This window comes from Electrona antarctica (genome assembly GCF_951216825.1).
Source record: "Electrona antarctica genome assembly, chromosome: 20".
NCBI lineage: Eukaryota > Metazoa > Chordata > Actinopteri > Myctophiformes > Myctophidae > Electrona > Electrona antarctica.
This window is the reverse complement of record NC_136801.1, coordinates 16525529-16597617: the sequence shown is the minus strand read 5'-3', so window position 1 is coordinate 16597617 and position 72089 is coordinate 16525529. Positions and strand designations below refer to the sequence as shown.

Here is a 72089-nt window from a genome sequence, read left to right as displayed (position 1 = left end):
ACTACCTGCCAGGGGCCCATTGTTATTAAAAAACAGATGGGGCCATGCTGACTGGCAAGGTCAGACTGGCACAGAACCGTCTGCCTGCTAATGGCGCTAGTTTGGAACTCACTCAACCTGGCTAAAAGATTAAACAATAGGCTGTGTTAATTCACGTGCACAGAGAGACCTTTGTCAGAAGTAAGGATGCTCCGATCAGGTTTTTTGGGACTGATCCCAATTGTTTTTCTCATGCGTAAGGGGAAAGATTTAATAATTCCAAAATTATTATATATCAAAACCCACGTCAAAACTGTTCCTGTGTGTGGGGAGGAAGGGGAGAATGTTGAGGCCTGTCACAAAAATGCAAAATGATACTATACTATATATATGACTTTTATACCACTTAAATTATATAAAAGATCGGTTTCTCCAGATCGGGTAAATTGCTGATCACGGATCGAGTCATTTGGAGTGAATATCGGCAGATCACCGATCGGTGAGGCGATTGATCGTAGCTTCTCTAGTCACACTCAGAAGTGTTTCAAATCAAAAGAAAGACATTTCCACTATCTGTGGTTGATAGGGCTGCACAATAATTGTCATATATTGTCATATATTGTCTCATAATTATGTGATCATGAAACATAGCAATTAATTCAAACCTCACATTCTCTCAGTGTTAATAGTTAATAGTAGAGTTAATAACTAGAACAGTGTACAGTTGGAGGCCATCGATATTGTCCTTTTCTTTTTGCTGAGGTTTGCGTGATCTGCGCAAAAGGACAGTTAACCCATTTTGGGCGGGAACCCCTTTTGGTGTTTTAAACATTATGTTATAATTTAGCTATTGAAAAATAGCAGATCTACAAGCTCATAGCGCGCCACCGAGTGGCGCGCTACGAGCTTGTAGGTCTGCTATTTTTGAAAAATCGTGAAAATATTTATTTCAGAAAACTGGAGGATTTAGAAGGATTTTTTTTAAATTTTGAGGTCAGGCCTAAATGGGTCAAATGATAAGGGACAATATCGGTGGCACCCAACTGTACATTATATCCGATTTCCCCATCAATCAGACCCATTCACACACCAATGGCACAGGAAACCATGCAAGGCAATTCCATGTATCGGGAGCAATTAGGCGTTGAGTCTTGCTCAAGGACACTTCAATACTAACACTCAATACTAACGGCAGTGGCTCAGGGGTAGAGTGACCAGATGGTAACCGCAAGGTTGCCAGTTCGAACCCGGGCTCCCCCAGAGTTAGCGTCGAAGTGTCCTTGAGCAAGACTCTGAACCCCTAATTGCTCCCGATGTGCTGGTTGGTGCCTTGCATGGTTTCCGCTGCCATCGGTGTATGAATGTGTGTATGAATGGGTGAATGTAATGCACAATCTCTGTAAAGCGCCTTGGAGAAAGGCGCTATATAAATGCACCATTTACCATTTAACTCTGGGAGATCGAACTTGGAACCTTCCGGTTGCCAAGTGTCCACTCTACCCCTGAGCCACTGCCGCCCAAGGAGCAACAACGAAATTAAAAAAATAATACAAACAAATCATCATAATTGACAATATTCCCGAATGAGGATTGTGATTTCGATATTATCATTTTAACCATGATCGTGCAGCCCCAAGGCTCAGTGTGTAGACAACAAGGCCTGCATGATGCACCTTTCTCATGCGGTCACATCCAATGGCATGTTGCACATCAATGGACAAGATGAACTCTCTTCACTACGTTTTTACACCTCTCCTCCTCCCTCTTTCCTCTTCTCGTATGGACAGTACAGCTCTTTGTCTGTGCCTGGCCCATTAACAGGGAACTGAGGCCACAGTCACCGTCACTCGCTGCCCCCACATTCCACTGTCACACACACGCGCGCCACACACGCGCACGCATGCACACACACAGTGTGAAGGGACATCACCATGCTGCCGAAAATAACCAAGTTAGTAATCCTGAATACAACATTGGAGTGTGGATGAGGGGGAGGAGGATGGGTGGACAGACAGACAGACAGACAGACAGACAGACAGACAGACAGACAGACAGACAGACAGACAGACAGACAGACAGACAGACAGACAGACAGACAGACAGACAGACAGACAGACAGACAGACAGACAGACAGACAGGTGGTGTATATAGACAGAGGGCGGAAGACAAACACTTTTGTGTTTTCTCACAAAGTGGGATCCTGGGACTACCGGGCGTCCACTGAGGGTGTTTCAGGGGGTCCCATGGCATGGCACCCCCATTTGCACGTCTGATCGAACCCTACAAACCCTCCCACGCACTCAGATCAGCCAACGCAGGGAAGCTGGAAGTACCTAAGTAGCTCACTAAAAACACCGGGACAACGCTCCACACGTCCCAAACTCTACGCCCTTCTGGCTCCAAAACTATGGAATGCACTTCCCACAATCAGAACTGCAGACTCACACCCAATCTTCCGCCGTAGTCTGAATACCCACCTCTTCAGACTCCATCTTGGCCCATAGCACTTGCTGTAGGACTCACCCTAGCCCAACAACCGTACAGGCGAAAGCAAAGGCTAAACTTATGTAACTTTGATAGTATTTTTACACATACACACACACAGAGACATAAGCCTCACTAATCTGCTTGACTTTCTAAATTCCAATGTTGCGGTGTAACCTACATCGCTGGTTCTCACAAAGTGGGATCCTGGGACTACCGGGCGTCCAGAGGGTGTTTCAGGGGGTCCCCAAGCAAGGTGAGGAGCAGGCACAACACTACCTTATTTAGCGGTCCGCGGGGCGATTCATGTGTTTTGGGGGGGATTTTCCCGCTATCGAAACAGAAACAGACAGAGAGCGATACGACACTTGCTTTGTCAATGTAAACATTTTCATTCCAAAAAATCTCCATTGAATTGAATTGATGGGAAGACAAAGCCAGAGAAGTAGGCAGGCAAAGCACAACAGAAGGATGGATGCACAAATAGACGGTGTGATCTATATCAGTGTTGTTTTCGTCGACTAAAACGACTACCTTTTTTCACTGACGAAAATTACATGGAAACTAAATGAAAACTAAGCTAGGTTGACTAAAACTAAAGACTAAATATACTGACAATTTCGTCAAACAAATAAAAACTAGACAAAAATGTTAGGAAGGGACTAGTGGACAAGAGATCCAGTATAAGTAAAAGACAAGTAATTTTAAAATTGGTTGCATGCTGAAAATAGCAGATCTACAAGCTCACAACACGTTGCGCTGTGACGCGTTGTGAGGCTATTTTCAGCAAGAGTGAAAACAGTCATTACGACGGCATCTAGGCCTGCCAAAATGCATTTTAGTCGACTAAATCAACTGTAGATTTAGTCGACTAAAATCTTATGATATTTAGCCGAGTGAAACTAGACTAACACTAAAACATTCCGGGTGACTAAAATGTGACTAAAACTAAATGGAAGCTATTCAAGAGACTATGACTAAAACTGAAATCGAAATTTCCTGCCAAAAACAACACTGATCTATATATATATATATATATATATATATATATATATATATATATATATATATAGACGGGGTAGACTGAGGACCCTGACAACCCTCCGACCGTGTGTAGTAGTAGTAGTAGTAGTACACAACATAACAGTGTAGTAGTAGTAGTAGTAGTAGTAGTAGTAGTACACAACATAACAGTATGTAGTAGTAGTAGTAGTAGTAGTACACAACATAACAGTGTGTAGTAGTAGTAGTAGTAGTAGTAGTAGTAGTAGTAGTAGTAGTAGTACACAACATAACAGTGTGTAGTAGTAGTAGTAGTAGTAGTACACAACATAACAGTGTGTAGTAGTAGTAGTAGTAGTAGTACACAACATAACAGTGTGTAGTAGTAGTAGTAGTAGTAGTACACAACATAACAGTGTGTAGTAGTAGTAGTAGTAGTAGTACACAACATAACAGTGGGGAATGGAAGTGAGACCACGAACGCATACATAATGGATAGTAACTATTTTAAGGGCAGAGAGCCGCCAAGGGACTAGTCTGGCATGGCCAGCCCTTTAATCTCACTCCACTCTGAATGGAAGTCAAGTGCAGTGGTTCTCAATCTGTGGGTCGGGACCCCCAGGGGGTTCCCCTACATGATCCCACATGATCCCCAACTATCCAACTGTTATAAGAAAGGAAAACAATTGTGAAAATAGCAGATCTACTACAAGTGCTCAGGAAGAGACGTGATTGTATACATTTTAAACAAAAAACACATTTAAGAAATTCCATACATTAAAAGAAATATATAATTAAGAAGTAGTAATAGTAGCTTGTAGATCTGCCATTTTCACTAGTTTGGGTCGCGGGCAAATGTCTAATCTCTCTTTTGGGTCTCGACCTGAAAAGTTTGGGAACCACTGTTCTAGTGCAGTGGTTCCCAAACGGTTTTGCCTGTGGAATATATTAACAAACCTCCAGAAAACAACTAGACAATAGGCAATAGTGTGCAACAATGAGAATGAGCCAGCAGTTTCTGTTCCGTAACAACTAGGCTATGTGTTCCCATTACCGTAGCACAGAATATGACTTGTATCCTTAAGCTAATCCAAGCGCTAAGCTGCTTATGGCAGACAACAAACAATTCCTAGATGCCATGCCATCCTGGAACGTGGCACCCTGTTGGATGTGTTCTGGGGCGGCTGTGACTCAGGAGGTAGAGCAGGTCGTCCAATGATCCATGGGTTGGCAGTTCGAATCCCGGCTCCTCCTGTCCACATGTCGAAGTGTCCTTGGGCGAAGACACTGAACCCTACAATGCCTCCAATGAGTTGGGTGGTGTTAGCTTGCCACCATTGGTGTGTGAATGTGGGAAGTGAGGACGCTGGCGTCGACTGTTCGCCGCTTCATATAGTGCTTTGAGCACTATTGTAAAGCGCTACAAAAATGCAATTCATTATTAAAAATGCAATTCATTATGTGTGAGAACAAGCCCTACAGGTTGTGGAGTGGATGCTGCAGATGCCCCGACACTGCTTTCCTCTGTGGATTCCCTCTGTGTCGTTTCAGACAGACGGGTCAGAAAGAAAGACAGAGAGTAAAGAGATTTTGAGAGTTGAAAGAGAGTGAAACGGAGACAGCGTGAGTGAGTGAGTGAGTGAGTGAGTGAGTGAGTGAGTGAGTGAGTGAGTGAGTGAGTGTGTGTGTGTGTGTGTGTGTGTGTGTGTAAGCATGTGCAAGTAAGCAGAGGGAGATGAAGGACAAAGACAGTGTCCCCTATGTTCCCTGAAGGGAAGCACCACGCCATGCACCACAACCCCTACGGAAAAAAACAACACAATTGACTGTCTTTTTTCACAAGAGGAAGACACGCATTCTCAACCAAAACAAGACAAGAAAAAAAGAACTGTCGTCAACATGTCAATGAATCACCCAGGAGTTGAATCCTTCCATTATGCCAAGCTTCCGTCTCTCTGGAGGTACCCAGCCACCCCCACCTGACCCCAGCTGCCGCCGCCGCCCCTCCCTACGAAAGGGCCATCAAGCACGGGGCACCCTGCACTGTGTCCCCTGTTCCTGACATCCTGCAACAGGGCAGAAACACGAGCCTAAATCAATGAGGCTTGACGGCTCTACGAGGTGCACTCTCCCTGGGGGGTGGTGGTGGTGGTGGTGGTGGTGGTGGGGGGGGGAGTCGAATCGACTGAACATCCCCAATGCAGCCATCACCCAGTGAGCTTCACATACTGCCAGTGCTAGTGGTGGAAGTAGTACTCACATGTTTTACTTAAGTAAAAGTATAAATACCTATGAAATACTCCAAGTAAGAGTTCAGTATCCAGAAATTACTAAGTATAAGAAAGTACAAAAGTATTGACATCAAAACATACATCAAAGTACCAAAAGTACTCATCATTCAGAATTTCCCATTTCACAGGTTTTCAAATGTATAAAATGTATACAAAAATACTTTGAAAATAGCAGATCTACAAGCTCACAATGCGTTGCAAATAGATGCACTGTGAGCTATACTATTTTCAAATAGCTGAAGTGGTGAATAAATGTATAAATAAATAAATAAATGGTGAATAAATGTATGTTTTGTAATAATCAAAAATATACAAAATAACTAGTAACAAGTAGAAGTAATTATAATAATAGAAGTATTGAAATTTGTAAATACTCCAGAAAAGTAACAAAAAAATTCCTCTAAATTGTACTTAAGTGCAGTACTTGAGTAAATAAATGTACTTCATTTCTTAACAACCACTGCATACTGCTAAGTGAGCATCTAAGGGCTTGAATAATGGTGTGAATAATGTGTGTGCTTTTGAATGAGGAAGTTTGTAATGGATGGCAAGGGTCTTGATGGATCGCTGACTTTGGCCCCAGTGGATTCCACAGTGAGCTAAACAGTCCCCACCCCTCTCCCTTCCATGTAAAAAGAGCCATCACTGTTAAGCGAGAGGCATGGCCGTGAATTCCCAAGGGTGGACAAAGATACACTGTTTGGGACAGACAGCAGAGGAGAATGGTTGTTCTGATCATGACTTTTAATCAATGTGACCCAATAGCCAAAGGGAGTCAAGGATACTCTTTTCCCATAGATTTGTCTTTGTGGTCTTCTGTAAAAGGCACACACATGCGTGTGCGCACACTGGACATTGATTGTGTTTAATTGTGCCGAGCAGGGAAAATCTATTCTAAATCTATTCGGGAGTTATCTGACTGAACTAAATGCAGAAGACATGCCTGCTCTTGACTACAGGTACACAAACACCTATAGGACGATACATTATACACTTAAGGTGGCCTTACACTAGCCGATAATCGGGCATTTTTGACGCTCAGGGGGTGCCCGACCGCTCAAAGCGCGATCGGGATCGGCCCGATCAACATCAAGAATGTTTGATATTTGCTCTGCCCCGCTCCGATTATCCTGTAGTGTGTGGTGCTATCAGATTTCAGATTGAAAAAAATCCGCTAGTGTAAAGCCAACTTAAGGGACAACAACAGCAAACATGTGCGTCCCTAGATGTCATCTCCCCCTGAAACTTTGAGAAAGATTGAGTTATTTAATCCCTTCTGAGTGGTTCCCAAACTTTTTCATGTCAAGGACCCGCACATTGACACTAATTAGCCAGCAGACCCCCATTTGAAGAGATATGCCAGGGACCCCCATAAGAGAAGATTTGTACGGCTCAGTGATTCTCAACCCCCAGATTGACATGCAATAGTCTACGGACGCCCATTTAATGGCATTTCTATCTCTGGGTCACTCTCAGAGTTACAGACCCATAAGGGTCCATTTGGTTCCAAACTATAATTTAGCTGGGGATCCCCTGAAACTCCCTCAAGGACCCCTGGGGGTCCCCGACTCCCCGGACCCTACTTTGGGAACCACTGCCCTACACCATCTCCGGGCATTGGACATTATATTATAGCCTGTATACAGTATATATACTATATTGTCGATTTTTAACGGTTCATTCTTCGTTCAACACTCAAACAACTGGACCAAAGAATGAGGGGATGAGTGCCCCACCAACACATCTTGGTCTGCTGGACAATATTCAGAGGAAGGCCCTCAAAATAATTGGAGTTGACCAGGACACTGCCAGTACAACACTCTCCATCAACATCCTTAGCCACAGAAGACACGTTGCTTCGCCGCTACTGCCCTGGGGACCTCCTGAAACACCCGCCGATGCACAGCCACACCAGGACATGCACTCGCCCCCCCAGGCTCCAAAACACGCACATTGGACAGAACGTTTCTCCACACTGCTGTCCAGGTGTGGAACAGCCTACCAGAGCATGTAGTGGACTCCATCACAGACAATGGAACAGCCTACCAGAGCATGTAGTGGACTCCATCACAGACAATGGAACAGCCTACCAGAGCATGTAGTGGACTCCATCACAGACAATGGAACAGCCTACCAGAGCATGTAGTGGACTCCATCACAGACAATGGAACAGCCTACCAGAGCATGTAGTGGACTCCATCACAGACAATGGAACAGCCTACCAGAGCATGTAGTGGACTCCATCACAGACAATGGAACAGCCTACCAGAGCATGTAGTGGACTCCATCACAGACAATGGAACAGCCTACCAGAGCATGTAGTGGACTCCATCACAGACAATGGAACAGCCTACCAGAGCATGTAGTGGACTCGATCACAGACAATGGAACAGCCTACCAGAGCATGTAGTGGACTCCATCACAGACAATGGAACAGCCTACCAGAGCATGTAGTGGACTCCATCACAGACAATGGAACAGCCTACCAGAGCATGTAGTGGACTCCATCACAGACAATGGAACAGCCTACCAGAGCATGTAGTGGACTCCATCACAGACAATGGTCTTCAAGCCTTTAAAAAATGCAGACGTCTCCTGACCACCCCTCACACTGTTGAGCTGCAGTGAACCATTTGATTGGCCAATGGATATGTATCGTATCTTACTTGGCTATTGTTCACAATTGCACTGAATAAAAAAAAAACTACCCAACAGAAATGGAAAATAAAAATGTACAGTTGAAATTAAACTTGTGACACACAACCCTAGTGGATGCTGGTGGTATAGATTAGACAGTTGCCAAAAGCATAGTAAGCATGATTCTGCAAATTGTCGTCAGTAATTAAACCGCAAATAGTCTCAGGACAGGATGGAAACTACCAGGTTGGCATACATTTGACGTCCTTTCAAAGTGGGTACCGCTCCACTGCACATACACGCAACTGTTCACTTTTGTAGCATTACATAGTAGAAACCCTACACTAGGTAGTGAAATGAATGAAGTGACACATGAGGAGGCTTTGGATGTGCGCGTGTGTGTGTGTGCGCGCGCGCGCGCGCGTGCGTGCGTGCGTGTGTGTGTGTGTGTGTGTGTGCATGCGCGTGCATGTGTGCGATGTAACGTCATCAATACATAATGATGGTACATGAGGAGGTTTACTGGGGGGTGAAATAGATAACACACCTGGACAGCGAGAAAGTGGTTTTCTGGGTGGAAGTTACAGTATGCACTAGTATGCAGCAGGCATACTGTAATATAATCTCTATTATCTTGGAATGCTGTCTGTGTTGCTTTTGAAGGTACGAATGCATAAGTAACCGATCTGTAAACTTGCATTGAATTGATTGAAATTTGTATTCACAGTATGTAACTTTCAAAAAAGTCAATACAAAAACTGCTACGAGGACTTGTTTACATCAGGGTCCTCCATTTTCAATTCATCAGAACATTTAAAGACGTACAAATATACACTTAATATGGAAAAAGTGTGGGGGGCCAGTTTCGAATTTCAGCTTCCCGTAAGTGCTCTTTGAGAGCGGTTTTGAAGGAGTCTAGGGATTCACATTTCTAAATGGCCATTGGTAGGGCGGTCCACAGTTTAGTGGCATAGGAGTGAAATTAATTTAACGCCTTGTTCCGTTATGACGGAGAAGCCTGGTAAGACTTTCTATTGGAAAGGTTGCATGCGCGTGCACGTGCACGCGCGCACGTGCACGCGCACACGCACGCACACACAGCTGTGTGTCGTTACGACTCCGGACAGATCCTCTGGCACGGTGGCCCTAATCGGGCGTCACAGATCAGCAACACCCACAAACATGTTTCTCCCAACTGTAGAACTCAACTCCGGAGATTTGTTTGTTTGTGCGCGCGCGTTCGTGCCTGCCTGCCTACTGTGCACATACTATGTACATAATGTCCGCATGTGTCCCTCTGTACGTTTCATTACCATAATGGCCTCCTTATCGTGGTCCCCTCACTCTCTAAGCCCAGGGTAAGACCATCAAGGCAGCCATTACAGAATCATTACCGCCTCTCCCCATTCTCTCTGCGATTACACATACATTGTACTCACGTAGTCGTATACAATTACTGTAAGAGGCGCTGGCAACTGCCGCAGCTCACAACTGCCGCAGCTCACAACTAATCCTGTTTTGGCGCTTTCATTGCACATCGTCTCTGGTTCCCGTGGTCCCTACATGCGAGGGGGAGCCACGGGTATTCCACTCAAATCACATAATGGCTTTAAAATAGCATTTTCCTTGCTCTTTACCCACTTAAGGTTGGATATTCTAACACGGTCGAGGGAACCAGCAGCTCCATACACATCATGTCCCCTTCACATAGCTTAATGAAGTCCTGGGTTATCTCCCTCCAATTATAGGGAAGGAGGAAACGATGAGAGGGGCTCTGTGGTAAGCCCCCGGGCTGTTTTTAGAGTCAGAGGGCTTTAGAGTCAGGTTGCAGGGCACAGGGCCGGAATGAGCAGCCAAATGATGGGATGGAAAAATGGCAATGTGGCTCTGTGTGTGTGTGTGTGTGTGTGTGTGTGTGTGTGTGTGTGTGTAATGCACATTCACCCATTCACACACACACACACACACATTCATACACCAATGGCGGCGGAAACCATGCAAGGCACCAACCAGCACATCAGGAGCAATTCGGGGTTCAGTGTCTTGCTCAAGGACACTTCGACACCAACTCTGGGGGAGCCCAGGTTCGAACTGGCAACCTTGCGGTTACCATCCAGCCACTCTACCCCTGAGCCACCGCCGCCGCTGTGTGTGTGTGTGAGTGTGTGTGTGTGTGTGTGTGACACTGTGTGTGTGTGTGTGTGTGTGTGTGTGTGTGTGTGTGTGTGTGACTCGTGAGTGTGTCTGTCTATGTTTGAGGTGGAGAAAGTTCATAGTTCTAGATTAGATAGATATAACCGTCGAGTAACACTATATCCCAGGGGGCTTGACAGAGCCTGTCAGTGCACGAACGAACGAGGGATTAAAAGAAAAAAAACAGCAATCTCGAGCTTGGCTGGTGTCAAAATTCCACACATTCATTCAAGATCAGACATGGGCATTGGCTGGCATTGCGTCACACACTTTTCAGTGCACGCGTGTGTGAATGCAAAGCATGCACATTGTATTATGATAGCATCGGTTAGTCTTGTTGAAAGAAACAGCGGAGTAACATAGCTCAGGTAATGGCTTGTAACAACAGGTCTGTGAAGCTATTCAAGGCCAGCAACAAATGTTCTTGTTAACTATATACTACTTATACTTTAGCTATTGAAAAATAGCAGATCTACAAGCTCATAGCGCGCCACCGAGTGGCGCGCTACGAGCTTGTAGGTCTGCTATTTTTGAAAATTCGTGAAAATGCGGGACAAATCTTTGAATATATATTCTTTCAGAGCGAACGTTTTTTTATTTCGACATCAGGCCTGAATGGGTTAAGTTGTGTTGCATACTTTGGCTGACAACTCTTAATGGTTGCTCTCCACCAAACAGACTACCTGAGACTACGACAGACTGGCAGTCGGGTCCGAAACCTAAAAGATCTAGTCGCCACACTGCACAAACTACAGGAAATCAGTCAACAGGAAATCAGATGAAATAACTCCACACCAGGAGGGGGCATTAGTCTGCAGGAGCCTGCAGTCCTCCTCACAGAGGTTGGACCATTAGTCTGCAGGAGCCTGCAGTCCTCCTCACAGAGGTTGGACCATTAGTCTGCAGGAGCCTGCAGTCCTCCTCACAGAGGTTGGACCATTAGTCTGCAGGAGCCTGCAGTCCTCCTCACAGAGGTTGGACCATTAGTCTGCAGGAGCCTGCAGTCCTCCTCACAGAGGTTGGACCATTAGTCTGCAGGAGCCTGCAGTCCTCCTCACAGAGGTTGGACCATTAGTCTGCAGGAGCCTGCAGTCCTCCTCACAGAGGTTGGACCAAAACAAAAATAGAGCATTTGTGCGCTAGTCGTAGTACTGCTTTGTCTTGGAGAATCGAAATTGATCGGTATAGGAATTAAGAGTTGAGAATATGGCATCTAGTTCAAAGTGCAACAGGCAGGCAATGTCTCTGGTTTATCTAGACTTGCATGCTCCTGCAGGCGAGAGGTCTACTTCTCCGCGGAAACTCCCAACGCTTATGGCCGCCGACGTCGGTGCGGTGGAGAGCTACCTTTAAAAGGGTCACCATATTGGTGGCGCACTGTTATGCTTAAGTAGTTTGTGGAAAGTTAACTTTGAGAATCAAGGGGGGTTTATTGTCACTCATACAGGTACAGGCAGTGAAATGTTGTTGTGTCACATGGTCCGCAAGAATGTGCAACATCATTACTACAATATACACATGATGAATGAAAAACAAGAATACTGCAGTAGTAGTAAGTAGTACAGGTCTTGCAGATAAGTAATGTGTAGTGCAAGACCCAGTCACACAGGAGGGTTCAGTCCTAAGTCAACCCGTTTACTAGCCGGCCTGATGGGGACAGCGGATTTAAAGGCAGAGCAGCAATAAAGAAAAGAATAACAGCCTATGAGCCTAACATGGAGGTAGGAGAGGGTGGCATGCAGGACCTGGGATCTAGTTGAATGGTAGGCAAACTGCAGTGGGTCCAGGCAGGGTGTTGGGGAGAGAAGAGAAAATCAGGGATGGGCGTTTTGGGGCATCTTTTTTGTAAATGTGTACACTCACTACTCAGGTAACGCGGGTAAACGTAGCATGGCGTCATATTTATGCGAATTAACATTGCAGCGTAAATCACAAGCCTTGGACACAGCAACAGTTTGATAAGTAGTGCACCGACATCAGTACAGTATAGCCTACTTGAACACAGTGAAGAGCCAAGGTGAACGTCCAAATAAAGCCATCTGTCTTTTGGGGAATGTTTTCCACTGTCGTGTTCCTATGTTCATTTAACAGCTACTATTTCAGAGCAAAGCCTTTTGATTAAAAAAAAACAACCATGCTGTTTTCGTGCTCAGACACAGCCAGCCAGCCACCCACACACAGCTCTGTAAGGGAGTCCAAAAAAAGAAGGAAAAAAAACCTAATAACTAAAATTAAAATAAAATGAAAGTTTATATCTGTTTTTTTGTTAATAGATTTAGTAGCAACAATGGATATTTGATACGTACATTGGATGAATTCAACAGGATAAAGTTAAACAGATACTAGCTAGACAGTTCAGCTGTCACACAACACATGGCATTGCGCATCCCACATTAGAATGAAGCGCTTGTATAACTAATGAATGTGTTGATTCCAGCCTAAGAACTGCTGATTGCCACTTTGGAATAAAAGGAATGAACGTGTAACACTGCCAGGGTATTACTTTTATTTAATTTCCAGTTAATTAGTCCTAAACAGATAGTAGTTTTCTTTTCATTTTAAACGTTTAGCAGTATAAACGTCCCATCCCTAGAGCAGATATTTGTCTATTCTGGCTGCCTGCCCAGAGAATTAAGCCTTAGCTTGCCTCCAAGGTTGTGTTCGAAGACCATGCAACATATAACCTACAGTACATGTAGGATTGCACTGCGTTAGCTAGCTACAGGTCACTGTGTTAGCTAGCTACAGGTCACTTGGAACTGATTACATACAACAAAGATCCCACAGTAACATAGACATTACAACAACTAGGCTTTCAGACATTTTTCGGTGGGAAGTGCAGGGGGAGGCCAGGAGGGGTAGAAAACCAAGGCTCTAATAAGAAAGAACCCTGAAAGAGTCCAAACTTACTCTGCAGTAGTGTTTGGGGTGGGGGGGGGGGGGTGGGGGTTGTTGGCAGAAAGCACCTGAAGCACAAGTGGAGCATGGAATAAGAGCCAACGCTAAATTGGTAACAAAAGGCAGGAAATTGTACAACAAAATACTGAGCGTTAATTAATCTCTGGCTTGTTCGACTAATTAACACAATTCCTTCACCCTGTGATGCACTGCCCTGAGCGTGGGCAGTCCTATTTGCTGTGCGCTGTGGACACACTATGGATCATGGGATGCATTGACTGATACCAGACAACAGGTTCTGTGTGTGTGTGTGTAGTGTGTGTGTGTGTGTGTGTGTGTGTGTGTGTGTGTGTGTGTGTGTGTGTGTGTGTGTGTGTGTAACTAAATGCTTGCACGTACCCGCGCATGTGTGAGTATTTGTGTAGTAGATGCGTCTCTGTGTGTGCATAACCCCATTTCTCACCAACCTAGGTTACAGTTCACACTTGGATGATGACAAGAGGGTGGGTGAATGAAGAACAAAGGCTCATGTGATCGGCCCCAGTTTGATGTTGCTATAGTAGTTTGTGTGGTTGGGGGGGGGGGGGGGGGGGTTATTCGTTGACCCCGGGACAGTAGAGCCTCCGAAATGAGTCATTCTTTAGTTTTAAAAACCAAGGGAGTCGATGAGTAAACGGAGCTCTGAGAAGCAACAGTGGAGGGACTTCCCCCACCACTTGATCCATGCGAGATTTATACTTGCTATTCAAGTTTTCAGGGGAAGAACGCTGATGGTTTCGGGAACATACTTGGCTGCGTCAGGCTATACAATGTGTGTGCGACTGTGTGTGTGTGTCTGTGCCTGTGTCTCTGTGCATGTGTGAGTGTGTGTGTGTGTGTGTAATAATGAGCTCCCTTGTTTGGCAGATCTAATTGGTGCAGCAGTACCTGTTACTATTAGTAGGGCACTAATCAAGCACACACGCATGCGAACACACACACACACAAATCACCATTGTTGACCTAAATGAGTCCGGCAAGTAGAAGGGATTCACATAAACAGGCACTTAATTCACAGACACACAATAGACATATAGAAGCATATACTGTACACACATAATTTATACAGACAGACAGTATATATTATAATGTAATGTATTATCATAACAAAAACACACCATCTCACTTAGATTTATTTTTCTTATCCCATCAACTCTGTCTCTCCTCAAACTCATTAATTCTCAAGCACTCCCTTCTCCACTCCTCCAGCATTACACACACACACGCACGCACACACAGCTTCCTCCTCTGCTCTGCGGCAGTGGTATCGCTTTACCCTCGCAGTCTGCCTCTCACAACTGCTTCGCTGGTGAAATCTGACCTGCTGGGAGGTGCTTTGATAGGCATTGAAAGGATAAAGACGCAAAGGTGTATTAAATGCAGCCATAGAGGTGCAATCGTTCCTATACAAAATGGTCAACTTGGCTTACAGCTCGAGCTGTTGCATGTAAACACTTGGTGGAGAGAGATTGTGGGGATTTCACAGTTTCTTTGCCAAAAATGCCACCTGCATTGACCTGGTCAAAACACAACCCACCCTCTGGTTCTCATTAGGCAGACACTGGCCCCTCCTTGACTTAAAGGGACATTTCACCACTGGAAGGAACTGCAGTCACTTAATGTTAATAGTATTTGTAGTAGATAACAGTAGCACAATTTGAAATTTGCACCCTATGGCCAGAAAAATAATGAAGTCTGTGTATTTGACTAGGGTTTGACTGGATTGCTGAATTCCTACAATGCCCATAATGCTTTAGTGCACTTCACCTCCTTGTGGAGAGGGGGGAGACTACATGGAGGTGTGACTCTGTAGTCCATGAAGGAAGTGAGACCACATATTCATGGCAGGTTTTTGGTCATGAAGTAAAAATCTGCTATGTGACATGTCCCACAAATGTCATTTAATACATATAAACACTTTTTGTAAGCAAGGATCATATCGTTTAGAGAAATGAGCCAAAACTCAAGCTTGTTTTTGGTCTAAAAGAAGTGTTATGAGCGCATACAGGACACAGTTTATCATCGTAATTCATTTATATAAAAAAAGGTGTGTGAAAAGGCCCTCTCGGCGCCGAGCGCCATTAGAAAAGAAAATCTTCCCCATGGAGAGAAACATCTATGGATCCTAGAAATACCTCATAAAATAGGTGAATAGCAGTGGTCCGCACTGAATAGGTTCCACCCTAGCCCTGATGGCTCCAAAGTTGAATCAAGTTATCAAGTACACATAAAAACTAAGCAACCCTATAGCTAGAGGGACATCGAGACCAAAACATCCTCAGATTTAATGTGTTCTTTCTGTCTCATCTCTCTTGCTCACCACAACAACAACCACAACAACAACAGTACAGCCAGGGACGGCTAAAAGAAACATGCTTGGTTTCAGAGCTGGTCCAGTGCCGCCGCTGAAGTTTGTTTGTCCTGGCTTCGTTGCAGTTGGTAAATCACTTGGTTTATCCCAGTTATACCAACTGTATTCAATGAACATGGCTTTATATCACTGAAACCATCATTTCGGTTGAATGCAAAGGTTTGTGGCTCAGTGCACAGCAGAGCAGGAGGTGCAAGCTCAGGTTTTTTTAATGCTGGAGAAGCTGAGTACATAATTTTCATCCAGAAACTCCCACCGCTTTTTCGATGGAATGCTCCATAAACACAGAACAAGACCTTCATCAAGATTAAGGTGGAATGCCGTGCTTTATCAGCAAATCCCTGCTTGATATTTCATACATAATTATAAATGACTTGCTCAGCAGGCCAACAGTGGGAGTGAAAGAGCTGTATTCCATTTGACTTGCCATGTTTTTGAACCAGTAGTTTGGTCGTTTGAACTCTTATGAGATATCTTGTGTTAAAAGTTGACATTTTGGCTTAAGCATGGGTTAGGGGTCACAGCCCGTTTGGGGTTGTTGGCCATTATCTTTCTACCGGAGAGATGGGGAAATTAAATGCAGACCGGACGCTAAACCCCAACACTACCAGCGTTTACTCTCTCTGTGGCTCCATTTTTCCCCATCGGAAGCACGCCTGCGTGGAATGCACAGAAAAACAGCGGCTTGTGTCTTCCCTCGGACGTGCGCATGCACGGGAGTAACATAGTGAAATAACGTGATGCGGCTTGTAATTTCAATTCATTTTCTATACGACACCCTTAGATGCTAGACAGGAGCAAGAGAAAGGCAGCATTTCAGGAGTAGCAGAGTTGGCTAGTCCACACCAGAGCCATAGAGTAAGACAGAGTTACGAAAACTCTGTTCACTTCATGGGGTCAGTCCAATGGCGGCTCTTCTACATAGACTTCTATTGAGAATGAGGACAACAAATAGGGACCAGAAGTAGGTGTCCTGGACCCAGGCAACAGCCCAGCTTTAATGATCTTAAATCCCTTTATTTTAGATTGTTTTGTAGTTGTTGTTGTTGTTGTTGTAATCGTACAACATAAACATTACAGAGACTTTAGTGTTACTGTACAATACTTTAAAACAGTTGGCATGTTGCACACATGCCTAAAATTGCTCTTATTTGCGCCGCCCTCGTTGAAAACAATGTATTTCAAACTCCAGCTTGTCCCTCTCAATATCGTAACTCTTCTATTAGATGGCTCTGGTCCACACGAGAGGAAAGGCCATTGAGTCACCAATATATTAGACATGATCCTCCGGTATGCATAAAAGTACGTGTTGACACGCATGGAGGTCCAAAGAAAATTGTATGGCATTCCAAACAGTCATTTCTGAGTTATGGTGAAGGAAAAGACATAGTCATCCTTAACCCCACCACTACCCAGGGTTAGCTTCAGTTCATCCGAAATGATGAGGCAGTGTACACACAAACACACATCACCCATGCGCACACACACACACACACACACACACACACACACACACACACACAAACACACATCACCCATGCGCACAGTCGCACACACACATTCTACTTACTGCTGTAACTGTGCTGAGTCGTAGAACTGGTGTTAATCCTTATTTCTGTAAATGCTGTCTGCGGTCTGCACTGATAGACCAATTAGTCATTATGACATGAGCTTCACAAATACAGCTGTCTAAATCACTCAGCAATGATCCACCAGCATATTTTCCAAGACTCATTGGACCTGAAAGAACTTACAGTAGTAGTGTGTGGCCTGTGCGTGTGTACTCATATTTCTATTTTTGAGTGGTGCAACCACTCCCTTACGGAGCTAAGTGTGTGGGTGGCTGCCTGGCTGGCTGGGTGGCTGGGTTGGTGCGTCTGAGCACGAAAACAGCATGGTTGTTTTTCACCAGCTGTGCGCAACCTAACACACACACAAACACACACGCACATATTAATGAACTGTATATATGGTGATTTCGGGTGTGCCAGTACAGTACAGTGACAGTACAGCACAGTAGAGGGTACAGTAGAGGGACCCCCACACGGTAACTCTGTCATTTCTCAACCGTTTCGGACGCGGGCGGCTAGAAATATAAGTAATGTAGTAGTAACCATCACTGTTACTACTACAAATCGTTGATGTTGGGAGTGTTTTTCAACAACCGTTTGCGGATGGAGCCTGCATGTAAAAAAAATCTTCTTTACACCTGTAATCCTGTCCTGTGACAGGGCGGCAGTAGCTCAGGGTAGAGTGGTCGGTAGAGCGGCCGGATGGGAACCGTGAGGTTCCCAGTTTGATCCCGGGCTTCCCCAGAGTTAGTCTCGAAGTGTCCTTGAGCAAGACTCTGAACCCCTAATTGCTCCTGATGTGCAGGTTGGTTGGTGCCTTGCATGGTTTCCTCTGCTATCGGTGTATGCATGTGGGTGTGAAAAGGGAATGTAATGCACAATCTATATATATATATCTCACAACAGACGCAGCTAAACTCTTCATGCATGCTATGATTTTCTCTCACATAACATACTGTTTCACAACCTGGTCACAGACAAATCAGACAACGTTAAAACCCATAGAATCACTTTACAAACAGACATTAAAAACACTGGACCAAAAGCCCAACCGTTACCACCATTGCCATATAGTTCAAAAGTACAACTTATTTACTTTTGGCAGTTTTAAACATTTTGCAGATGCTTGTCTCATTTTTAAAATATTAAATGGACTTGCACCTCCACCACTGAAACAGTACATAGATCGAAGGGACAGTGGTGACAGAGCAACAAGGGCAACTACCAGAGGAGACTGTGAAGTGCCAATCAGACGTAGTGTGTTTGGTAAAACAGTCTTCTCTGTTAGAGCCTCCCATCACTGGAACAGTCTCCCTACAGAAGTAAGAGAGACCTCCAACTATTTGACCTTCAAATTTAACCTGAAGAGGTGGCTAAAAACAAATCAAATTTGTAATCATGAGTAACTATCAGCACTATTTAGTATTCATCACCGGTGTCATTTTTCACTTCACTTTGCAGTTGTTCTGTCCCCTGTACCATGTTGATCTGTTCGTGTATTGTACAGTATTGTATAGTGTTTTTGTATGGACATAGTGTTGGGTGCTGGCACATATGCACACATGGCATCAACGCATGGTGTTGTGTGCTGGCACACTACACTCTGTCTTTCTTTTATCCGTTGTATTGTGTTTTTGTATGGACATAGTGTTGGGTGCTGGCACATATGCACACATGGCATCAACGCATGGTGTTGTGTGCTGGCACACTATACACTCTGTGTTTCTTTTATGTGTATTGTATTGCATTGTATTGTACTGTATGTGTCATTGTATGTTTAGTTTTACTACCTTTTTAAGAGCCTGCTCAGGGACTACCAAGGGGGCAGGCAGGCTTTCCAACGTTGAAGCTCTCCTCCCTAGTGGTAGGAGGAGGGACTACAGGCGGACCCGTGGATTCATGACCGGGAAACCCCGTGCAGCTGGGCTTTAACATTGAGCGCTCGGTTGCACTTCCGCATTTGACCACCAAAATTTGGTGGTCAAATGCGGAAGTAGACGTTCTCAGACGGTACTTCCGGCAGTCTTCCGGGTGCTTCAAAACGCCACTGAGCAACTTCCACTGACATGAATAGCTGGGGGGGCGGAGCTTCGCGCCAGTTCAGTCTCTATTATATATATACTCTATGGGGACTACAGATGAAAATTAGCTTATGGCTAACTCTGGCACATTTACATGGAAGTGAAAACTGAAATGTTGATTAATGAGCATTGTCCCTGTCAAATAAATAAATAAATAAAAGCACTTTAGATGAAAGTGCTATATAAAAATGCACCATTTACCATAAATTATGTGACAAGAAAGCTGATTCTGTTTCAAATTCTAATTCTGTTCACATCAACATGTGATGAGAATGAACAGGGGGGAAACGTCTCTCCCAACACACCGAAAGCCAGAACAAGGTGGTGATTCCTGGACCTGTGTGTATGAATTGTTAATTTGTTGCCTTCACAATGCAGGCTGACCACAAACACCTGCGCGAGGCAGGATTACAACTGCCGACAAGGCCATGAAGAGGAAGTCATTAGCCGTGACCTCCCTGCACCTGTCCCAAAGGCCTTGCTGACAGTTGCTCTGCCAAAGGCCTCGTCTGTCACCACCAGCGCAATGACCTCGCCTCACCCTAGTGAACCGCTCACTCGATCTTTGCTCTGACACAACCAGAGAGCTCAGAAGAATTGCTGGCTTGTGGTAAAGTAAGAGTTCGAAAACTTTCACAGATTAACGGTGACAATGGTGAAATGAATGACGGATTGTATCCCTGGCTTATGATGTGAACGCTGCTCAACATGCTGCAGCCACAAGAAAACAGTCTATGTCTGACTGCCCTTTAAGCTTGATAACTAATAACCTAACCTAATAACTTGCTATTGGTGGCTAGAGAATGTCCATGTTGTTCTACAGTGCAATAAAGATTTAATAATACACAGCGTTAGCTGCTAATGGCAAGGTTGAAGTGCAAAGTCAGCAAAGAAGAGCAAAGACAGCAATTTTTTTATCCCACTACCAGAATGAGAATAGGGTCGGTGTGGTGTCTGGTAGCTAGGGCCGAGCTTTCCAGCACTCCACTTTCCTCCGCACTTCCAGACTATTCATAAGTACTCTACCAAGGTTCTAGGCTTATTATCCCACCCTCAATGTCTTCACATATTGTACAGTTAATATACACATTATTCAGGCACATTTCAGCCAACGCAACATCATCAAACAGCGATGCACACCTATGGTAACATCATTCTACAGGCCACAGGTTCTCTCTCTCTCCCGTGGCGCTAGAGCTCCACCGGCGTCATTGGAATGGAATATGAGAAATCTGACAGATCACATCTCCATCCCTGATGATGTCACATGATGTCACGAGACCTGGGCACCATATATGCACGATTCCATAGTAAATGCGACCTGCGGTCGCAACGACTTGTGGTCGCAATAATTATTAACTAACCGTTAAGTTTAATTGATTAATTTCTGAACGGTGATTAATCAATTAACGATTAACATCCCCAATCGTCAAACAATATCTCTAGATAAAGTAATGTTACTTTACTTAGATAAATTAATGCTACTTGGAAGGTAGGCTACACATTTAAAAAGCACACTAGTTTGCAGTTGTAGGAGTTCATAAAAAGTCAATTACATCTCCTGCTAATTTGGCGAATCTATCTTCCTGGATCTGACGTCTATTTGCAACTGTGTTAATGTAGTATTTATACGGAGAGGGGAGGGGGGGGGGGGGGGTGGGCACAGGCTGAGCTCAAAACACCTCAAAAGTCAAAAACATTCAACAATCGCTTTTGCTTTCATGCCACCAATCATTTGTATTGAGAATATCAATTTAATAATGGCAGACATATAAAATCTCATAAAACACACAAAATCCCTCCCTCTCTATATTTAATGAGGCATTATGAAAGCAACCCTCCTGGCCTTCAGCCTGGAGTGGGTGGCTTACAGAATCACAGGAACAAGCCTTGTTATGCCAATTCAACAGCAAATGAAGACCACAGTTTCCTATGGAACTCACTATGGCCTCTGTAGCTGGACAGGAGGATAGGTGATGATAATTCCCATTCTTGGCCGTCTTGAACCTTCTTCAGTTGTGGTTCTCAAGCCATTAACTGGTGTGATCTCACAAAGTGTGTGTTTGCGAAGCTAGCTCCAGAAGGCCCCAGGGCTCTTTAACAGAACAACACATCCCTGTCACTGTCAGGCTAAAGGAGCTAGTACTGTAGGCTATGTGTCGCTCTCGGCTGCATGTTGGCACACAATACTCCTTTGTTTACTGGAGGCAGAGGGGTCAAGTCAGCAGCCTCTGTCCCCCTCTGTCTCCTTCTGAATCCATCCTTCCGTCTCCAACCTCCTCCTCTGGCCATGACAAAGACCACTGATGGTCAGACGGTTCGCAGACCAGTGGCTGAAGGGACAGCTTCAAAATGAAAGCAGACAGAGCCGTTTTGTTCCAGTTTGAGCCCGACAACACCGGAAATGGAGAGAAAGACTGACGGATGCCAGACACTGCAGCGACTCATTATCGTAAAGCATTTGTCTCAGCTTGAGTAGGAAGAGGAATGAGATTTCTACTTTGGTAGTATACTTCCTATACATGCTGTGCATAAAGTCAGGCCCTGTCTGATTATGAATATATATATGAAGTATTGAAAAGCAGTAAGAAAGCACTCAAGTGATTATGGAAGGTCAAACAACAAATCCAGGCTGTCCCGCTCGCCTATACTACTAGCTCAAAAGTAGTGAATTCTTTCCCCAAACTAAGCACAAATATAGTGAATGGCATGGGAAATCCAATACACTGCATTGCATGCGTGCAACTTTCATATTTACTGTACACTTTGTATTTGTATGAAACTACATTATTGCAATGCTCATTAGTATGGCTACGATGAGTAGTTGGGAGCAGAAATTTACATTATGTCTTGGAATCTACTATCCGGCCTACACCCCACAACACAAACACATACCTTTATTGTAAATGTCACATTTACATTGTCACAGTCACATCAGTAGGTTAGGTTTCCCTGTTGGTTAGATCGCTTTTTCTCCCCACACTCCCACTCCACTCACACACCCACACTTCTGTCTCCCACTGTGCAATGACAAGTCCTGGACACACAGGGCATCGGAACCAACACGACTGTCTCACAAACACGCATCTGTGCGCCAGCTCCCAGCCCCCACAAAAAACTTCAATCACTTAACCTGGTCCTCCCCCATCTATTGAAGCCAACATGCTGAAGATGCAGGCATTGTAGAGAAGAAGAAAACAAATGCCACTCAGCTTCAGCTAAAGACCTTTCTTCAAATGGAGCGGCAGATGTCTATAAGCCTTGGACAATGGTGCTGAACTGGATCAAGATGACTGAGGATGATCAAGTGCAAAGTCGTGTCAACCTAGAGAATTAATTAATTTAGTGTTGGCTTCAAGCATTGTTATATTGTAATCCAGCCCAATACCATAGGAGCCTCATTACTGAAGAATAAAGATTACATGAAGTTATGAAACACACACACACACACACACACACACACACACACACACACACACACACACACACACACACACACACACACACACACACACACACACACACACACACACACACACACACACACACACACACACACACACACACCCCCCCCCCCCCCCCCCCCCCCCCTATCTGGCAGCCAGAAGCCTGTCGATATCAAGCCTCCAGAAAACCCATGGCCCTATAAATATCACACTTTAATTGCACCAGAGCCAAAAGACTGTACTAAAGAGGGTCTTTCTACACGGTTACTCAGCAATTAGTGGCAAGCAAAGAGCTACCGCGGTAGAGAACTCTGTTCTTTGATATGTGAGCAACACATGTTGCTTAGAAGAGAATGATTGTGGTTGTTTGGATTTGAGGATGCACCAGGGTGAATGCCAAATTACATCTCTGGCAATGCTCTGGCCTCAAATTATGGTGGACCTTGTTTTTGCATTGTTTATGTATCACTGGAAGGAAAATGTTGTCCGTTTAATATCCAGCTGTACAACATTGATGGCAACTTACTGGTAAGATACATGGCGGCCTGTGGAAGATAATCTGTAAATGATGGGCTTCAAAACTACTATGGGATTGTATCTTTATGGCCGATGTTTGAAACCAGTTGTGTACACAGTAGAAGGTGACCTGGCTGAAAGCGTACTTTCAGGTCACTACTAAGTGACACTTATTTTACTACACAAAGTCCTGAATGTTGGAACACCTCTAAACTCAGAGGGTATGGGAAAAGACCTACTGACTTTCTCATGTTCCTTCAACAGAAAGTGTTTGGTGGCAGAATTAATTGACATTCCTCTTTCCATCGTTTTTTTGGTTGTTTATTTATTTATTTTAAATCCCAGTTCGGTCCAGAGGAGCCCTGCTGAACCAAACAGCCAGGGCCTCCAATATGATGATCTAAATATGATACCTAAAAAAAGGAGTTAAATAACACAAGCTTTACAGAGATAAATAAACATTGAAAAAGGTAAATATCAGTGGGCTCTGCTGCACCACTTTCTCCGTTTGCCACATCAAGATGTTGATTGTCAGCCTGCTGCACACATTTACCACAAACAACCAGGGACTAGTCAAGAGGAGTCAGCTGCATGGTGGAAGCAGGATCCAATAGAGCGTCGCAGTCCCGCCCCCTACCATGGACCAGGAAATGATTCTCCGTTCATTTTCCTCATAGACATTTCAGAAAGTATTTATTTAAAGACGTTTACGCCGCGGACAAAGCCAACTCGAGTCGTGACAAATCATGACAACAAACACAATTTTTGGGGCCGAACAGATAATTAGAAAGAAGAAAAAAACGGCAGGTTACAACACTTTTTTTGTTGTTTTTCTTCTTTGTAATTATTTGTTTGGTCCAAAATATTGTTTGTGTTGTCATGAGTTGTCATGACTCGAGTTGGCTTTGTCCGCGGCGTAACCGTCTTTAAATAAATACTTTTTGAAATGTCTATGGGAAAAATGCATTGGGATTCATTTCCTGGTCCATGGTAGGGGGCGGGACTGCGACGCTCTATACCGGCAGGCATGATCAAAGAGCAAAGAAGACGGTAATGATGGAATCGGAGAGCTGACTGGTCAAACAAACACACACAGATAGTTCAACAACACGAGGCCCAGTCCCATTCCACGTACACCACCTACTGTGCCCTTGTTTGCTACGTTGTAAAGACCTAAACAAATATTATTTTGAAGACACAGCAGGAGGGCGTCCGGTAAACAAGCACTCAGGGGAGGGCACACAGAATATCAACACAGGCAAAATTAAGACGGCAACCTTGTGGCCTATAAATACAGCACTTGATACACACTACTGACAGGCAGCAATGTACAAGGCTTGTATGGTTGATCTGCTAACAATAAACAAGAGTGGTTTGGTGCTGACAACACAGACTTGAAGAGGCCAAGTCAAGTCGCAAAGGATAGTAAAAATCAATCAATGTCATCATAGCTCATGCCTTGTTTTAAAGCCCAACATAAACTAGACTGGCTTGCTTGACAGATCTTTTACATAATGTTATTTAAAAATCCATTTAAAATGTAAGGCTAAGTGAGCCTATGATGAAATACAGTGTAGGGGAGGTGCCACGTCAATTTTGTCTGAATTTGTGATAGCTAGCCTAGTCTATATTTTAATAAATGATGTGCAGAATTAAATATTGAGATGTTGAATAAGTACAATTCAGTGTACCATGTACTTCACTGCTTAATTTCATAACATGTCTTGCTCTCTCCTTGACCCCACTCACTGGTCTGATTTTAGCAAATAAATATATACAGCACAATGAGCACATGGTTGTGAATTGTGTAAAAGGAAATCAAGAGATGAAATGAAATGAAATGAAATCTATATTTACCCAGGGTATCTGGGCTAAGCTCAAGAACTTGTTTCCAGCCAGGCCCTGCTCATAGAACACATTTCATCGTAGTGGTTGATGCCTTGTTCAAGGGCATTTCAGCGGTGGTAATTTTAACGTGTCGGACGGCTGGTTCGAACTGGGAACCTTCCGGTATCTAGACCGCGCCGCTATCCGTTCGGCCACCGCTGCCAGATAGCACACCAGATAGCACACCAATGCTGAGACATATCAACCCACGGTCCATAAACAGCCTATCGTGATGTCATTTGTTTTTAAATGAAGTTACATTGTACACTGAGGTAAGGTTCTATGAAACCTCTCTGATTTGTCAGACACAGCCACATAAACAGGTTTACAGTTAGTCCCATTTCTGGTCCCTTCCGTGAGTTGAATTATTCACAGGGTAGCCATAAGGAGAATAGTCGTTGTAAAGCTCAGCATGGTCCATGGAAACCCTCATGAATAAACCAGCGAATGACAAATAGGCTTGACGTCCATCAGGTGTGCCTTTTGCATCACTTTGTGTAATACAATAGCTTACACGGACTACACTGACAAATTGCCTACAAGCACTTAAAAGCATGTCTGTTAACGCCACAATTCCATTTTAGCTGCAAAATAAACAACCCAAGTTCAACAATTCAAGTTCCTTATCAAAAGGAGTTCTGAAGTAACATTCTGACAATCAAAAGTTATCTAACTAATATGGTTGACAGAACTGATTACACAAAATGGAAAGTAAACACAACTGTTGCAGGCACAGCAGCTTATATCAAGATCACGACTCAAGTTTAGCTGAATGTCTTTTTCAGTAGCCCTAGGCTCATTAGGGAGTAAGGATCAAGCCACCTCGCTAGTACATGGGTCTAGTTCTTCTCATACCATAACACTGTATAGATTAACTTTCTCCCTGGGGGCTTAAAGCCTGCCAAACTTTCCCATGACCATTGCTTTAATAACAGCACTGTTTGCCCAGAAGTCAGGAGTCACTCAGGTCGTAGTTAGCGAGAGCAGCACAGGGTGAGCAACACATTTTATGTGCACTGGCTGCAATCTAATGAAGCCTCTGGTGTCTTATGGCTGACTTGTGCTGAGTGGGCTCATTCCAGAACTGGTATCACAGCTTCCAGGGACTGGCAGAAACCCAACAAACAAAAAAAAGAAAAGGGCTGTTTAGCCATGATGAGGACTCTCATCAACCCTAAAACCCTTCCCGAGCAGAACAAGTGCACCACCTTAATCTCTGTCTCCCTCCATGATCAGCACATAATAAGCACACCAAGTCCGTCGCAGGCTCACAATGGAGAATAGTCATGGCATACAGGGGTGGGCAACTTTGACGATGGCCACTATATTTCCACACTCACTCCAGAGGGCCACTATAGTTCCACACTCACTCCAGAGGGCCACATTGCATATTACTGTCGTAGCAAAAATAGCCGATCTACAAGCTCAAAACGCGTCGCTCTGCTGTGTTTTTTGAGCTTGTAGATCAGCTATTTTTGCTATATTTTAATTTTTAAGTTAAAATTGTATTTAATTTCAAATGCATTTAGTTGCAGTTATGTTATGTAACATTTTAATACTAGTTGAAATCAATAATATATCAATGTTCGGATATTAACCTGCGAGGCCGCATTAAGTGACGTTGGGGGCCGCATGTGGCCCCCGGGCCGCCAGTTGCCCATGTATGGCATAGAGTATTGCCTGAATGGATTTATGTATGGTCGGATCACTCGGATGCAGCATGGTTGATGGGCGTCTCAAACGCTCTGTTCATGTTGGCATGGGGATTGGGGAGCATGATTATGATATCCTCTGCTAAGCCAAAATATATGAGTAAGTTCTTCCACAATATCCACACTAGAAGAGGATGAAGATAACATGTGCCACGCTATCATATATCTCTGTGAATTTGCCTTACTGTACACTGAAAGGGGCAACTGTAACAATTACTACGTTTAGCTGGGGCTGAATAGTTAAATAAGTTCACCTAAATATGTCAGCAGGACAGTGTTCCCAGCACAGCACCAGATGTGTAGAAGGTTCCAAAAACACAACAGGCGAAGAGAGAGCTCATGAGCTAATGATGTTGAAACATTGCTCGGTGCTGAACGCCAGGAGGTCCTTCTGATGACCTCTTCTCACGTATTTTAACCGCTTCGGTAACTTTATACATTTGAATACTAGAGTCAGTGAGTGCATAACTCCCACGGAGTGCATCCGGGTTTGCTGAGGCCTTAGCTGGCATGTTTTCTGCACACAGAGGTGAAAGCAAAAAGAGAAGTCAGCCTCTCATTCTCACAGTCACAGTCCAAGGTGTTCAGAAAGGGGTGAGCCAGGCCTAATCATTATCACAACCTGGCCTGGTCTTTAAAGGAGTTCATTTTGGCAGTGCTGATACCACTGAAAATTCCCTCCCTCCTACACCGGCCCCATTAAACTCTTCCCCACTAAGGGGAGGAAACATTCACAAGCTATTGCTTCACAAGGTTATGAGATATTGATACACACTCACACATAACACGAACCAACTCCAACATTTTTTAATCAAGAAAATGAAAGTTGCAACTTGCCACTGCTTGTTTGAACATGGACTCTCTGTGTAATTTTTGGCTTGTGAAGTTGTGAATATTCATTTTGTGATTCAATTAACACTTTTAAGATGTGTTTGATTAGTCTATCAAATCATTTGGTTAATTGGTTTACTTCTTGATTCCAAATTTGGTTTAATCCCTTTGTTCCCACATACTAGTGCTGCACAATTAATCGAAAAAAGAGATCTAGATTCAGACACCTATGCAATCTCATTTTGTGAAGAATCATTCAGCACTAGTTGGCTGTCCAATTCATTTTAGTTACAGTTTTTTTCTTTTTAATATATAAATATTTTCATGGAAAAACGGAGAATCGTGATCGCAATTCTTGTGGAGGAAAATCGAAATTAATTCGAGCAATTCGAGCAAGAATCGTGCTGCACTACTATTACATACTGTGATTTGTTTTGTTTGTCATGCTGGTGTGGTCCGGTCCACCCTGCAAGCTCTGTCCTTTTTGATATAAATTATGTAATATAAACCCACTTTCTGATCATTAAGTCTGTGTCTGCTTGGGATGTGGAGATTGGAGAAGTCTAAAATGAGACCTTTTTCATGTTGTGAAACCCCTAGACTGGGCAGACTGAAACCACTAGATCTATTCTATAATTCTATAACAGGGTTTTTCCAACTGATTGTGAATAAGGGACCGACTTAGAATTAACCTGGGGACCACTGTTGTCTGTTGTGTGGAGATATGGGTTAAGATTTGTGCACTTGCTATGCATCCCATGTGTATACATCCCACTGTTTCTCTACCAATGGCCTTTGGACTACTAATGATTTCCTAATAATGACATAACCAGACAATCCGGTGCACTTCCCCCTCAAGACTTGAGGTTCTAACTCCCTTTTTCTGTTGAATTGCTTGACCTCCAACTTGACAAAATGACTATGTGGACGGTCATCATAGGTCACCAGATCATTCAGTTCACGGTTTCTCAACTAGTGGAAAGATTTTTTTTTAAATCAACAAATATTACATTACTGTATGGTCAGGGACCACATGCAAAACCTCCACGGACCACCTTTTGAAAACCTCTGCCCTATACCATTATAGCCCATGTCTTAAAAAAAAAAGTCGGTATGGTAAATTGGTAATGGTCTGTCCTATGAATGTAACTAAGTTCTGATGTATTTTTTTTATTCGTAGTTCTGTGTCATTTATTCTGTTGTTCCCTAAACACCTACTTAATGATATGCCCAATGCAACAACAATGACTGTGATGAGTTTAAGTTGCACATGACATCACACAAAGCAGGTGATAAGTCTTTGTCTATATGGAATTAACTAACTGGTATTCTTAATTTCTTTTTTTATTATGATTTGTACATTGTACATTACTACCTGGTATTATTTAATTGAGCCACCATGGATGAATAAAGAAGTCTATTCAGCATAGCTCTGTGTGCAGGTTCTATAAAAAAAGGGATCATCTTCTGCTCTCATCACTATCGCTTTTTATTCCCCAAGCTTATCGGAGAGGATAAGCGCATCATCCCATGCCACAGGCGAGGGCATCTTATGATTAGTCAGAAGGCAGGCTACAAGTCTAAGTGGCCTTCTTCAATAAGACCCAGTAGGAGCTTAGAAGGCAGGGGTGGACCAGTGAGATGTCATATCATTCATGAAAGGAAGTGTTTTGACTCAATCAGCAGGTTGCTAAGATTAAAGTCTGGGAGTTGAGCGTTGCACACAGTTCCCAGACCTCCCTCCCCCAGCTGGCTGGGTGACCCTCTGCTCGAGGAACAAAACCCTGGGAATGTGAGCTATGCAGGGCTACAAGCTCACAGCCACCTGTTCAGACAACCACACAGGGTCCCTCCAAAACGGAGCCTTGTCTGACCCAACTCGGCCTCCACTTCCATACTAATAGTGCACTTGTTCACTGCACAAATACAACGTGCATCAATGTGGCCAAACATCCCCCTGGCCCTGACATACACATGCTAGTCTGGCAGCTGCCAAGCGTGTGAATAATTGAATATTACAAGCCAAGCTAATGTGTAACTGAAGTTCTTCTTTGCGTTCCACTCACTGAAGGGACCACATATTTGCAGTGAGCTTGGAATAGTCAGTGAGTGTCTTTGAATCCACTTTACACTTTACAATAACATAGCCTAATGCAGCCATGATAATGACACATCATTGACATGCTTAATTCCACTGCTAAACGTGAATGCAGGCCAAGTAATTAAGTGGACAAATTTACTTACAATCAGAATCACCCCAAGAGAATTGCTGCTCATTTGGAATGCAGGACAAAGGCCTCCCACGTCCTCTTGTCAAGATGTAAAAGAAGAATGAGGCTACTCCCAGTGAGAGTAGAAAGAGCTAGCCAAAACTGCAGAGAAAAACCCATCAAGGTTTTGTCCGAGTAAACACTGGCATTGTGTCTACTGTCTCTCTCCTCTCCAGAGACTCTGGTCTTGGGCATTCAAATAGTCGTTTAAGAAGGTCATCCTCCATCAGTTTCTCACACAGCCAGAGCAAGAGAGCGTGCCTACTGCAGAGAAGTCCAAAGAGACTCAGATGTCAAACAGCGAATAAGCCGAGCTCCAATAATATTAGCCAACACATTCAAACCCAAGCCCCCAGTAAGGCTATCCAAAGTTGAAGCTGCCACTACCTACTGGCGAAATGTGGAACTGCAGCACTTTCATGGAGGTGGACGGACGTTCATGACGTCATGTGCGTCCCGGGCTAGGCTAGGCTAAACTTCCGCTCGCTCGAGCCATTGAGTTATAATTGTACTTCCGGCAGTCTTCTGGGTGCTTCAAAACGCCACTGAGCAACTTCTATTGAAATTAATATCTTGGGGTCTCTATCCTTTTATTACTCTATGATTCAAACTCATAAACTGGGCATTATGACAATAATGGAGGAATGGCTGAGTTAGTAGAATTCTTCATCACCATTGGTCTACTGATCTGACCTGCAACTGTACTGAAGGATGCAGCTCTGAAACCCCACTTGCATATCAGTGAGTGCATAGTGGAAAAATAAAACCAGGACAGCAAGAACCCCTGTCCCTTAACATCAGGGATATTATTAACATCTGCTCCATTAAGTCCAAGGACAGCTGCAATCAACATTTGTTTCTATGGTAAATAAATCATACTAATCATAACAACAATAATAAAAAACAGCACATGTCTATTAAACCAAATTCAACTTCCAATTCAAATGGCAAGTGGTGGAGTAGGTGTGTGTGTGTGTGTGTGTGTGTGTGTGTGTGTGTGTGTGTGTGTGTGTGTGTGTGTGTGTGTGTGTGTGTGTGTGTGTGTGTAAAACATTAATCATTTAAATCACAGTTCCCTCCTGACTATCTGACATGTAGTGGAGAGATTGTGCAAGTGTGTCAAATTGTGTAGGGCCCTCCTAGTTCCTCTTGCAACACGTCTGGTCACTCGGGGTGACCGGGCCTTTGTGGCTCAGGCACCTTTGCTTTGGAACTCCCTGCCACTGGCTCTTAGGTTAGCAGAATCAGTGTCTTCTTTTAAAACGCTTTTAAAAACACATCTATATGCCAAGTGTTTTTCCTAATATTGTTTTTAATTGTTTTATTGACCTGTTATTTTCTTGTTTTTATGTTTTTATGATTCCTGTTTTATAACCTGTCTGTAAAGCACTTTGTAACTATATGTTTGGAAAGGTGCTATACAAATAAAATTCATTCATTCATTCATTCATTCAAACAATATACACAACTGTAAGAAGTAAGAGCGTTACAAATGGATGTACCACATTATGTGAATATGTGGTAATAAAGTAGTAAGTGCAAGTGTGAGAAAACAATTAACCACTTGACCCCCAGCGTCAAATATTCTTGGAGGAACGTTAGGAAAAAGATCACACCAGTGTGAAGTGAGCGGTGCAGGCTGTTCAACAACACCATTTAATACAAGCAGATCGTAAATTTCAATTTGATCAATGGGCTGTCAATGGAGGCTATTGCAACTCTAGATTCAACCCATTATAAAATAAATCTAGTGTTGCAAATTGCGGCCGGGCTAACCTACAGTAGATTACTTAGCAGGTCGACACAATGGGCCTTCACAATTGATATGCATCAAGGTTGGTCCTTCCTGTTATTTCAAGCTGTGACACTCAGCATCGATTGGCATGTTTCGTTAGAGAGGTTAGCAAGTGTGAAAACTGCGAATGGCTGTGCGGGCTTGCGTGCATCTTCAAAACTACCAGGCACCCTGGATAGCCCTACCGAACAGAAATAGATGCCTCATTGGCCGCTGCAGGTCGTTGGAGCCATGTGTGTCGAAGGAGTCGCGGAACAATTTACACTGGGGGAAGAAGTGTGCCGGAAGTGTGGAAGGCACGCTACGTCACGCTGCCACTCAAGTGACTACTGGCCAATCACAGTGCATCTTTTCCGGGACTTATCAGACCCGAACATGCGCTCAAGGTCAAGGTCAAGGTCAAGGTAAACTTTATTGTCCACAAGGGAAATTTGTCTTGGGCTTTCACCCCAGCTACAGCCACACATAAAATGGGTTGTGCTCTCTGATGCACGCTCATGCTTTGCATGGAATTTCGGGAAAATGTTGCCCTCCCTTGAGCACATAGGTAGCATAGGCATACCTTTATGCCTATGCTACCGACAACTCACCCTAGCTGCAGGGGTCAAGGGGTCGTACCCCAAACAGACAGACATACATACAGACACACGGCCAGTCATTGGAGCGGTTAGGCACCGCTCAAAAATGCCATTGTGAGCTTGTAGATCGGCTATTTTGGCGAAGAGATTTGTGGTAAATGGTAAATGGTGCATTTATATAGCGCCTTTATCCAAGGCGCTTTACATAGATTGTGCATTACATTCACCCATTCACACACATTCATACACCGATTGCAGCGGAAGCCATGCACATCGGGAGCAATTTGGGGTTCAGTGTCTTGCCCAAGGACACTTCGACATGTAAACAGGAGGAGCCGGGATTCGAACCGCCGACCCATGGATCATTGGACGACCTGCTCTACGTGTCTGGTGTATACAGAGAAAGTGGTGAAAGTACAGCTGTACGGTAAGTAACTCAATTCCAGTTGACTACATGGGGTTGCTCTATTGGTGAAGCTCTATTGAAACTTCCCTCCAAATAGGCTACAGACTGTCCCACTGTGACTCCTTGTGTGGCTTGGCGCTGTTAGCCAGTGACAAGCTCCGTGTCACCACACTTGACTTTTTGCCGTGCGTGAACATTACAAGAGCTCAGTCTGTATTCCTTCAGACCGAGAACAGACGTGAGGAGTCCGGTCTGGGACCAGTGATGTCCAAGTCCAACAGAAACCTAACCTAACTTATTGGTTGTTGTCGGTGCGAGCCAGGGATGCAGGATACACGTGTGTGTGTGTGTGTGTGTGTGTGTGTGTGTGTGTGTGTGTGTGTGTGTGTGTGTGTACAAATGTACATTTGCCGCCCAACTTCATGTTTATTTCTGTGATTTAATATCATGGGTTATTGCTGCGCCAGAAGGTAGACCCTCTGCACAATAGCCTAAGATTTAGACTCGTAGATGTATTTATCGATTCTGACATCATAGTGATGATGTCAGAATCGATAAATACATCTGATCATTCTGATGTCAGAATTTTTAGACTATCTGCTGCACAAGTGTTTAGCGACGCCGTGTGTGTGTGTGTGTGTGTGTGTGTGTGTGTGTGTGTGTGTGTGTGTGTGTAGCCTCACCTCACAGTAACTAACAACACCGTGAATATAAGTTCGGAGATGCAGTGTATTGATACTCACAGTCGGGTCGGTGAAGAAAGAACAGCCTCCCTCTTTACTTGTCAGAATATTGCTTTAAATATCCCTCGGGGAAACGGAACGTATGGACGTATACACTGTACGTCAATTCATAAAACTATTTCAAGACCGTGATTTGAGGAGAAGCAATCTATCCGTCAGCAACCCATTTTCCCAAAACGATACGCCTCGTCTGTGCCACAGGCAAACATACAACCGTGAGTGACAACGCCGTTCTGGGATCCGTACGCGTTTTTTGGTCCACGTGTCTATGAACTGCTGTGTGAGAAAAGGAACACACAGAGCTGTTCTAGGATCAGCCATACAGATGATGTACTGTGATGTACACGCGTAGGTCCTCCCATCTTTTGTTTCATTGGTTCCTTTGGTTGAAGGCGTTGCTATTGTTGAGTTCTATATATTTTTATTGGCGCTTCAGCTTCTCAATCACCCAGTAGCCCCGCCTTCTCCCAAACAAGTGAAGACAATGCCGGCTGCTGCATAATCTTATGTGCACAATAACGTAGTCTAGCCTACTTTTTTGTTTTTAATAATATATTGTGCGTTGTGTTCAACACTAAATGAACACCATGGCAGTAAAGCTAAAACGCTGGTTATACATTACATATTGGATGTGGAAAATAATAATAATTCCAATTGACACAAATCTATAACAAACATTGTATTTACAATTTAAAAGCTCCTAGTATAATATGAATTTACTCAAAGTCTCTCAACTCTGTTCTGAAATTAAAAACACTCAGTAGGCCTCCTTGCCATCCATTCCCTTGAACTAATATTTAAACATCTTAGAACTTTCCTGGGTAAGGTGATAAATTAAGTAGGCATACATTATGCAATGTATTATATTATGCTATGCTATGAATGATGACAACTGAGTTCCTGAATCCTGACAGGTGAGTTCTGTCTGAGGCCTTTTCACAGTCACGTCGGAAAATGCATTCAATACCTCCCCCTGCAGGTCATCTAGAGCGAGACAGCTGTAATAATGATGAGTAATGACTCATTATTACTAATGAGTAATGATTGAGGAATCATACAATCATACTCCATATAGCCGGGGAGTCACAGTCCCAAAAGCTCAAGGAATAGAGATTAACCTGTGATGTCATGACATACTTTTTATTTTTACCACACCATAGACAACCAATATGAGGCAACATTTTCCAAATTTCATTATACTTTAAGTAGCATGTGACATGTCAAACTAGGGGGTTTTCATGATTCTGATCTATTCCAAGCATTAGTTTTGCACGATAAACACTCCTTGGCCTAAAACGGACATAGCTATGTCCGTTTTTAAAATATTATACTGTTTATAGACTGATGCTTAGGTTCTTGGTTTACCTATGATCCATCCTGTATAGATTACTGAATCACTACACTGTTTCTATGCATTTGATGTATACGTGTGTTTACCCTGCTTACTTTAAGTCGCTCTGGATAAAGAGCGTCTTCTAAATGCCTACATTTCAAATTGCAATGGTATGTTATCATAGACTGGTCACATGTAGTCTGAGATCCACATGGAAGCCATATCATTATTAGACCCTGTCTTGTTTGGTGGATGGGGGCCAAAGGGAAACCTTATGAGTCCAAGGCTCTTTAGTCCTATAGCTCTCCTTTGGTCCAGAGCTACTTTAGTCCTTGACCTTAGTCCTTGGTTATACTATTAAGCTGAGTTGTTAGTGGGCTTGCCACAATAGTCTGGGCAAGCTGGGTTCAATTCCTGGCTGCCCCTGCACTGTCTATAATGTATAACTTTCCTCTTCTACCCCGGAATTGATCCCGGTTTCCTGCACAACTTGTGCAAGTGTTGACATTTCTTACCATTGCGTCAGGGGTGGACTGGCCACAGGACGTACCGGGCATATTCCCAGTGGGCCGCAACCGTAGGGACCCGCTCAAGTTATGATATGATAAAAAATAAAAATAAACATTTTTGACAGGCAGGCAGGCCAATAGGCTGGTCCACCGGGAAAGGTCCCGGTGGACCAGTTCGGGCCTGCTGCCATTCTGCCAGTGCCATCATGATAATTTCACTGTACTGATCAGTGAGTGACAAATAAACCCTCTTCTATCTTGAATCCTTTTGGGTTGTGTAGTTGTCTGTTGGTTTGTATCATTTATGTTGTTCTGTAAAAGTGGTGGTATTAGGGTTTGTGTGTCCTCGACAGAGCAGGCGGTAGAGTTTCTGCTATCTGCGCACTGGTTGTGGTGGGCCAGTCTGGGCCAAATTCGCGAGAAAATGACTGGGCCGAATTTTTGTCCCAGTCCAACCCTGCATTGAGTTAATATAGCCTGCCTGCTTGCTTATGAATCTTGTAGGACAAAATTTGTGTAAGATCCTGTGTTTAGGTGAGACATGACCTTTGACACTATATAAATGTCTAAATAGAAGAGCAGGGAATCCAGGGAGACTAAAATCAACCATGCTCATTGTATAAATGTATTTTGTATTAAAATAGTCTACCATACATATTGGACAAAATTACATTACAAAAAAGTTACATTAGTGCTGCTTTCAGATGCCATATTGCCCAATGCCCATCAGTCAAAAACATTTTGAAAGCCATTTTAAATGTACCAGATTAGACAGTAATGCATGAAACACATGCAGTTTATATTTTACAGTTAGTGAAAGATATGTAATTCAGATTTACGGTATTTGTTCAAATGAAATATATATTTTTAATATTTAAAATGGATTTAAAAGTTTCAAGGTTAGGCAGACCTTTTTGTATTTTAACTACCAGATGGCCAACTCTGTAATTCATATCGACTCTTATCATCAATGTAAACTATGTCTTTTTAAGTTTTGCCTTTAAATATTATCATCAGATATTATATTATTTAGGTGAGAGTGGGACTCTAGGGAGGTTTAAGCCACTGTAGTTGGGCCAAATTAAGCGAGTGGCGGCGCATAAAAAAGAACTACCGCTAGATGGCGCTCTTTCCACTGTAATGGAGGTTTTTGGTACCCCACAAACATACTTTCACCTAGAAACTCCATTCACAACTTTAATAATTCAGCTCGCTGTGGATAAACATGCTTGAAGTGTTTTGCAGTTTTTTATTTATTTTTATATTATTTTAACTTTTAAAACATACATCTGAAAACTTTGGCACCTCTCTGTTCCTTAACACTTTAACCTAGAAACGTGATTCAGAACTTGATTGTCCAGTAGGTGGAAAGTCCAGTGACTAGAGGTTAATTGTCCAGCTATAGTTGCTTGGCTGTGCAAAATTAAAAAATTCCAACTCTCATTTTATCTTTAAACTAAAATGCTGATTCTAGACAATAACATCACGAGCAAATATCTTACATGCAAAGACTTTTATTTCTGAATAGTCTGCAGTATTGTACAATGGCAGTACACAAGTGCCTGTATTCATGTCCATTCTTAATGATCATACCATGAATATAGACACATGTGCCTTCAAACAATTCCCTTTTTACAATAATCTAAAAAATACTGTGTTCTGGTTTAAATACATTGCATAACTTTTGAAAATAAAATATGAATTATATGAAATATAACAGTTGCTTATTGGATAGACTAGTACCAAATGCAATTATATGCAAATACATCTTTCTCTGTTACATCTTACGCATTTCATGCAAGAGAAATAAAAATGCCTGCACATACAAAAAAAAGAGGAAAAAAAAGAAAGAAGCTGTACAGACTTCGGTATGAAAATAGAAAATATCAAAGCAAGATGTGCACCAATAATATATTATGTTACAAATAACCTGTAGTACAAAAAACATCTATGAGAATGACCAGATTCTACCTGGAACACAAGAGGTACAGGAACTCGGATTGTTGTTATTGAGGACTACATATATCCTACCCAACTTTCGAAAAACAAAAAACACTTTCATGCAAGTCTTCTTACCGGACCCTACATGTTTAACACCAAAGGGTCAGGGTGGGGGTTAGAGACAACATAGCAACGTGGTGCAACTTAGCGATATGACCAAATGGGACATTGAAGACGCAGTTCTACTTTGAATTTTGTACTTTTAACCCAGCAAACGTTAATGCCCTACGCATAGCATCTAGTTTGCTTTGGTAAGCTATTTAAACCTTTTCTGTATTGCTATCCCACCAGTGACAAATGTGTAAATAAATGTATTCTGCTGCCACCTTATAAAGCAATGATATGTTGAAAGTGATATGAAATTATTAGACACTCAGTTACCGTAGCTAAGTATCTCAGTGGTAAAGTTCTGTACAGCATTCATATTAAGCATCATTAACTTAATATTGGGTATTATTGCCAAAATAACACTGGATTTTTCATTAATAAAACTAGAACTCTCATGTCCAGATTAACTTTCCAGAATAGAGTGAAGTACTGTTCACTGAAAATACTGGAGTTTTACACACAAAATACTTCTCCACAAACACAGTAGTGTGTACAAGGCACACTCCGATCAATAGAGCTATACTGTATCTATCTTTTCTTGCACAAAAAGAAGAAAACACTTTTGAAATAAGATATATTTGCACAAGTCAATCTTAAACCGCCTAAGGTCCAATCACAACTGCACGGTTAAATATAAACTTCTGTTAACGCATTAAAATATATATATTTATATATATATTTTGTCTTCTTTTTTTATACAGTATGAGAGCTGATTAACAAAAATAACATTTTCCAAATGACTTATTTTTTTCCGGGCAGTTTGGTGATCATTTATTACACTGATAACGTAACAGGCCGAGTGCGATCTCTTGGGTACTTGAAACTAAGGATTCTCAGGTGCTCGTAAACACCGAACCAGCCATCTTACAGCAGCACAACCTCCTGCGTACACCTTTATGACAAGATTGAAGCGCGTGAGGTGACGCTTGCTCTGCGGACTAACTGCTACTCAAAGCTTTTTCCACCGAAGCCCCGTGCAATGACAATATTGCTCTTGAGTGAGACTATTCAAAGAAAACACAGTGTTTCTCATTCTGATCCAGCCTCTAGTACATTCTCTATCGCACAAGAAGTAGAAGAATAAAGACAAGGGTTTTTAGTTATTGGTATTTCACCCCTAAACTACACTTGCAAAAAAATCGTTTCTCTTTTCTTTTTGTAACGCAGATAAGAAAATATACATTTCTTCAGCACTGAAATCAAATAAAATCTTTTCTTTTTCTTCTGAATAAAATCTTAGAACTCTCTATTATTTACATTTGGTGTAGGTTAACACTGATTGTAACATAATACCTTTTTCTCATTGTGTTTTTTTTTTCTTCGTATTTTCTGTCTATCGTTGGAGAGCAGACACACTTTTACATTCATATTTCAGCACAAACAGGGAGCCAGAGTGCTGGGGCAAATGATCATATGCACTTTCCCCCCGAAACAAAGTAAAAAGAAAGAGGTGGAAGCTTGTTTGTTCCAAAACCTTTGGGTGGTGGTGGATTGAACAACAGCGGGAATAGAAAGACGAGGATGTTGAAAAGCAATGAAGGCCCGGAGAATTGGTGAGTGGTGGCACTTTTGTTTGGCTGTATAAAGGCTTCCGGAGCACCAGGACAAAAACTTTCACGAGGAGCATTGTGTGACAATATTGGGGTGAGGCGGTCGCAGCCACCCGAGTCATGAGGTGAGATGAAAGCTTTGTTGTCCCGAAAAGCTGTTAACGTGAACCAGACAGATTCCCAGAGTTGTGCCGGAGATCACACCCTCTCCACTCGGCTGGGGTCGTACGAGTCTGAGGAGAATATAAGGACGTACAATTAAAAACAAGACTCATGCTAGTTCTATATAGAAAAGACACACTCGACACCCAGGGCCGGATTTACCCTCCCAAGGGCCCCCGGGCTAGACACATTTTCAGGGTCCCCCTGGGCTGCGTGGTGCGTTTTGGTCGCGCGGCTTGGGGTATTTTCTTTTAATTTCGCTGTAATTTTGGGGTACCCAGCCCCCCCAAAAGAGAGAGGCGGCAGGCAGACTAGTCGCTGAATGGATGCAGCCACTAGTGCACTAATGCAGGTTAGGGCCCACCCTAGCCCAACGGTAAGTCCGCCTCTGTCGACACCATTTCTACCCCAGGGCACCGTGACAACTCACAATTAGAGAGCGTTACAAAGTGTTACAATTATGTAATTACATTAAATAAATATGATGATGATACAATGATGACGAGGCATACAGCGTAGGAGAAAGAAGGGACACCCGCACACCGCCACTTGCTAGGTTCAAGAGCATTTATTTTTAAGAGCAGAGAGCAACGTTTCGGTCTTGCGACCTTCCTCAAGCGAGGAAGGTCACAAGACCGAAACGTTGCAATAAATGCTCTTGAACCTAGCAAGTGGCGGTGTGCGGGTGTCCCTTCTTTCTCCTACAATGTCTAAAATAGTTTTTCAATTACTCTAAGCTTCCTTCATTACTGAATTTAACAACATACATCCATGGTTTTATGTCAAGTTAGAGAGGGGGTCAATATTTAATTTTGACATTGCTGAAATTATTCATAATGAATATCAATTTCTCAATTTGATTTGCTGAGGCACAACCTCCTTCAATAATACATACAGTATGTCGTGGTCACCACTTCTGCACCCACCTGAGACAGAGAGCACCTCCTCGTCCTCCATAGAACTGGAACCACAGGTCACGCTGCTGAAGCTGAGGGGCAGGGTGATCTCTCTCTTGGGCACGCTGCGAGGTTTGGGGAGCAGTGGGGGTTTCTGAGCCCTGGTACGTTGCTTTGGCCTGGGCAGTTCCCCTCGCTCAGCTTCTTTACTCACTTGTTCTCTGACAACATCCAGCGCGTTCCCTTCTATTTGATCCTCTCCTGTGGGCTTGTGTTCATCATCCTCCTCGATTTTCAGCTCGGACTCCACCTCTATTCGTGACTCCTCCATTTTCATTGCGGCCTCGCTCTCATTCTCCAAACTTATTGTGATCTCTCTGCTCAGCTCTTCTTCCTCTATGTTCAGTTCCACCTCAACCGCCTCTTCTTCCCTTTGCTGTCCTATTTCGTGTGCCTCCTCATCCTCTGCTTCCTCTGTCCTTTCATCACACCTTTCACGATCATCCTTGCTGACATCTTCTTCTCCTGAGTCGTTCTCTTTCTCCTCTCCTCCCTCTTCTTTGTCGCCTTTTTCCTCCACCACTTGTCCCTCTGCCTCTACCTGAGCTCCAGACTCCGCTGCATCTCTGTCTCCCTCTCTGTCCTCAATGTCTGCCTCTTCGCAGTAGTCTCCAGAACTTTGAAGGCTGAGTCGTCTCATCCGGGACACCGAGTCCAATTCCTTCAGACGGGCCATTCTCTCTGGGGTTGATCTGCACGAAGATGTTGGTGATGAGGACGTGGAAGAGTTCAGCTTGTCCTGCAGGGATTCAATTAACTTTGAGGCTGCACCGCGTCCCTTCGTTTCCCCGCTGCAGGTGCTCAGTTCCAACTTCCCATTGGGGGAGACGGGCAGGGAAAAAGGAAGCGAGCTGGGTGGGAACTCGGGTAGGTCCAGCACCACGGTTTGTTGGCTCTCTCTGCTGTGGCTATCTTCACCGTCGCTGTGGTTTTCACCAGGCATTTGTCTGTCTTCGTCCTCTGTATGGTCCACATCACATGCACTTGTTCCCGTGTCTTCCTCCGACTCCTGTTCTTGGTTGTTCAGGGACTCCTCGTTCACTTGCTCACACTCTCGTGCTACCTGCTGTGTCTCTCTGTCTTCACTATCGTGTGTTTCAGTTTCGACTGGAAGGTCTGTAATGTCTGTATCAGTGGTGGTTATGGAGATGTCTGGGTCATCCTGATTATCTTCGGCCTGCCTGTCAGACACACCCAATGCCTCCACCGGCACATCTATGCCCAGGATCCTGGCCGCCCGCTGCTCGATGGACTCATTCTCAGGGATGCCCTTAGCACATTTGACCTCATACAGATTGCTAAGGTCCTCGGCAGGCAACGAGTTGGCTTTCTCCCGGATCAACAGCCTCTCTAGGTGCTTGTCGGCCATCGTTGAATCATTTCTGTAGGTCAGACGCTCTGGGAAGACATATCTCCCATCTAAGCAGTCGTCCTCGAAAGAAAATGCAGCATCTCTGGTCAGCCTGCCGATTTGTGATGAGGTGGGTTTACTATTTTCACTATAGGCCCTGCGGATGATCAAATTTGGCACAGGCCTGAATCTTGGAGGACTGGGATGTCTGGGGATGTATTGCCTGTAGACTTGGTTGGTGTCATCTCCCTCGACCTTTGCCACAGCCTGCGCCTCAACATGAAGCTCTTTATCTGGGTTGTGCTCAACGCCAGCACCATCTTTAACACATTTTGTCCTGCTCTCCCATGACAACTCCACAGACGGACTGACCTCCTGGGGATCTAGTGGAGATGGGACAGAGAGGGAGCGTTGGATTGTTCCTCCAGGACCTTCGGCAGTCTCTGTGTAGACCGTTAATCCCACATCCCGCAGTAAGGACTCTTGGGGGACTGGGATGTCTTGCCTGTAGACCTGGTTGGGGTCAGTTGGTTGGTCCAGGGACGCTTGTTGTCTGGGACTGTGCTCTGGCGGTGCGGATAACTCTTCTGTTGCTGGTCTGGTGTCGGTTCTCTCTTGTGGTCTGGAGAACGCACTCCTCACCTCCCTGTAGTCTGGATCAGTGCTAGAACTCCAGGACTCTGATCTGGTCTTCATGCTCTTGGGATGATTTATGTGCATTGGTGGAAGACTAAGTGCTTGCCTGCCAGGATCTGGAGTGGCAATCATGTGTGCTGATTTGCTGAGCTCCAATATGTTCTCATGCACCTCTTCCAGTTCCTCAATGCATTGCTCCACATTAGACCTCTTGCTGATCGTATCATCAAACTCTTTGTTGAAGTACTCCAGCTCCCCTATGGCGTCCCATGGGCGACGGTTCACTGGCTTCAGCAGAAACTGACCGAAGACCGCCTGCTCCTCACCATCTGCGGGATTGGAGCCACTCTTCCTGGGGGATGATGGCTGCTGGTCTACCTGCTCACTCGCCTCTTTGGATGGTGAGGACGGGGTCGACTGTGAGGGTGGTGGAGATGAAGGTTGAGCTGGGCCAAGGCTGAGGCGGCAAAAGGCGCTGTTGCTGGAGGGGTGGAGGTTCTTCTGGCCAGCCATGGGGCAGCCATACGAAGCGCTGCTGTCCGTCCCCAAAGCACTGTCTGTGGTTGTCTCTGGGGCAGACTGGCCAGCCTCCTGTACCCGTGGAGGGCTCTGAGGGCCTGGGCTTTTCACCGTCAAGGGGGAGCTGGTCTGAGTCTCCTGATTTCGGTACTGGTTTCCGGGCCAGGACCCAGCATAACACAACTCCTTGTCCTCGTTGGCCTGGAGGGCCCATGCGTCTATGATCTCCTTTCTTAATGGAGCTCTCTTGTAGTTCCTCATAGAGGATGTGCTGCTGGTGTGGAAGTGAGAGTGACTGGGCCTGAGCGGCATGTCGGCCATGGACTTGCTGCGGAGTTTCAGGTTGTCTGCATGGCCTAGAGTGACGCTGTCAGTGTTGGTGACAGTCAGACTTGGTATCATCTCGTTATTGTTCTGATCTGCGGCAGAGTCTTTGTTAATATTCGTTGCCGTGTGAATGGGGACGGACACCAGGCAGAAAATTGTCTCGCTCACCCTCCTCTTACTGTTCCTGCTACTTTCTGACCCTGAGTCTGGGACGATCTTCTTCACCTGGGTGATGGTTTCCGTGAAGCCCTGGTCTGAGTTGAAACCCTGGCGAGATATGGAGGAGGAGGCCACCACCGTGGCCTGGAAGGCTGACAAGGGTGAGGGCGGAGGAACTTGGTTTTTGGAATATCTGTTACAGTTTTGGTCGGTTGCTGGGAAGTTATCGACAGTCTCTTTGTGCAAATCGCTGTGCCACCTGTCGTTGTCATTGTCAAAGTCGCTCAAAGTCGTCTGGTGGGCCACTGCGGTTTGTTTGGCCGCGACAAAGGGCCCCATCGGCGGAGGCAAGAAGGCACTGTCGTCGGACACAGGCTCCGACACGGTGACGCTGGGAAGCTCGTTGCGGATGTGGCGGATCTTGTCGGCGTCCGTCAGGGAGTTGCCGCCGAGGGCTGAGGAGATGTGACGGACGCGGGGGTCATCGAAGGGGATGTACTGGACCCCTCCGCCAGGACGCTCCTGGACGGCGTAGCCAGGGTACAGCTGCTTCCTGCTGGGTAGTTGTACACTCCTCTCCCTCTGGGGATCAGGCCATAGGCCGGCTGGATATCTGGAATACCAATGAGACCCATCTGGAACCATGTGCATCTGCTGGTACACGTCCCCTCGGTATCTGTGAATTATGACAATGCAGTTTTACTTCATTTATATTAGCACTAGTAGAGCATAGTGAAATTACACAACACTGACCAGGCTGGTAGAATAACGAATGTTGGCAAACCTCTGACACAAACTGTACAATGTCTTTATTAAGGGACGAATGTAGACCGAATCAATTAGGGTTATAGACCCTAATTATTAGACAGTTCAATTAAGATATTAGGCGATGCATTGATTTTATGTTCCACTAATGGTGGATGGGAACAGGGGCCTGGCATTTTATTATTGTAATCAAGCAATGTACTATCATAAGGACGTTTTGGATATAGTTAAAATGAGCCTCAACTATACCATTTAGCAATGTAATATTCTGCATATGTATTTATAATAGAGGGTATGCGCGTGACATCATCATCATACCCAGATGTTATATTATGCAGGAACACCTACTGAGTGGCAGAAAACTAATTTCTGGCCTTGACAGCCCATAAATCCGAACAAGGAGCAAAATTACAACGTTAATATCGCTAATAACGCTCATATCTTTTAAACTGGGATTTATTTTGCTACAGTATTATAAACTGTACATTCACATACTGTAGGTATAAAATCCATCAATAACCTTGCATGTTTCATTAAACATATATTTGACATACATTGCTCAATGTAAAACAGCATTTTGTGGACAAAACCTATTGATAATATTAGGGATGTCCGATGTCTTCAGGGTATTGTTACCCTGAAGAAGGCAACCTGCTTGCCGAAACGTTGGTTTATTAAAGTTTCTAACTTTCTAGCATCGTGACTACGAGCTGTGAGTCCTCTTTTCTTTAGTCAAAGTTTTATCTCCTGTGGTCGGCACCTCGCCACTACTGGTGTGCGCTCCTACCTTTCCGTTTGTTCTATTATTTATTTTTAACATTTTGCATTTTATAATTTAGTTGCTAGTTACTTGGTAGATTTGTATATTATTATTGCAAAACAAACAAACCACGTCAGCCTCTATATATTCCGACCATTTGAAAATAGATCTACAAGCTCCCAATGTGCCGTGATGCGACACATTGTGAACTTATAGATCGGCTATATTCTACACAATGACTACTTTTACTTTTGGTAAAAGTATATTTAAGTATATTTTGATGCCGATGCTTTTGTACTTTTACTAAAATACATTTTGAATACGGGACTTCTACTTGAAACAGAGTTGCAGTATTTGTACTTAAGTATGTGAGTACTTCTTCCATCTATCTATCTATACATGTGAAAAAGAGTCATTTACCTATAGTTAACAGGGATTTCGCCATAGCCTCGGTGACCGCCTGGAATGACAGGTGCCCTCTTGTATGATGGGGGAGGGATGTACCCAGGGGGTCCAGAGTCCGCTGAAAAATAGTCCAGCTGAGGGTCACCTGCCCTGGACAGCGGGAGTGGTGTTCGGTCCCTGGCCTGCGGAACGACTGAATCTCTCCCAGACCCAGACAACACCTCACAGCTACCCCTGATCTGCTGGTGCACCTCGTAAGAAGGGGGTCTGGGGGGTCGGGTGAAGCGTGGCTTTGGTGTCACGGAGAGCTGGGTGGCGCTAGCTGGTCGGCCGTTCTCCGGCCAGCGGGGAACCCTGTAAATGTCATGCGGTGTGAGCGGGTGGCCGTTGACTCTCCTGTACATATCCGGACCGGAGGTCGTCATGTCCACATACTGCAGGCTTTCGGGCTGCAGCATCCGGGGCAGCGACTGCGATTTGGCTTTGGTCCTGGGGTGGACGACCATACCCTCCGGCGTCCTGGTGTGGAGACGCTGCTGCTCCTGGGCCCAGCGCTCGCCCTCGCTCTCCGACAGCTGGCGGCCGAAGCTCACCGCCGGACGCCACTCCTCGGTGCCCAGGCTCTGACACTTCCTCTCGGCCGCCATCCTCCACTGGTGGAGGGCGGCCTCCCTCTCTCTGGACCGTGCCTGGGCCTGGGCTTGAGCCTGGGCCGCCCAGCGCTGCCTCTCCTGGGCCACCCTCTGACGCTCCTCAGTGGGCATCTCCTGACCCCTCGGCTGCTGTGGGCCAGGCTGCCGGACGTACTCCCCTTGTCCTCCTCCCCCGGGAGGCTCTCTGAAGTCGGCGTAATCCAGGAGCACGGCGAAATCCTGCCCTCTCCTCCTCCAGTAGGACACGTCCTTAGACTGAGGGTGTGGTCCTCTGGGACCGTCACAGAACCTGAAAGGAAACACAATGAAAGACAGTTACCTACAGTTACTTGCTAGTCTAAAATATGAACATTTACGTCTTTCCCCCACTAGGTGGCGACAGCTAGCCATGGATGGCGTAGTACTTGGTACCATGATTCTCCACTGGGCATAATGATCACATTACACAATGAGGACGTTAGTCCTGGATGCCCTTCATGACAGACCAAGAGCTCAGGTCATTTGACAATCATCTTCGATTTTTCCTCCATTCTTAAGCTCTCTCAACCTTGGTAAAAAAAAAGGCAATCCTCAACAGCAATCCTGCATCTAAGGGGACTTTGCCTTGATTGGCTGCATTGACGCTCAGTGGTATCTGGGTAGAGCCTGTTTATTTATGGCTATTTGTGCAGTGGCCAAATGACGGTTTGACAATGCAATCAAAGGCGCATGCATATGTATGTGTGCCCGTAGGGCCTGCGACTGCGACACATCCTCCTTGACATTTCCAATCCGTGGCCATCACTGACCCGGGACGTGTGCTGGGGTGCAGTCAACCGAGGCATTTCACTGCGTCTCATTTCACTACGTACATTAAGATGAGTTGCCATCGGCCTCATCATTAGTCTAATTGGCTCTAAAGTAGTACAGCATAATGGGACAGCCAAGATAGATAGGCCTGTTCCTTATCCAAACTTAAACAACGGCCTCGGACGGTGTGTAAGGAAAGGATGCAAAAGAAAAAGACAGGAATGGCAACACTGCAAGCATTATGTCTTTCTATTCTCGCGTTCCCATTCCCAGAATACTCTGTTTGTCAGTGCTGTCAGAGCAGGGGATGTGGAAATGTGGATTACACAGTTTCGTAATTTACTCTCTCTCTCTCTCTCTCTCTCTCTCTCTCTCTCTCTCTCTCTCTCTCTCTCTCTCTCACTCACTCACTCACTCAATCGTACGCGCACACGGCACATGCACGCACACACATATTATTCAAGGTCATATGACAATTTCCAGATTCTCAGTCTATCACTGACTGGAAAACATGGATTAGAATAAGTGGAATCAGCCAAACAGTGCACAGGGAGGAAAAATATCTGACAAGCCTGTTTAACTGTGTGTGTGTGTACAGGGGAAATGGCTGTATTGACTTTGTCTCGGTTACAGCCCCCGTAACCTCCGTAACCACAGCGGATGGGCAAACCAAACAGGCCTGGTTTCATGAGAGACACCGGCGTATAGGCTGCTACTGGGCCGTCTCACTGGAAACATTATGCGTGATTTATACTTGGTTGTGCGCCGGTGTCATGCATCAAAAATAGCCCATTTACAGGCTCGCAACGCATTGCAGCACATGTTGGGAGTCTTGTAGATCGCTGCTGTAGACGCGCGACACCATGTTGAACCACGTATAACTCGGGCTTCATACGTTTTAACACCGTCTTCCCCAGGAGGGTTTCACTTGCGTAACTCCAGACTGAGCTAAATATAGCCTAGCCCCCATTATATGCATATTTAAAAATGACTATACGTGGCCTGTATTATTGATGCACACGCATTATACCAGGAGGAGTAACGCCTTTGAAACCGTAGGGAGGGACGTATCGATCAGGCCTGGGGGGGGGGGGGGGGGTACAGTATGCGTGCATGCATGCATTGCATATGTGCGTGCATGCATATAGCAGTATCTACCTAGGTGTGTGTACATGCTTGCGTGTGCCTGCATGGTGCTCGGATTGTGTACAAGTCTGTACGTGCATGGCCACAACACAACACATGGGCGCACACACACACACACACACACACACATCATGCACAAGCATATATGTATCTGTGGTTGTGTGTGCAAGCTTGGGCTTCGACAGGGCACGGAGCATTTGCCCAATAGCAGCTTTGTTTACAACTCCAGAGTCCCATGTGGCAGATTAAGACTCTAGCACACATTATCCCTCCTCCCCAGCCCCTGACTTTATTGGGAAGGAGAGAGGGAGAGGGGGGGGGGGGTTAAAGATGAGATGGGAGGCAGGGACCAAGGGAGGGAGGGGTGGGGGCAACAGAGATAAAGGGAGAGAGGGAGGGAGACCAGCTCAAAATGAGGTGCCAAAAAACCATCATGCAGAAATCCTACTTTTGCGTTTTCATAGATTTTTACGGACGCCGGCTGTTATTAAACGACCAGCAAGAATACCACATATGGCAGCCATTCCCAACGCGCGGGCTGGGCGGCCCGCTTGTAGGCCGTGAGGATTTTGCAAGTTTGCCCCCAACAAAACAAGTCTAGAACACCGGCATACTCGGGAACGATGCAAAAAGGAATGCATGCCCCACTCTGTTATGCAATACCCTGTTATGGTATACCCGTTGAAAAGTGCACACTGACTACAAAACTTTTTTTTTAACGTTGAGAAAAAAAAAGTTTCATAGTGAAACCGACAAATAGGAACTTAAAGTAAGGCCTATTCTATGTTGGTTCTATTAATCCAAGCCGGAACGCCATCACTTGTTTGATCATCAAAATAAACATGCTCAGTCTGAACATCCACGTGGCCCACCCATCTGACCACTTGACATGGCAGCCATCTGGCTGCCGCAAACGCTCTTGAGATTTTCACGTGGGCCCTGGTCCAGAAAAGCTTGGGAACCAATGACATAATTATATGGCAAAAGGGCGAAGGAGCCTCACGGCTCAGGACGCAACATGGGCGACGTCTCACCCGCTGTCTGAGGTCAAGGACTCGCCCAGAGAGTGCGTGTCTCCTTGGTTGCGGCTGTCCACCTCCTGTCTGCCCTCGCCCCTGTCCCTGTCCCTGGGCTCGTTGTTGTTGGAGAAAGCCACCCTGCAACCTGTAGACGGCCTGGAGCCACCGCCGTTGGTCCCGTAGGACCCCAAGCCCCCAACGTCCCTCTCGTAGCCATTCACCGTCCCGTGGCCGGGCCGGATCTCCAGGACCTCGAGCCGTTTGCTATAGGATGCCGGCGGGGGCGAGGGCGCCTGGCGTGAGGAGGAGGAGGCGTCCGGGGTGGGCGTGGGCGCCGCGGAAGAGGAGTGCTGGGGGAGCTTGTATCCGTGAGAGATGAGGAGGTCCTCCACGCTGTACATGGTCACATTTGTTTATGCTGGTGTGTTTCGTGATGTTGCTCTTTACAACGGAACAGAGTGAGAGAGGGAGGGAGGGAGGAAGTTTGGTCGTCAAGGCGTCTCGGCTTCTTCCCTATGCGCAGCGGCGGGATCGCCAGCACAGCTGCACAGCTGAGGCCATCACTGAGAAAACAAGAGAGCGAGGGAATGACAGGAAGAGAGAGAGACAGAGAGAGGGGGGGGGGGGGGGGAGGGAGAGAGAGAGAGGGAGAAAAGGTGACGTTAAAACCATTATCTCTTCTCCACGTGTCCCATCATTGACAAGTGTTTCAACCGGAATGGACAGTCCAAGGAAAAGAACACAAAAAGATGAAAAAGATCAGACCCACCTCACCCCCCCACCCCCCCGGTTCCTGAGCTACCGCGTCAAACCGAGATCGCTCGCTCTTCCCACCACTAGCAGCCTTGCCCGCGTTTCCTCCCTCTCTTCTCCGCTCCCCCCAGCAACAACCCTGGCGTCATGTCGCTCACATCCAACCCGTCACTTCTACTGGTCCAAAGTAAGACCGGGCGTCAGTGACGACAGCTACATTTTTAAGATGATCACTGGTGCTGCAGTCAAATTCCAAAATGTCATTGTTTACAGTTCACTGTCCCTGTAGACCTGTGCACAGTATAGCTGGAAGGTGGCTGTTAGCAGCAGCGATGCCGTGTTTCACATTTGGAAGCAATGATGAGGTACCGGGGGGATTTGGGCGACCATGCACGGTAGGGCTGTTGGACGAAAGATGTAGTCTACTTCTTTCTCTTCTCTTCTCTTCTCTCTCTCTATCTCTTTTTTTCGCTCCCTCCAACCATCCCCATCCAAATCCTAATCTAAGAAGCGAGAAATCACTGCCTGAGGCATAGGGACATTTCTTAATGTCAAATTTAGAAACCTCAGGATTAGGGATGGCTATCGAAAAAACAATTTCAATTCTGAAATTGTTGAGGAAAAAAATAGAGAAACAGACTCAGTTTCTCTGCAGGCATCAATAAATAACATTTGAAATACTTTGCTCCCACTAGAAAACCTGGTTGTTTATAGGCTATACTTTATATATTATGGCTATATTGGCTATATTTAAGTATCACAGTAGCCGTATGATTGATCAATCATCAATAAAACAATATATTCTATGAAATACTCCAGATGGAATGAACTGCTAAGGAGAACTGATAAGGAACTGAAATCATAAAGCAGAGTCTGAATCACAACTGGCAGGGTAGATGAGGCCGCTGTGTGGATGTAATGTCTTTGGAAAAGGCTTGTCGACGGGACAGATGCTTCTACAGCTCACTCACTGCTGACTGAAATGAAATGACTGCCCACAAATCCGCTGTCCTCAATAAGAAATGGCAGATGACAACAGCAGCCCAAGATCCTCAGCCCAGCTCCACTTACATCAACGGCTTCCTTTTAGCTTTGATTCGGCCAGGCTAGTTCAGACGTTAGCAGGTTATTTTATAGGGATAAATAACATAAACATCTTTAATAGAAAAGAGGTCTGGCTGAGAGGATGACAACACCATATTTCCTCCAGCTTTCTCCCTCCAGCCTTGATTTTCTCTCTCCTCCCCTCCCCTCCCCTCCACCTGAGCCCAGAGATAGCAGACTACTGTTGGTGATTAACAGGATCCAACACCGTGAAATGCTGCTCTCTTTGTATGTCTGGCCCTCTAATACGATTATCTTTTTCATTTAAAACCTTAACCCTGTTAGTTTTGGAGGATTGACTCTTGGCACTTACCCAGCTAATACTTTTTTTCCCCCCTTCAGGTTTAACTCTTTCCAATTGTCAAGGACAGTCTAGATTTTCAGTTTAGCAGCATAGCTGGGTGATCCTTGTGCACAGAGATGACGCATCAGACACCACTTTCAACAAGGTGTCCCTATTTTGTGTGTCACCATTAAGAAGTGTGTAAACATTTCGTATAGAAGATCCAACAACAACATGCCAGGATGCGATTCGTTGTGAGCTTGTACAACAGATATTATCAAATATATGTGTGTGTGTGTGTGTGTGTGTGTGAGTGTGAGTGTGAGTGTGAGTGTGAGTGTGAGTGTGAGTGTGAGTGTGAGTGTGTGTGTGTGTGTGTGTGTGTGTGTGTGTGTGTGTGTGTGTGTGTGTGTGTGTGTGTGTGTGAGTGAGTGTGTCCGTCCGTCTGTCTTGTTACCAGCTAATCTCCGGCATCGTTAACCCGGTCGATGCCAAACTTTGCACACACACTCCCCGCAAATCGTTACACACTATTTCTATAGTCATGTGTTCAAGACGGATCTGTCAGATATTTCATATTCCATCCTAATTGGCTAACAATGGCTTTCAAAGTTTGCAGGATTGGCCAGTTTTGAACAAAAAGCCTCAAATCATGAACACAGCGTGCAATTTACGTGAAATCTTTCACAGACTTTCCAACTAGGCTGAGGAATATATCCCACCCTTTTCACATTGGCCTGTTATAGCGCCACCAACAGGTGGAGTTTTGCAAAACACATTTTTGGAAAAAATGCCACCCCGTTCCCGCATCGCCCCCGTTACTGTTGCTAAGTAGGACACGCTTGCTGCTCCTACACTGAGGACTGTGTTATGCCGGCGTTTTTCCGAAGAGGAATAGAAGTATTCATATCAACAACATCCATACTATAATAACGCCATGGTGAAACGTTGCTGTTGGGCATCCTGCAACAGTGCTTCATAGGTACCCAGAACTACAGACTATTTTCAGCAAAAGCGGTTTGGTGTAGAGGGACAAAAGAGCAGACAAAGTAGAGTGAAAGGTCAAGCTTACTAAGTATTTAGAGTTTGAGTGGTTAAGTTTCAGAAAATATACATTAACATGAATCCAACATGATAGTGCTGTCCACGAAGTACTATGCGAAACTATGAAATCTATGAAATTTTAATCTGCAACACAATTTTATACAATATGTAGTGTTTCATCTCTCTCTCAGCTAAGGGGTCCTTGGGCTAAAAAACTTTGTAAACCTCCCTGATCTAAGCCAAATGCCAGCCACTTGACAGCCATAATGTCACGTCAGTATTGTCATCCAGACTCACTGGATAAACTGTGAAATTACAGACCGTATCCCTAGAAACTAGCTCATGTCAACAGCCAGACTTGAAAAGACCCCAGCAGCTTTAGATCGACACCGATCGAGCTTCCAGATCGAAGTCAGATCTGTGTCTCCGCCCCTTCCTTCCTGTAGATTAGGCCTTCACCAAAAGCAGACTAAACTTCTGGGTTAGCCTCGGGCTGCATTCCAATATACAGGGGAATTCACATTTGATGTGATATGTCAATGAAATATGGGCTCAACTGAATGCCCATATGCAACCTAATCTAGTTAGATCCTAAATCTGAGGTAATTTCTGTTGCTCGCTCTTCACTAAATGGGGCTTATCTACATCATCTGCAAAACTGAGGATTTCCCTGTGTAACGTGACCTGCCCTTGTGCACACACCACTCCTACCTCTCGCTTCCCATCATGGCAAGCTCATGGTTAAATACTACTAATTCTGTTACGTAATGGAATTTCCCATTTTATATCAAATAAAAGCCCATATTCAAGAAATGGCACACAACAATGGCCAGCTTTCATTCCGCAAAACACAACAATATTGTGTTTCTCTACAATGCCTTCTTGTGTGAGAAGGATTGCCCTTCTGCCAGCACGCTGCAACTGGAAATCCAAAAAGGGAGGGAAAAAGAGTCAAGATCTGCTGCACTTTAATGATATGGCTCATTCAAAACAGGAGAAATTAACGATCTCACTTTATGGATAACATATGCTGCTAAGTAAGCTAAAAATAAACAGAACCACATGAGGGCATGATGATGCTGACATTATCCTGTGCAGTACCCTCATACCAGCCTTTGCAGCATTTTCAACATCGCTAATCATTCACTCTGCACTACTGAAATATTATTGGACATTTTAATTAGAGATGTGAGGGAGTCTCCTCCACAGTCAAGTGATCTCTTGGCAAGGCCACGGCTTGTTTTATTAGAAATCCCATATAAGAGCGTTTCTTTTTAGCAGCACGAGGGGGCATGTGCCTTTATTGGTCGGTTATGTGCCAGCGGCAGTGGTCTGATGGCTTCCAGGTTGACATTTTGGTGTCAAGTCCTTATTCACGGGCCGGTGTGAGATGAGGGCACGCAGTGGGGTTGGAGGGAGGGAGGGAGGGAGAGAAGGAGAGGGCATGGAGGAACAGCGTGGACACATGAAGCAGACCTAGATTAGACAGAAGCCAGAAGTGTGATTTTTGAGTGGTGCAACCACAGCAATGTCTGTGATTCTGTGACTCGTGTTAACCTATGTTTGTGTGTGACTCATGTGTGACTCATGAGTACCAGTAGGGGCGCTGTTGTGCCAGAAACAGAGACAGAGAGATAGTATTGCACTGTTGCCTGCTAATGAGAGAGAGAGAGAGAGAGAGAGGGGAGGGTGGGGGGGGGGATTTGCACCACTCAGTTCACACGGGTGTGATACTATGGGCTAGACATAACACTTACTACTGTACGTCCGGGGTTATGTGATAAACGTTTTCCTAAATAATTGATGGGATACAAGTGTATATGTGCAATACAAGGCTATAGTATGTGGCCTTGTGTATATGGATCAATAGTGTGTGCAGCCGCGAGTCAATGGAAATAAGTAACAGGCCTGGTTCAGAAAGAGAGAAGAGGCTAGAGTTTGTCAACATTGAGTCTGACTGCCAGTGAGTGAGATAGGGTTGATCTGCTTCGTTCTAATTGAAGCAATATGAACATCTGACATCCATTAACCCATTTAGGACCTGGCATCGAGATTTAAAAAATGTCTTCTAAATTCTGATAGTTTTCTGAAATTCCTATGTTTCTATATCAGTGGTGCTCAATATTTCATGTCAAGGACCCCAAAAGTTATATGTAATTGGTCACCGACCCCCATCTGAAAATATGTTGTTCCAGGGACCCCACCAGAAGCAAAGATTTGAGTTAAAAACGTTAGCTGAAATTCCTTCTATTTTTGAGTATATTTGTATGTGCCTTTTATTTCATTGCATCTTTGTTAATGTAACAAGATAGTAAGATACCAGGGTTGTGGCTCTTTCAGAGCAGGAACTCTGAGGGGAGGGAGGGGTAAAAATCTCAACAATTTTTGTATGCTACTTTTGACTCATATGTGACTTGAAAACGTAATAAAGAAAAAAAACGTTCGCTGTGACAGAATATAAGATTTGCGACACATTTTTACGATTTTTCAAAAATAGCAGACCTACAAGCTCAAGCGCGGCACTGCCGTGCTACGAGCTATGAGCTTGTAGATTCCCGCCTAAAATGGGTTAAGTGCATCCTAAGTTTGGACATTTGTTTACCGGTATCTAGGTTTGAACTGAATGTAAACTGGGTCTAACTTGAATAGATGAAACTTCAGTAGCCTATTATTGATTTGACCTATTGATGTAAACTAGTAGACCTGCTCTATTTGCTTACTAAATCTGAGACTGGCTAGCGGCTTAATAATACTCTTGGGTACCATTCTACGGTTAATGTGACTACAACAAAAGTAAGTCTAAATAACTCAGTACATCAGTGGTACTTGTCATTCAGAACCTAAAACATCCACCCACACACCCACTCTCCTTTCTAAAATAATGCTACAAGAGCTGAACCTCTGTTTTGCCTAACCTAGAGGGTGTGTACTATAGCCTGGCCCATGGCCGAGCCTGCATCTGTTGCAACACGTGTGCATGTACACCAGTGGTTCTCAAAGGGGATATATACAATATCCTAATAATATAGCATAAGAATATCTGTTTAACAACTTTAAATTAGCTACGGTAAATATATAGGCTACTTGGAGTTGGAATAGCCGATCTACAAATACCTTTAACATGTGAAGTTTTCTTAAACATTTTAACAACACAAGTCTTGTACGGGAGGTCACATGGTGATATATTTATATATGATATATTTTCTGCCGGCCAAATACATATTCAGCTGGGGGTCCTTGACATGACAAGGCCTGAGAACCACGGATGTACTGCACGGACGACAAGGCATCACATTCAGCAGAGCCAGCGTCCACACACAGTCTTGCTTATCTTTGTGACATCACATTGTCAGTGGAGGGCCACCTCTCTTCCTGAGGAAGCTGTGTTACTTGCAGCCAGGGACAACAGAGAGTCATGGGTCCTCCAGCCAGGGACAACAGAGGTCCTCCGACCATGTCGCAAGTGTTTCCAGTCAGCCTCTCGGCAGAATAAAGGGCGATTGAGACGTAACGGTATAGTTGCATGCTGGTGTCGCTGCACCCCAAACAATAATATATCAGCGGTTTTCCACCGCTTTCATATCAAGTTCCATTATTTATTTGGCATTTGAGCCAAATAAATAATTTACCCACAATTCCATGCTGTATTGATGTGGTACAATAGAGCGTCGCAGTCCCGCCTCCTACCCTGGACCAGGAAATGAAACCCAATGCATTTTCCTCATAGACATTTTTTTAAGTATTTATTTAAAGACGGTTACGCCGCGGACAAAGCCAACTCGAGTCGTGACAACTCATGACAACACAAACAATATTTTGGACCAAACAAATAATTACAAAGAAGAAAAACAACAAAAAAGTGTTGTAACCTACCGTTTTTTTCTTCTTTCTAATTATTTGTTTGGTCCAAAATATTGTTTGTGTTGTCATGAGTTGTCACGACTCGAGTTGGCTTTGTCCGCGGCGTAACCGTCTTTAAATAAATACTTTAAAAAATGTCTATGAGGAAAATGCATTGGGTTTCATTTCCTGGTCCAGGGTAGGAGGCGGGACTGCGACGCTCTATAGCAGAGATAGATAACGTTGATTGAAATAAGAAATATTTAACATTCTCTAATTGTGTAGACTTCTTGTAAATGAAGTAATGCAGCCCCCTCAAGGTCAAGGACCACTGGTGGTCCCCGGAACACTGGTTAAGAACCACTGTAATAGATCTACAAGCTCACCTGCGACATGTTGTGAGATTGTAGATGCGTAACACTGGCGTGCAACCAAAGCTGCGTTCAGACATGGATACAGTTGCATTTTCGGGAAGCGCATTCAAATAACCTGCCGGCATTAGGCAGCATGCAGGAGAGGCATTGACCTATTTTCATGATGCTGCTGGCATGGTGTTCACACTTTCTTTCCAAAAAGACTTTGCCTGCGATGTTGTAGGTCGCAAGCAGGCAGGAATGCCCTACCGAGATTGCCGACACTGAAAATGTGGCACACGTTCACACATGGCACCAAAATCAAATATGCCGACAACTTGCCTGCAAATCTTGTATCTCTGAACGGGGCTTAAAGTCGGAGTGCAATGGCTTTTTCTGTCATTTTATTTAGACGTTTCAGTCTGAAACAGAACGTTGTACATTCTGTACCAATCAGAGCGTTGCATCTCTTCAGGCTATGGAACGTTTGATTCTTACTCCGTGTCTAGCATGTCTAGAGTTTGTTTACAAGTCAGACAGATGGGCAGCTAAATTTGCTACTTCGTGGCTTATTTCTAACCTAAGATGTTTTCAAATACATATTTTAGCATGATGATTACGTTTAAAATGAGTAATACACTGTCTAAATTCTAAATGTCATCTTGAATGATTGAATGATGAAACTGAGTAGTTCTGTAATCAAAATCAGCTATACTTGGAACATGCAGACGGTGCAGCAATGGGACCGGGCCGCACTTCATCGTCAAGTAATTAAAATTGGGTTTTTATGGACTTTTAATATAAAAAATACACATAATGGCCACGGATATGCTCTAAATGTTTTCACTAGACCTTTAAGTGTAAATCAGGGGTAACCCTGCCACCCCTTCGGCCCTTATGGTTGGCCAAAGGTATAAACAGCAAAGGACGTCCAGACTGTGCTTACTGGCTTTCACCTGATTGGGGAATGAGGAGCTACGTACTGTACCTTAGTCAGACAGAAATAGCCAGCATGTACTCGTCTGTCCTATCTTCATCTTGTTGCCACAAGATTTAGGAACTCTACTACATTCAGACTCTACTACCCTGCGAGTGAAATCCTCACTGTTCATTTAGGCTAGCCTGGGCAGCATTCCTTTTCGGGTTTATGATCCGGTCGGGAGTGGGTCATATAGTTACGTCACGTTGTAGTCATTGTTTTGTAGTCATCAGGCCGGAACCATCAATCTGGAATTTCCTTTCCCTCAAACCGATTTTTCCCAATAAAAGCCGAAGGCTACGAGAGAACGAGTCACACTTTAATTGTTATTTTTCCGGTTAGAGGGAAAGGAAGTTCCAGATTAATGGTTCCGGCCTGATGACTACAAAACAATAACTACAACATGACGTAACAATATCATCCGCTCCCGACCAGATCATACGGCAATTTTGTAACACAGACCAGGCTTTCCTCCGAGGTGGAAAGCCTGGTGACGCGAGGTTACATTTAGGCTAACTAACTTTAACCAAATGTTCATTTTTTTATTAAATCTCAGAATTAATTTAACAGCGGGTTTTACTGTGAGGGCTTTTGCACAGGCGTTCCTAAGGGGACTTCCTATATTATTTTATTTCTTCTATAGACTTGACAATTATTGATGGACAATGACAAGTATGTTTCCACTGTCCATTACACAACAAGAGCCCACTGATTCCACATTGCAGCCCTGCATTTTCTATTTCTAACATCCACACCCTCTCAGCAGCACACAGCATAGTGATCGGTGGGACCCTTACATTCTGGATCAGTTACCTCATATGGAAAGGTTTAGCCAAAAAAACACCCACTCCGATATTTTGCAGAGAATCTCCCGTGGCAACGATTGTTTTGCTTTTTGAATGGCAGTTTACAGACAATAGCAAGCGAGCCTCTAGGTCATTCCCGCCACATCGCTTCAGTCCAAAATGTATTACAGTCAGACTCTGCTGGCAGCGGCATCAAAGGCGGTATGCGCTGAGGGATGTTATTGTTGCGTTGTTCCACCATGGAGTAACACATCACAGTGCAACACCAAGGCTTAGTCTTAATTCACTTCAGGGTCTGTCACAAACATGTCCAGACAAAATAATTAAATGGTCCTCCCAGACTAATGCAGCATCATTGATTCATTCCAGAGAAAACTTAAATAACAATAATAAGGCCCACAAGAGCACCATAATAAGTTGTTAATGCACAAGGGACATCTGCATAGCATCCAGTTAAGCGTAGTAAGACACTGCCTATGAGAGGGTAATTATATCAATGTGCTAATTCCCCGTTGTCTAGCAGGCTTAGCTTAATTTTGCTGAAATGCAGGGATTGACGTCATCGTGAGATGTTCTCCAGCTGAGAGCTCACCACCTGGCTGATACATGGAGAGAAACCCACTAAAAGTCCAGGGGAAACCATCTACTCTAAAACCCTGCAACTATTAATAGTCTACAATAATGATGGTACTTGTGTAATGTGAAACAAGGCAGAGACCTTGAGGAATTGATGGTGACTAGTCTGGGAAGTAGTTACAGGTCTGGTAGATACATTAGTAACTATTATAACTACTCATCAATATGCCTAGATAGGGATGTAATGCATTAGGCTTCACCAGCATGGAGCTATTCCAAACCCTGTTGTTCCTCAGCTTACCCAGCTTGTTTCATGGTAATTAGTGTCCGTCAAGGTCTGGGGCTCACTGGAATTGACAGTGGTGTGGTTTTTCAGGCAGAAAAGCTATGATCAAAGGGTTAGCACACTCTGGCTTTCTGCTAATCAAGTGTGGACTCTGCAAGACACTTCCCCCATAATGCAGAGGGAAGGTTGGTATGTTGAACCATTAGGACGGCTTGTGCTACCAAACAATCAAATACAAACTAAACACAAACAAATACAACAACAAAGTACCTAGTCTGAGACAGTAGGCTGTATGTTACCATACATGCACATTGCTATATCATGGCAACTACCCAATTAGGCTAAAGTGCCACAGCATTGCTTGTATTCAGTGTCTCCAACAGAATATAGGCCTATAGCACTAGCACTAGACTAGCACTATAGCAGAAATGTTTGTTGTGTTGAATGTAGAAAAGTGCTATGAACACAAGAAAAGCCTCTCCCCCTTAACCCTGAACAGCCAGCGGTGCCCCCAGGGCTTAGGCTAATCATCACAATCACGTTGACGTAAAACTTACAAGCAGAAATGGACAAATCACGAGGCAGGCAGATCAAACATCTGCGTAACATATGGTCATATAGGCTCGCATCCAGCCAATCTATAATAATATCAAACCAACGTGGATTCCATGTCATGCTTGCTTGCAGGCCACATTTCCCTGGCCCTGGCTGCATTCTCGATTTGAGAGGCACGCTGGCAGATCTCACACGTTTTCTGGCTGACTGGCTCCACCCGCCAGCCTTAGTTCCCGCCTGCGTCAGCTCTGCTCTGACATCACATATGACATCACACTAGGGACTCCGAGGGGATCCCTGTAGTTGAGCAAACATCAAGAGAATTTTCAAGGGCTTATGGTATATCCACCCAATGACGTTAGAGAGAGGCATTTAGTTATGCGCTTGGCCTAACGCTGATGCTAAACCGAGACAGCAGGAAAGATGCAGAGAGAGAGAGAAAGAAGTGGAAAATGTGGGAGAATAATATCATGTTCAGGAAAATCCTTCAGCTGTCAAAGCCACAAAAACAAGTACTGCAGAAAGCTAGATTTCAGCACAACACCAACAGTATCACAGCAAGCAGAGACATTGGTGTCAGTGGCTGGCTGGCTGCAAAGTAAAAGTAGAAGAGTAGAATGATCTATGAGGATGAATCGCTCTAATATCTATAAGTCTGGCCCTGGGACAGCCGATGACCTCGGAGACTAGGGAGGGGGAAAAAAGGCGTAGCTTCTTCTGACTTATCACACTGGCTCCCCCCAGACCACTCCTGGAAGTTCAATGGGCATGACTCATAATTCCACACAACCGTGGAGGGCCTTCTGTATATCGCTGACCAACCCTTTCCTTTCCTTTCTCCTTGGGAGAAATTAATGGGCCACTTCACTCCTCATACACCACCCAAACACACACACACGCGCACACACACACACACGCGCGCGCACACATGGTCACAAGCACCCACAGCGCCACAGCACCTTGCCTTCTCACACCAGCCTTTTCACAGGGGCATGTCAAAGGCTCACCACACAAACCCAAAGAGAGACACACACACACACACACACACACACACACACACACACACGAGATGTCCTTTTCCCAGTTTCTAGCCTTTTAGTTGTGAGGCGTAGACTGGACTTCGCTGTGTAATGATAATACTTTGGTGTTTGTCCGCTGCTTGTTTGTCTAAAGAATCTCCCCAGCCTGTCTAGACGCTGTCCCCTCACTGATGTGACCTCAGGGCTGGGAGCTCTGACATAAGCGTTGATACTCCAGTAAATCCTGACAATAATAAGCAGCTCACTAGCGCCGCATCATTTCAATAGAGCTTTGATATTAAACCCATAACATACCAGGACTGGATACGTGATATCTACCCATGACTCCATGGAAGGTTAGCCTCAATAAGAGCAGGCTCCAAACTAATTAAATATGCGTGGTTAAATTCAGACTGAGGAACGAAATATGCCACAGCAAGCACATCAAAGAGATAATTCCTTCATTTTGGGCCACGTCGTGCGCCGAAATAGGCAGATCTACAAGCTCCATATCTACAAGCTTGCAGTCTAGGTGTTTTCTGCACGCAACTGACACCGTCACGAGGAAGTATAAATGGGGCCAATGCCTAGCTGCCTGTTGGGTTCTATGTACAATGCAATGAACAATGCCATTAGACACAGTCATTTAGCAATGATTGAAACGAGCCAGGTTGAATGCTTTCTCACTCACAACAATGACCTAGTTCTATTTGTGAAAAGATGAAGCCGTTTGCAGAAAAAGTTTCCACGTTAGAGCTAATCTAGAGTAGTCATGTCATCCCTTTTAATTAAATGATAGGCTACACATGTGTGTGGTCACTATACATGTAGGCTACAATAGTACACTATAGGCCTACTGTTCAGTTTGTCATTTAAAATGTAAAAAGCCAAATATTCAGCATATTCTATATTCATCGACCAGTGGCACCACAAAATGTTTACTACTACTACTATAAGTGTAGTTTAATGAAAATATATAACTCAACCAATAAATGAATTGTTATTATTATTAAGCATTATTATCATAATCACCAACATATGTGCATTCATTGTATTCCAAGGATTAAGGGAAGGAGACAATAAAGGTCAACCAGCATCCATCATCATCACACATGCTGCAGGTGTGACAAAGTGACAACATGCAAACATCAAAGCTGGACGCCTATAAACTTGACAAAAAAAACATTTGCCATCCATGGGTGTCCATGGGGCATCCTTCTTGCCGTTTGTCGTTGAACAAAATGCATCCGGCCTAAACACGCACGCACAGCCAGTCATGATGGACCTGCGTGTGTGTGTTGCTGCCATCGTCACACTGACTGACAGACTGAGACAGGCCGGTCGACCGGTCGGGATGGACGGATGGATGGATGGATGGATGGATGGTGCAGGTAGCATGCTAGCCCCGCTAGCTCCCTCTCTCATCAGGAGTCTTTTAACCTTCAGAGATGATATAACAGCCCTGCATGCAACGGTGGCAGCAGCAGCCACTGTGCTGCTCCAAGTTCAAAGAAAAAAAACATTTTAAAAAGAAAAACAAAACAAGCCACCGCGTCCCCTCCTCCTCCTCCGACATCATGTCGTGCCCTGTTTAAAGTGTCACACTCTGCATGAGTGAGACATGTCCATCTCTGTCCATCTCATCTGACACACGGGGAGACAGAGACAGTAGACAGGAGAGCGAGGGACCGCTTAAGCTCCGGCTGGCTGCAAGTTGAGAAGCCGTTATAAATAAACGTTGGACGCACGGCAGCAGCAGACGCTGCTGCGACTCGTCTCGTCTCCACCGCTGTTTACTTCACACACCAAAAAAAATATATCCAGATGTCGTGCGAAGGAATTCTAAAAAACACCGAGGTTACACACATCGCTGCATTAAACACACCAACACACGTCGATTTGCTCCGGACACTTTTTTTGTATGTCTTTCTTTTTTTTTACCTGTGAAATGCGTCGTGGCGTTGCGGTCTGTCTGGTCTGGTCCAATAACGCGCTCATCCTCCTCTCTCTCTCTCTCTCCAGCCGCCGCCGCTGCTTGCTGCTGGCTCTCTACACTGTGTGTGCAGACAGACTGAGCGTTGCTTGCTCTGCTCTGGCTGGGGCGGAGGCAGGGAACAGCCCCACACTGTACACACACTGACACACACGCACACAACTCCTAAAAAAAAAGATTCCTGAGTTTTCATTTAACCCTGATATTGTACAAATGCAACCAAATGAACCCTTATGCTTATGGAACCAAATGGACCATTTGGTTCCATTTGTACAATGTGTCAGAGTTGGCTAAAGATCAGGAGTTTACTGTGTAACTGTAGCTATATATCCGTTTCAGCCAAGGTTGCTGAATCTTCGTGTGTGCGTGTGACTCTGTGTGTGTGTGTGTGTGTGTGTGTTAATGTCAATGTCAGCTCAACATTTTCAACAGAAGAGTAATCGAACTTTTCTTTGTGTATGTGTGTGTGTGTGTGTGTATGTGTATGTGTAGAAACTTGACGCTGGCCAAGAATGGCAGCCGATGTGTGCAAGAGCTTGATTAACTGTAATTGGGCGCATATTTACTGTACCTTATGATATTTTTGCATTTGGATAGTTAAGATAATAACTTAATTAGGCCTAATCATTAAAACCATGTATAAATACAGTTCTACGCCCCCTCCTAACCCTTTTACTTTACATACAGTATATAGCTTTCGTCCGATATGCTGAATGTTAACATATGCAGTTGAAGTTGTTCTCTTTTTCCACCACTTAAAAAGAACAGAGGACCCAAAAAACCTCCATAATATTGACACAGATGTTGCATATAACAGAACTCCCCTGAAACGAAGGGAGGCTGGTAAGTATGGCTTCTGGCAGCTCCAACCTGTGTATTCCCACAGCAGAAATCATTTCAGCAGAGGATCGGCGAGGAGTAGCTCTTTTTTTTTTACCATACCATATTTGTAAGGGCCACACTGCCTGTTCACAGCTCTTAATGTGTTCCCCTGGCAATACATCCTCCAACCATAATGGTTATGTTTACAGTAAGTCAGCTTAACTTCAAATTACCTACTCGATGCTTATCTCCCTTCCTGTAGTTCTGGCCATTGTTACACGCTGTTGACCTAACATCTCTTGCGGCCACTGGCGTGTATAGAAAAAACAATTATAAAAGTGAGAGTGTGTCTTATAAGGGTGTTTTGGTTCACTATGATAGTTGTGTATCACCATGATAAACCGGGTGATTAGATAGCTGGGTTCATGGAGTTTGATGACACGGCACGTTCTGAGAAAAGTAAACTGAACCTAACAAGATTAGCAATACTATGATACGACGAGTGTTCGTGCAAAAAGTGGCGCCACTCATGGGTCTGAGAGCAGTGGTTGAAAGTAGCCTACCGGTAACTAAATACTGTACTTAAGTACATTTTTTACTTTACTGGAGTGTTTCCAATTTTCAGTAATTTGACTTCTATTCCACTACATCTCAAAAGGCAAATATTGTACTTTTTACTTCACTACAATTATTAATTATTACAATTATTTGAAAACTTCAGTTACTTTTACTTAACCCATTCAGGACGGGAACCCCTTTTGGCGTTTTAAGCATTATGTTATGCTTTAGCTATTGAAAAATAGTAGATCTACAAGCTCATAGCGTGGCACCGAGTGCCGCGCTACGAGCTTGTAGATCTGCTATTTTTGAAAAATCCTGAAATCCTGAAAATGTGGCTCAAATTCTTTCAGAGCGAACAATCTAACAATTTAACTCAAATCTTTGCTTCTGGGAGGTCCCTGGAACAACATGTTTTCAGATGGGGGTCCACAGCCAAATAGAGATAATCTTCTTCTTCTTAACCTTCACTTCTTCTTCCATCACTGTCCGGGAGTGTATGTATACCTCTCAGAGCTAAACGAAACACTGAGCGTTCCGGCGAACAATCCACTATAGTAGAGGACCTAGCTAAGATATGTATGCACTTCATTTAGGAGAGAATATCGCAACTGTTCTTGACTAATATGACCGCCGCAAACAACGTGGGAACTGTGAACAATTCTCTATCCGGGTCGAAATACCCGAAAATGACCACGCCCCTTTTAAAATGACCGCTAGTTCAAACATGGCTCTATCTTCTAAACTGTTGGAGCTACAGATATTCTGAGGTGCTCAAAATGTTCAGAATACTCATGTTTGTTGAATCCGTCCCCGAGCCAGCAACCCTCCGGGTCATCATAGTGGCCAAATCCAATATGGCCGCCAGTCCGCCACCTGAAAAGGTTTTGTCTAGAACTTTTGAACCTGATGAGCTATGAATGCAAACATTGTGTTCAAATCATGTTTTTTGACAATTAGAAACATGTTGGAATGGTTATCTTTATGACTGGGTGTTGCTGAACATCTATTTTGCATATTTCAAAGATGGCGACTATCTGACAATTAATTTTACTTACCGTTACTTAACGTCTATTTTGTGCTTTTTGAGCATAGAAACACATTGGAATTCTCATATTTATCATTAAATCCATCTAGAGCACTGATGAGTGTAGAGTTGTTGGAATAAGCTAAAGATAAGCTAAAGATGCCACGATTTGTTCACCCGCCAAAAAAATCATGTTTTTATGTGGACACGCCCAGCAGTTCATTAAGTATGCCTGGTTTGCCTGGTGGGTGGTGATGGGTGGTGAATGATCCACCTGAACTGAAGCTGCACCCACAGCTGTAGTTGTATGATAAAGGGGGAGGGGTTAGGGGAGGACTGATAGTGTGATGTCACTATATTACTGTTTATTTCATGACTGTCAAGGGTTCAGCCTCCAGGAAGAAACCCTAAATACAAAGTTAATACTTCATTGCACATACAAACGACTCCAAGGTGTCTAATGAAGTACTGTCACCTCATGGACACATGGAAAACTGGAAAAATACAAAAATAGTGGCACTCCATCTTTAAGATCAAACTGGAGGAAAGAAACAACCTCTATACAGATGCAATGTTATTGAAACAATAGAATAATGGCATAATAAAAGCATAATAATAGAATAATAAATTATGCTGAGCATTAGTCAAAGCCATGTATCAAATTTTAAATCACACACACACACACACACACACACACACACACACACACACACACACACACACACACACACACACACACACACACACACACACACACACACACACACACACAACACACACACACACACACACACACACACACACACACACACACACACACACACGTTGTGAACTTGTGATCCGTCCTTTTGATTCCTCAGTGAGAAGACTTTTTTTGTCCTGATCATACAATTCTATATATCGAGATGTAACGGATTCCAGCTTTGCAGAACTGTCTTTGTGTCCAATAGGCCTACATGACTGTTGCATCCTCAGTGGAGGAGGATGGTGCAAGCTTTACTGGCATGATGTGGCATCGACAAGATGAGTCCAGTAAGGTATCCAAGTCTTGGAGTCAGTGACCAGCCCAATGTAAATTTGGGATGTAGTGGGCGCAAGTGGCCTTTAGACAAGCTCAATCAATGTAGCCTGGGTAGGAGGAAGGTTCTTGCTACCATTGTTTGACCAACATTTGCCTTCCCTGACTATGGGAAAAGGAGTGCAGGAATCTCACAGAAACCCTGGTGACTCTCACCTTGGAGCCTGAAAAGATCAACTCTGATTTCCATTTCCAAAGATTGGCCAGACTATGTAGGAAAGTGTGTTTGTCTTATTATGTAATGCCAGTGGTGCTATTCTAAAGCTGCCTCAGGTACAAAAAGTGTGGGCACCTCTGTCCTAGAGGGACTTGGTACCATTGCCTTGGTACCATTTGAGAAAAAAACAATGTATGGCTTCATCTACTCTGCTATATGGCTACAGCTCTTGCTGTATATGACGAAGACGTACGCCAATCTTTGGACATGGAAATTTATATATAGACGGTCTATATATAGACGTTTAAACAACCGCTAATCAACGTCTAATCTAAGAATAGACGTCTAAAAAAACTTTCATTTTTAGCCGTTTTTATCGCATTTTTAGACGCACGTCTGAATAGCCGGCTATTGCTCAGTGGGTTTTAGAACCTTCCACCTACCCAGGCTACATTGATTGAACTTGTCAAAAGGCCACCACATCCCAAATTTCAGTAGATCGGGCTGGTCACTAACTCCATGAGTAAGATTTGGGAACCTTACTGGACCCGTCTTATAGATGCCAGTAAAGCTTGCACCATCCTCCTTGAGGCTGCAACAGTCGTGTAGGCCTATTGAACACAAAGAAAGTTCTGCAAAGCTGGATAGAAGTTGTATGATCAGGACAAAAACAAATAGTCTTCTCCCTGTGGAATCAAAAGGACGGAGCAAATGCTGTGTGTGTGTGTGTGTGTGTGTGTGTGTGTGCATAGACATATATACATAGACGCCCCTTCCGGCTCTGAGGCGTGTGTCAAAATTGAAGGCACAATTTTCCCGACATTCCTTGCGAAGAACAGCGGAAGCAAAGCGGAAGCTTGTCAAGCTTCCGCGTGCGTAACATAAGTCCCGGAAAAGACGCGCTGTGATTGGCCAGTAGTCACTTGAGTGACAGCGAGAGACGAGTCACATGAGTGACGTCACTTGGGTAGCGACGGTCGCCTTCAGCAAATGCCTTCAGCAATTCTAAATAAGAAAGATGCGGAGAACTGTTGCTTTGTGTTCACTCTTTAATGTTTTCTGTTAGTAATCTAATCCCCCCTGGCTCTGATGTTGTATTGTTAATAACTTTGTTGTTTGTGTTTGTTTGTTTGTCTTGTTTTGTATTGTAATGTATATTGTCATGACTGTTATAAAGATTTGTTCAAAAAAAAAAAAAAAGCCTTCAGCACTGCACTTCCGCCTTCATTGGGATACACGTCGCTCCAATGAACTGCAGCGGCAAATGAGGCGTCTATGTATATATGTCTATGTGTGTGTGTGTGTGTGTGTGTGTGTGTGTGTGTGTGTGTGTGTGTGTGTGTGTGTGTGTGTGCAGGCGCATGTGTGTTTCTAATTTAAACACACTGTTAAAATTTGATAGACCTGCCCAGCATAAATTATTATGCCATTATTCTATTGTTTCAATAACATTGCATCTGTATAGAGGTTGTTTCTTTCCTCCAGTTTGATCTTAACTTATTCCAACAACTCTACACTCAAATCTTTGCATTCAAAGCTCATCTGGTTCAAAAGTTCTAGACAAAACCTTTTTCAGGTGGCGGACTGGCGGCCATATTGGATTTGGCCACTATGATGACCCGGAGGGTTGCTGGCTCGGGCACGGATTCAACAAACATGAGTATTCTGAATATTTTGAGCACCTCAGAAAATCTGTAGCGCCAACGGTTTAGAAGATAGAGCCATGTTTGTACTAGCGGTCATTTTAAATAGGGTCGTGGTCATTTTCGGGTATTTCGACCCGTATAGAGAATTGTTCACAGTTCCCAAGTTGTTCGCGGCGGTCATATTAGTCAAGAACAGTTGCGATATTCTCTCCTAAATGAAGTGCATACATATCTTAGCTAGGTCCTAGACTACTACCGACTACCAGAACACTTTGGAAAAAAGGCTATAAGGCATATCATTATATTTGGCCTCGCACTCCCTGGCATCTGCTCAACATCAGTGAAGGTCAGCGGTTCCAGTGCTCCTCGTGTATACGGAGCGTGCGTGTCGCTCGTGCCGCGTTGAAAAAAGGCCCATAACCCCGTCTGTTTCCCATTGTGCGGTACACATGCGGCTCATATGCAATGCACTGTTAACAGCGGCACAGAGGGGCGGTGATGTCATCACTCTGGTTGCCAGCTGAAGTTCTGAGGCTCCGAGTGCTTCTTCCTGGGCCCGGCGGGCCACCGCTGCATGCCCAACGAGGCCTGGTACTGTCAGTGCCCCCCCCCCCCCCCCCCCCCCACACACACACACACACACACACACACACACACACACACACACACACACACACACACACACACACACACACGCACACACACACACACACATCCTGAGTCTGTAGGTGTAGAGTTTCTTTGCAGATGACTTCTGTTTCTGTATTCATCAAAGTAAAGGCAAAAACCAGTAGAACATTCTCTCCCACCCCTCCACCACTACCACCCCATCTGAATACATGAATTTAAAAATGTGCTGCAGTAGCCTACAGTACGGTACAGTACAGTGCCGTGCAGTAACATGGATTTATTAGGGAAGGGGAAATTAGAAAAGCTGAGTCTAGGAAATTTCATGAGTGGAGATTAAACATTATGTACCGGAGGAAACGTGTATTACACGCAGTGTGAGGCACATCAAAGGGGGCTGGATCGCTTTAAATAGAACAGCAGGTAAATGGGCTTTGGGATGACTGTAATCTTAGCGATCTTGATATAGCCACTGTGAGGCCACTTCTAGAGTTTGGCAAGCAACACCGCCGATTATCATCAGGGCGCTACAGTGCCACCTGGAAAACATGGTCTACCCTAATTTACGGCCACTGGTCATCCAAGACCAGGCTTTCCGGGACCTATCTCAAACGTTGCTGATTTATAATTAATTGCGTGTGGGTGTCGCACACCGAAAATAGACGATGTATAACCTCAGACTTTCTGTACGCGACACAGATTTTTTTATTTACTGGCTATAACCCATGCCTATGAGTGACTAACTCATTACAGAAGTTTTAAACCTTTTTTTCCATACCGACAGCATGTTCTAATCTAGGCTCTGCTATAATAACTAACTGCTTTCATGGCCTTCGTGGACCAAAACTGTCCATTTCCCATCAGAATCCATCTCCAGACCTATAATTAGGACTATTTTAGGAACGTGAGTCTATCCAGTGGCCACTGCATCCTCCGAATCTATCTCACAGAACCACAGGAGCTGCCCTAAACCCAAACAATTGTACCACAGTGTAAAGCAGACACAAAAGTGTTTGGATGGTGCAACATTCCACTGTTCATCACATTTGCCCTGAGCACAAACGTGAACCAACAGCATGAAACCATTGTCAGCATTTGGGGCATTGTCGGGCAGTGATTATACCGACATGTGGTTTTTGTTTATCACCTCACAACGGGGTTGTCTTTTTGTCTGTAACAAAATGTTTGAATACAAAGCCTGTTTGAAAACAATACAGTATGTGTTGTTCACACATCACATGTTAAGAGATTATTGCAACAAGTGCTGAGGACGGGTGAGGTTATTGCATAATATCCCAACAGTGGTTATCTAATCTGTACAGTTTCTTCCTGCGGGTCGCTTCTGTTTTGCTAAACTTTGATTTCACCACAACTGGCCAGAGGAAAGGCAGAGGGGAAAGTCAACACTGTAGTAGCAGCACTGCAAAGTCCTGTCACATTACCCCTGGGGGGCGTAAAAAGGGACACTTAAGGGTCAAATTCTACACCCTCAGAAGTAAATGGATTTTACAGTGTAATGAAATTTCTCACACTTGACTGTACCACCTCAAACACACACACACACACACACACACACACACACACACACACACACACACACACACACACACACACACACACACACACACACACACACACACACACACGCATGGATGCACATGCACAGACCTCTCAAATATTTTTTCAATCCTCTTCCCACATAACAGCAGTGTGATCAAACCATAGGATCAAACTAGCTCTACACCAACATAGCAAATCCTTAAAACGGCCGGGATTTGATGAAGAAGAGAGCCTATCGTAACATGGCACAGATGTGGAGAAGCCAGACTGTATGTGGTCTTACAGTCTCCCTTGGCCAGGCCGCTGCACCCAGGGGCAGTGACGGAAGAATACTCACATATTTTACTTATAAGTAAAACTATAAATACTGCAATATTGTATAGATATATGCTCTGTTACAAGTAGAAGTCATGCTTTCAAAGTGTACTTGAGTAAAAGTACAAAAGTATAGGCATCAAAATGTACTTCAAGTACCAAAAGTAAAGAATACTCATAGTGAAGAATGTCCCATTTCACAAGTTCAAAATGTATAAACATTAAAAAAAAACATTAAACATAAAAAAATAGCCGATCTACAAGCTACATTGCATCGCGATACATTGTGACTGTGAGCTTGCAGATCTGCTATTTTCAATGGCCGAAATATATATACGGCTGAGGTCGTTAGTGTGTCTAGTAACTAAAGTTTTCATAGTGGAGTAAAAGTACAATATTTATCCCTTGAGATGTAGTGGAGTAGAAGTGAAAGTTCAGAAAATTGAAAAGCAAAGCAATAAATAAAAATAATAACAATAATAACTCAACATTGTATAAATAAGTACAGTACTTGAGTAAATGTACTTAGTTACTTTCCACCACTGCCCAGGGGCATCTGCTCAAGAGATCTGAGGGCCTGATCGGGAGCTTCTTTTTGTTTTGGCCCAGCTGGGGTGCCTGGTTATTGTTATAAGGTAAGGGATCGGCTGGGATGAGGGCACCGTTGGACCACTCTCAACACATGAGGATCATGTAAAGCCCCTTCACCTTTGAACCGGCGGTGTGAACAGCTGCCCAGTGTTGATGCTGCACATTCACTTTGATCCACCTTGATCCGGGAGCCATGACAAAACAGGTTGCTTTGGCGTGGGAGAGTGAAGTGTTAAATTTGGACGGCAAATTTGGATGTATGTTTTCGGCTTTTCTGCCTTTGCTGATGGAGTTTTACGTGAAGAATGACATGGGAGAGACACAGCAAAGGCCGTCGCAAACGGGACTCGAACTCACGACACGCTGTCAGGCTACTTTAGAGCCTAGGTGTCTGTATGATAGTCTTTTGATTTTTTTTAGTTTTTGTCATATTTTAGTAACCTGATTAATTTTTATTTGTATTTTTTAAGAATGTTTGGGGGCTTTTTATTGGATAGTGTACGGTGACAGGAAAGGTGGGGAGAGAGATGGGGAGTGTCACGCAGCAAAGGTCGTGGGGATCGGGAGTCGAACCCGCAACACGCTGTCTGGATTAGCAGCCTAGGTGCCCGGACCACTAGGCCGGCCTGGGCCGAAATGTTTTAGTTTTAGTTAACTAAATATCATAGGATTTTAAACCAACATACATATTATTAGACGAAATAAACTGTAGATTTAGTTGAATAAAGTGAATTTTGGCGGGCCGTGATGGCGTCATATTGCCTGATATAAACTTAGCTGCATGCCGAAAATAGCTACAAAATATCTACAAGCTCATAGATAGGCTATTTTCGGAGTGCAATTTTGCCAGGGGCTTGAAAAGCGCCTGGACTACATTTGAGAGTACCTCTAGTAATGAACGTAAAGACGACTGTAGTGGACACTTTTTCATGATTGGCTGCCTAGGCTGCCTCTAAGCCAATGGGAGTCTTACCCAAAAAACCCATAGTCTGAACGGCGCAACGTGTCTGCAAGAGGAACGGACGGAGCGAGAGTGGCATCAGAAGCTAATGTTATGAGCCAACTGGAGCTAAAGGACAGCCATAATCAAACACAGTGATTGAACCAACTAAAGAACATCACAAATGAAAACAACGTCCGGGGAGTTGTGACAGAGAAACATAAAAGTTTTTGAAAAAATAATAAAAGGAAAAAAACGCTTGCTGCACCTGGCGGTTATGACTCGAGTGTCATTCTTG

General features: G+C 44.3%; 2 protein-coding genes across 2 annotated transcripts in view; both read right to left on the bottom strand.

Annotated features, from left to right (window-relative positions):
* mpp7a (MAGUK p55 scaffold protein 7a) overlaps window positions 1–33946 on the bottom strand; it is a 171172-nt gene extending 137226 nt beyond the window's left edge. Inside the window, exon 1 of the mRNA XM_079490163.1 lies at window positions 33732–33946. The gene's annotated coding sequence lies outside the window, so the exon portion shown is untranslated. The remainder of the gene's footprint in view (window positions 1–33731) is intronic.
* A 3125-nt stretch (window positions 33947–37071) lies between these two features.
* jcada (junctional cadherin 5 associated a) lies at window positions 37072–62470 on the bottom strand. Its single transcript, XM_079489938.1, has 5 exons — window positions 62419–62470; window positions 48895–49442; window positions 45288–46214; window positions 40321–44018; window positions 37072–39465 (listed from the first exon to the last, which is right to left on the bottom strand). Exons 2-5 carry the CDS (start codon window positions 49278–49280, stop codon window positions 39431–39433), a joined length of 5046 nt encoding a protein of 1681 aa, XP_079346064.1. The 5' UTR covers window positions 49281–49442; window positions 62419–62470; the 3' UTR covers window positions 37072–39430.
* Window positions 62471–72089: the final 9619 nt, after the last annotated feature.

Bases quoted from the DNA above. Each gene is read 5' to 3' on its own strand.
- jcada (XM_079489938.1), bottom strand. From the start codon at position 49,280: ATGTACAGCGTGGAGGACCTCCTCATCTCTCACGGATACAAGCTCCCC. The intron at 46,215-48,894 runs GTGAGACGTCGC...GTTTCCTTTCAG, and splicing joins TCCTTGACCTCAGACAGCGG to GTTCTGTGACGGTCCCAGAG. The intron at 44,019-45,287 runs GTAAATGACTCT...CATAATTCACAG, and splicing joins GAAATCCCTGTTAACTATAG to ATACCGAGGGGACGTGTACC.